The sequence below is a fragment of the Chelonia mydas genome, chromosome 1 (assembly GCF_015237465.2).
Source record: "Chelonia mydas isolate rCheMyd1 chromosome 1, rCheMyd1.pri.v2, whole genome shotgun sequence".
Classification (NCBI taxonomy): Eukaryota; Metazoa; Chordata; order Testudines; family Cheloniidae; genus Chelonia; species Chelonia mydas.
Window position 1 is genome coordinate 268,719,264 of NC_057849.1, and position 72,089 is coordinate 268,791,352.

A 72,089-nucleotide genomic window follows, 5' to 3' on the forward strand; every position below is an offset into this window, starting at 1 on the left:
CCTAGGGAGGTGGTAAAATCTCCTTCCTCAGGGGTTTTTAAGGTCAGGCTTGACAAAGTGCTATCTGGGATGATTTAGTTGGGGATTGGTCCGGCTTTGAGCAGGGGGTTGGACTAGATGACCTCCTGAGGTCCCTTCCAACCCAGATATTCTATGATTCTAAAGAGACCTGGATTTGCCACAGACCTGCTGTTTAATCTGGGGCAACTCACGTCACATCAATAACCTTATTTGTAATGATACTCACCCTCCCTTGTAAAGATTTTTGCAATCTATGGATGAAAAGCACTATACTACAGCTGAGTGCCGTTATTATATAGGGAATTAAGAGATGATCATTTCTTAAAAATCCAGATGCAACCAGTGGAACTTTATATCTGTTAACCAGGGGAGTTTACAGCTGCAAAAGAACTAGTACTTTCCAACATGAAATACATTGATTTGGAATTTTGTAACTTCAATTGATTCATTTTACTTTCAACTCGTTCCCCGTATTAAAATTCAATTTAAAGAGGAGGAATTCCTCAAGGACATTAGCTTTAATTAATAATGGATGTGTGTGCCACCAGAAAAATCAGAAATCCAAAATAAATAGGTTACAGTTGGAGTTATTTATAGACACTTAAGAAAAAGAGTGCAAGCATTTATAGAAAGAAAGGTGTATGTGTAAAGCAATAATGTGATGCAATACAAGTAGTATTACCACTTCAGCCATTAATTCTTTTCTCCTATATGCAAAATGTACTACATACTATATAAGTCTCTTAATGCAATCAAACTAGCTCTTTCTGTTAAAAAAAAAAAAAAAAAAAGAGGTAGCTCCTTGCCTGGATCTATGGATGTCAAGTGTCTGCCTAGAGAACAAATTTAGAAATCAAATTTAAAATGACGAAACAAAAGTTTTAGCATTTCCATTATGACACACTTACAACAATGGCCTGATTAAGAATAGGTGGCACCCTTTGCCTCTGGTGAATCCCCAACAAGATCTGTGAGAGTGTTAGGGGATCCATGGGGTACATCTACACATGGATAAAGACTCCTGGCACGGCTGCAGCTGGCCCGGGTCAGCCAATGGGCTCGTGGGGCTTGGGCTGCAGGGCTAAAAATTGCTGTATAGATGTTTGGGCTCAGGCTGGAACCCGAGCTCTGGGACCCTCCAACTTCGCAGGATTTTGGGCTTCAGCCCAAGCCCAGGAGTCCACATGGTGATTTTTCAGCCCTGGATCCTGAGCCCAGCTGCAGGTATTTTCAATCCCTGTGTAGACATAGCCCGTATTGTCAATGGGCAGGGGAACCCCCAGCTTTTTCAACAGAGGCCAGACAAATGGAATTCCTCTCCTACATGTAGTTTAGTTCTATGCAGGGGACAATGCGGCCTTAAGTTTATTGTTCTCCTGTTTTATGGATCTTTTACTGCTTTTGCTCTATGATGTAGGATCTAGGGGAAGATCGTGCAGTCTTAGCTTTCCCAATTAGTTCTTCCTTATTCATGTGAATAATCCTGATGAAATCAAAGCAACCCCTCACCTGGGGCTCCATTCTGCCCTTATTATGCTGAACATTTACTTACGTCACATGAGAAAGGGTGGCAGCCTTGGACCCTAACGGTCACATAAGGACTGTAGGATCTGGCCCTAGTTAATGGGAAAGACATAACCTATCTCTTTTAGAGACTGACCTAATTTTCAGCTTTTACTGTAAAATAATACCTTGTTTCTAAGCTGCAAAGTTTTTAGATCTGAAGTCTATGATCCCAAAAGAAAACAAAGCAAAAAACAACAACCACCCCCTAATCAAATGGATGTTGACAGCTGCACATGCTGAACATTGTGGAACAGCTAGATAACACTGAAGCTTTGGGACTGAATTCAAGTTCTCAGTCAGAGGCCTTTCCATCTCCAATAAAGCTGAAATGCAAACAAAAACTTCAGCAAAACAAGTAAATAAACTAACTCATTTAACTTTGTCAGCTATTAGATATCAGAAACGCATATAGTCATGTGTTAGGCCATAAACTACAGCTGCGTGTAGTTGCATCTAAGGCCTTGATCCAAAAACAAATGAAGGGAATAAGAATCCCTACATTGACTTCAGATGGGCTGTGAACCAAGCCCTAAATTAGTACATGTGAGAGCAAGATTGGCAAGTGATTGGCAAAGTTTATAAGGCAAAGTAACGTGGTGCTTTAACACAAGAAAGCCCTGTTAATTACATACGGTATATGGAAAAATAGATTAAAAGTGTATGCTAGCCAGTAACCCATTTTATGATCCTCTGTGATAACAGGCTGCAACACTAAGTGTCAGCTAGGGAGTCAGAGATCTGGGATCAATTTCTGGCTCATCTACAGACTTCCTGAGTGACTATGAGTACATCACTTAATCTCGACATGCCTTGGTTCCCCATCTGTAAAATGAGACTAACAATACTTCCTTTTTTCTATCTGTTTAGTCTGAAAGCATTTGTGGGGAGGGGGGCAGAGAATGTCTTTTACCATGAATTTGCACAGTGCCTAGCACAATGGGGCTCTGATCTCAGCTGGGCCTTCCAGAGGCTACTAAAATAATAATAATATAATGTCTGAGAGTGAATGTATTGCTGTATAGTCAATAAAGCATGTTGTAGTCTGGGAGGAGTCCGCAAAAGCAACAAAAATTAGTTAAGCTGAGGCCTGCAGCCAAGGGGATTTAAATTGTGTTTGTCCTGATAACTGCAAATCACCAAAGTACCACTCCTACAGATATAACAAGTCACAGGTCCTGGACTACAGTATGTCTAAATCAGCCTTACTATGTGAGGAGTATTAGAATCATGGATCTCCCTTTATGATGAGCTTACCTTAGACAGTTACCTGCCTTAGACAGGCTCACCAAAGTGTGAAGGATCAGGGCCTTCTGTGTAACTGAAATTCAACCATTGAACAGCGTGCCTGTCTGGAAAGAATAATTCTGTAAAGGAAAAAGACTTATGGAAAGTGAACTGAAGTAGAGAAAATCCTTTAAATACACAAATACATGAATGAATAAATCACTTCAAAATAAATTTTAATGTAAAAGATAGAGCATAGGTCACCCTAGTACCCAATCAGCAGGTAAAAAAACACTTGTATAACCATTGGAGGTAGAAAATCAGTACTAGATTGCTCAGGATGGTGCTTACTCATTTTGCTGCACAGTGCGTGAAAGGTACAACCGCTTGCTTTGAGGCCAAGTGGTAAATGCTCAAAATGAAATCAGCTCACCCCTCTCAGAGCCCAAGTGTGATCCCTTAGGCTTGAGGCCAGTATTGCTTGATTCAAGAGCAAAGAGATGGAATTATTTGTAGAAACAGTATTTGTAGAGTGGGCCTACTTCAGCATTCACTATCCCAATTGTCTAATGGAGGAAGCTATTGATATAATGGGAGGAGACCCAGGAAAATGAAATGACAAATACCCTGTTCTCTTAGTTAAGACCTACCTTCAGACAGAAGCAGAGCAGAATGAACGTTCTTTAAAACAAAAGGGCAATTGAAGAGAGGGGATATTATCATGAGACAGGAACCCCCATCATTTAAACAAGAGCTATTTCCCAAAGACTGGGAAAAGAATACTTGAATGAGGCGCTTTCTAAGGATATTGCTGCAATAGTGCTCAGTGAAATGTAAGAAGAAAATATTAAGCAGTACATCTGAATGCACAGTATCTATACTAGGCTCAAATTCAGTTCACACTGTCGGGTATGCTGACCCCAAAAAGAAATATTACTTGCAGGGAGAACTATTTAATATTTAATCCAGTTTGCTAGGATCTTCCACTTACAGCAAGGGAAAATATGCATCCCCAATTCAATGGGACTCATAGTGTTTGCTTGGCTATGTGTTACTTTTTGAATGTTTTAAATGGCTTAGCCAAAACATGTTTTCCACTTCGTAATAAAGGGCCACATTCAACTCTCAGTTAAATCATTGTAAATCCAGAATAACTCAACTGAATCTGGAATAAATCATTCAGGTGTAATATAAATCAGGATTTGGCCCAAAGTTAAAATCAATACAAATACCTTTTAAAAGTATGTAGATATTATCCTGGATTTTGTTACATCTAAATTACATTTTCTTTTACCATCAGGGATATCCTGTAATTACGTATATTTTTTACTTAATATCTATATCTGAATATTAAATAGTAATAAAGACAAATTCTTCTAAATGTAAAAAACCTTGTTGTTCTAAGTCTTTGTTTCCATTTGTTTCACTGCATTAAAGCATCCAGTACATCCTTGCATAGTTGTAATACATAGGATGCAAGTATTTTGCTTTTTCTTTTATTGCAGAACTTATAATGAATGGACTCTAAAATTAAAAGTCTCTTTTTCTGCTCCTGAAATTTGAGGCACATTGATGGATTTTTTTTTTTGTAACATGCTCTGTAACTTCTGAAGTAAACTGTACTTGCTTACAATACTAGCTTTGTTTGACTTCACTTCAATTTGATTCAGCAAAATTAATATCAAGACCAAAAACCTTCTCAGAATGAGGTCTTCACTTGAGGGTAAGAATTGTACCACCCTCCCACAGGTCCAAAATCCCACTGCCATTGGTCAGGGTCAAATACCACTGGCTCTGCATTCTGAGTAACTCTGTGCCATTTGGGAAAGTGGAAGCCAAAGGTAAGTTTTACTACTTCTTTACTTGATTGGTAAACTGGATTCTTAAAGATGGAAATATTTTTTTTTTATATTTGTTTTATTCTATCATGGAAAATACTAATTCAAATGAGGTAGATTACTGATGCTATTTACTTTATTTTTCTTCTTTAAACATTTCTTAGTTCCTTCCTGTGAAAGGTGTACATGATCTTCAACAAAATATTTGAACTGACAGCTACAGTAGATGCCAATATAATTACAGTGTGTTCCAATATCTGATGCTTAAAAAAAGTAAAGAGACACAAACTTTGCAAGCAGGTCCAGGTACTACAGTAACAGTTATAGAGATACAGTTTAATGGAGGTGAGAAGATAACTGATTACTTATTTTGTTGCTGATATTTGTTACGTGAGATAAAGTCTTTAAAAACTCATACATTTAAACTTTTATATCTAGGAAATGTAAAAATGGTTTTAAAATTATTTGAACATAAAGAAAACAAACAATTCTTAAATGATTAATTACATGTAATATTGATATACAGGAATGGCTCGGAAAAGTTTACACAAGGCAAAAAGAAACCTATGCCTGATACGTTAGTGATAATACACATTATACTTTATTGTTGGACCTTTGGGTCTGAACGCCAGAATCAAGCCAACTATAAAATGAGGCCAGTAACAATCCTGACAAAAATAGGGAAGAGAAAATAAAGACAAAGAAAAACAAATTATTTCATGTTTACTTTGGCTATTAAACCAGCACCAAACATTTAAAAAACCTGGGACTACAGAACTGAGTGAGGGCCGTAACGAATGTATTCTTCTTATATTTGAAGGATCTGCAATAGAATTATTTGTAAAAAAAAACCCCAACTTTAATAATCTTGTAAGACACCACTAACAAGCTGTCATTCAATTAAGACTTGCTCAAAGACTAGCTAAGCTGTCTCTAGGTTTTCCCAGAAGCAGATAAAAAAATTGTTTGAAAAAGCACTGGAAGGAAAAATGAGTGCCTTGTGCTGTTCATCATCCCCACTGGAATTTCATATCCTCATGCCTAAACCTGCTTCATAAAGACCTTCTTTCAAGTAGCTGAAGTTCACTCTGTTGCTCAAAGTATGCAACCTCAAAAGGAAAGTTTCTCATGAATTTCTTATCTCTCATACACTGGGTAGTTTAAGCAGCTAGAATTTATAAATGAAATAATAAAATACCATAATACAACTGAGGATTGTACTTAGCATCATAGGGAGTACGGTTTATTAGTCCTTATTGGACCTATTCAGCAATTATTACTGTCAATACTCCTGTTGAAATTAATCATAGCTATAGGTAAGTAAAGGATTGAATAAGGAATGCTAAATAGAGCCCTACGTGTGGATATTTTAGAAAATAGTGAATGGATCACTTCAGCATGAGAGGGAAGGAATGTTAATATTCAATCCTATTGTGGATTTTCTACTGTTTATTAAAATATGGAACATTTAAATCAATTTCACGTGTTCGATATTCTAGCTGGGGAGCAGAGGTGACTATGTCACACCACCACTGCTCATTGGAGTGAGTGGGTAAGAAAAAATGGAGCATACCATTCCTATAAGTAGTGGGGGGGGACATAACTGCTTTTATTTTTTTCAGTTGGAAATCTGCAGAAGGGATATTTTTAAAATATATCTTGCCTTCCAACTAGTTGAAATGCCATAGTTCAACATATTGGTAAACAAAGTAAAAGTACTTGAAATAAGGTACTACTGGAATTGTGGAAAAAAGGTTCTACTCTTGTTGGATTTGTAGGGGAAATATAAAATTCTGTTGCTGGATATTTTGAAAGGTCAATCATGGTTACTGTGATGTATAAAAAGTCTACTAATTTGGCCCTTGATTAGCTTCTCAAATGTCATTTTATGGTGGGATTGAAAGGGCCAATGTTATGAGAGTCAAAATGTATTCCGCTTTCAGCTTTTCAGAGCTATTCTCATAGAGGCGAGTTTTGTCAAGAAATCCTCTGTTAATGCTCTCCTGATACACGTGAAAATCAGTGGGCCAGATCCTAAGCTGTTGTAAATCAGCACATGCCCAGTGAAGTCTGCAGAGCTATGCTGATATGTACCGGCAGTGGATCTGACTGAATGATCCTGATTCAAATGAAATCATAAGGTATCTTCACAATAACATAATAATCAATTAATAAATACTTTCAATCAATGATCCTGGAATTTTTAAAAAGCTCCTTAGCCTTCAGAATTCTTGCTAAAATTGCATATCCTGCTTGTATAAGATTGAAATTTTGCAGGTGATTTGCAATTATGTATTTATGCATATTATGTTTCCTTTTAGAAATAATTGAACAATGAAGACATTTGCAAATATTTTTCTGGGACTTTTTATCTTTGAGGCCATTGTGGCTGCTCCTACAATAGATACCTTAACTTATGACTCTGAAACCTATGACGTAGCACTGGAAGACTTGGATAATCTTTATGACTACAATGAAAACCTCCCCGTGGACCAGGCAGAGGTAATCTGAACTTCACTTATTTTGCTTTTCCTAAAAGTACAATGCATAAATGCAGTGGTTATTTAGGATTTTTTTTTAACTATTCATCATTGAGACAGGTCAATTGGTGTGGAGGCTATTGCCTAGAGTTGACTCAACAGTTTTCTGTGTAATTTAATATACCATATTTAACACATGATTTCTCCCCATCTTCACATGTGGTCCAAGTTGTGCCCCTGAATTTTTTTGAGCTAATCCTTGAGATTATAGCCAATAGCCTCTGTTTCCCTTAGCTCTCCTCACTTGGCTCTGATACATGTTGGAGGCTCTCATGGTGGTGCCACTATGTTGGTGGGACAAAAGCGAGAAATGGAGAAAGTTGGGATGGAAGAAACATCCATAGCTCCCCATAAAGTGGGATAGAGCAAGGCTGTTTGCTGAGGTTGCATTATGGAACAATGATTACACGGGATACAGGTATTTCAGCCCACAGGTTCTTTCTATAACTTTTGGCACAGAGACGAAGGAAAGGAGGAGGGAAGGAAAGGGGAAAAAGAGAAAAGAGAGAAGGGAAGAAAGATAATTAAGGAGAAAAGACAAAGAGAAAATGATTAAACAGATTATAGTCCACTCCTGCTGTAAGGATTTAGGCAAACTCCCAAAGAGACAATGGGGGTTTGCCTGAGTCAGCACTGAGTGCTAAGAAAATGTGAAGAATAAAAGAATGTTAAATAATGTTAGATTTAGATAATAAAAACAAGACTTTTATTAAATATTATATGTTGGGGGTTCTGAATCTGAATCCTTCCCATGTCATCAGATGCTGATTAGGGCACAAACAAAGCTCCGCCATCCCTGTCTATCATGCTCTTTGTGTATCAGGACTAGCTTGTTGTGTTTCTATAATTTCTTTATGAGGACAGGTTTTTGGCCTCTCATTTAGCCCCTAACCTGGATCACCAGTGAGCTGCTTCTTCTCTGGTCCCCACCCTTTGACATGCTTAGTTTGGACGGCCCTGCCAGGAGTAAAAGTTCCTACCCTCACAGTTCTCAGGGTCATTGGAATGTGCAAGGTTGCATCAAGGCGCAGTCCCCACCCCACAAAGTTTTGGTGCTCATTACCTAACAGAATTATATAGGTTTATAGGAGTGATTATTGTTTTAAAAAAAAAAGGAGTACTTGTGGCACCTTAGAGACTAACCAATTTATTTGAGCATGAGCTTTCGTGAGCTACAGCTCACTTCATCGGATGCATACTGTGGAAACTGCAGAAGACATTATATACACAGAGACCATGAAACAATACCTCCTCCCACCCCACTCTCCTGCTGGTAATAGCTTATCTAAAGTAATCATCAAGTTGGGCCATTTCCAGCACAAATCCAGGTTTTCTCACCCTCCACCCCCCCACACACAAACTCACTCTCCTGCTGGTAATAGCCCATCCAAAGTGACCACTCTCTTCACAATGTGTATGATAATCAAGGTGGGCCATTTCCTGCACAAATCCGGGTTCTCTCACCCCCTCACCCCCCTCCAAAAACCACACACACAAACTCACTCTCCTGCTGGTAATAGCCTATCCAAAGTGACCACTCTCCTTACAACGTGCATGAAAATCAAGGTGGGCCATTTCCAGCACAAATCCAGGTTTTCTCACCCCCCCACCCCCATACACACACAAACTCACTCTCCTGCTGGTAATAGCTCATCCAGAGTAACCACTCTCCCTATAATGTGCATGATAATCAAGGTGGGCCATTTCCAGCACAAATCCAGGTTTTCTCAACCCCCCCCCCCCCCCCGCCCCAAACACACACACAAACTCACTCTCCTGCTGGCAATAGCTCATCCAAACTGACCACTCTCCCCACAATGTGCATGACAATCAAGGTGGGCCATTTCCAGCATAAACCCAAGTTTAACCAGAACGTCTGGGGGGTAGGAAAAAACAAGGGGAAATAGGCTACCTTGCATAATGACTTAGCCACTCCCAGTCTCTATTTAAGCCTAAATTAATAGTATCCAATTTGCAAATGAATTCCAATTCAGCAGTTTCTCGCTGGAGTCTGGATTTGAAGTTTTTTTGTTGTAAGATAGCGACCATCATGTCTGTGATTGCGTGACCAGAGAGATTGAAGTGTTCTCCGACTGGTTTATGAATGTTATAATTCTTGACATCTGATTTGTGTCCATTTATTCTTTTATGTAGAGACTGTCCAGTTTGACCAATGTACATGGCAGAGGGGCATGGCTGGCACATGATGGCATATATCACATTGGTGGATGTGCAGGTGAACGAGCCTCTGATAGTGTGGCTGATGTTATTAGGCCCTGTGTTTGGGGGAGGGGGTGAGAAAACCTGGATTTGTGCTGGAAATGACCCACCTTGATTATCATGCACATTATAGGGAGAGTGGTTACTTTGGATGAGCTATTACCAGCTGGAGAGTGAGTTTGTGTGTGTATGGGGGTGGGGGGGTGAGAAAACCTGGATTTGTGCTGGAAATGGCCCACCTTGATTATCATGCACATTGTAGGGAGAGTGGTCACTTTGGATAAGCTATTACCAGCAGGAGAGTGAGTTTGTGTGTGTGGTTTTTGGAGGGGGGTGAGGGGGTGAGAGAACCTGGATTTGTGCAGGAAATGGCCCACCTTGATTATCATACACATTGTGAAGAGAGTGGTCACTTTGGATGGGCTATTACCAGCAGGAGAGTGAGTTTGTGGGGGGGGGGGGGAGGCGGAGGGTGAGAAAACCTGGATTTGTGCTGGAAATGGCCCAACTTGATAATCACTTTAGATAAGCTATTACCAGCAGGAGAGTGGGGTGGGAGGAGGTATTGTTTCATGGTCTCTGTGTATATAATGTCTTCTGCAGTTTCCACAGTATGCATCCGATGAAGTGAGCTGTAGCTCACGAAAGCTCATGCTCAAATAAATTGGTTAGTCTCTAAGGTGCCACAAGTACTCCTTTTCTTTTTGCAAATACAGACTAACACGGCTGTTACTCTGAAACCTGTTATTGTTTTAGTGTTTCATGATCGAGGACAGTAACTTGTAACTATATAATAAACATCTCCCAGCAATCAACAGTCAAAGGACAACTTACTAAAAAAAAGTAAGTAGGCCAGAGTCAGATGGTGTAAATTAGTATAGGTCCATTGAAATGAATGCTGAATACTAGCAGAGAATCTGGCCCCAAGATCATAAACACTTTCATGAGCTCACTGATGTAGTGCAGGGGAACTGTACTGTTCCTTTTAAAATAGGGAGGAAGATTTCTGCTAAGCCAGAGATCAGACTTTATTCAAAAGTGTTTGAAATGGGTTTAAAATGTTCCCAAAATACAAGGTCCACAATGAGCTGGTTGCTCTCAGGGATGTTTGCAAACAGCCTGCTAATGACCATCTTCCTTCCTTGCTCCAGAAACAACACAGTCATAGTGAAAAGGTGGCTGACTCTCCCCTACAGAGATAACTCACCTTAGTCTATCTCCCCAATGCACAGCCCCCATTTGCAGACACCCAGCTCTCCCCACACTTGTGTTTCCTGCATGTCTTCCCTGAGAAATTTACCTCCACTCACTGAAAGCCCCAGCTGCATGTCAGCTGAATATATTTGGTGTTGATTAATATGGGATACCTATGCCTTGCTGCCATCTGGGGAAGAAAAGGAACATACACCACTACTGTAGGGCTTCTCATACTTAATTTTCCACCTGCTTCTCTTCCTTTGTGATGTCCTAATTAAACCAGTAAATATATTACACCACCGAATGTTAGTGGTGAATCTAATAAATCCCATGAACTGTATTCTTTTTGAGAGTTGCCCAGTAAGCTCCCATCTCACCAAAACATGGAGTGACTCTCTTTACCAAATTCCAACAATTAAGGATCGAAACGGAGCTAGCCTTTTGTCGCTCACTTCCTGCTAAACAGAAGTGCAGGGTTCAGTGCTTAATTTGTGCCGGGGTTTGTCTGGACTGAGCTCCAGCACCTCTAGGCTTGGTTGTTCATGGCCCTGGCATCTCTGGGCTCCCAGACAGCAGCCACCGCTCTCCAGCTGCCAAGCTCTCAAGTTAGCACTGCCATCAATAGCAGTGCAGAAATAAGGGTAGCAGGATACGGTGTATCGCCACCCTTACTTCTGCACTGCTGCTGGCGGCAGCACTGCCTTCAGAGCTGGGTGCCCGGCCAGCAGCCGCCACTTTCCGGCTGCCTAATCTGTGCTTAATTTGTGCTGGAGCTTGCCTGGCACCTCTTTCATTACAAATTAAGCACTGGCAGGGTTCTCAGCCCAATCTTTGCTCCCACAAACCAAAGAGAAGAAGTATCTCTCCATCTCAATTTCCCTCCACTTCCCTATGAAAGTAATAAATGGGAGGGGTGAGAGCCCCTCAATAGGAAAGAAATCAGAGATGGAAAAGCCCTATTAAATTGTTTAATCAATCTCTCTCCTGAGACAGGATTGTCTCCTATTACTGAGCAGCTCATTCAGTCATTTTTAATTCCTTTTGTGATGCATCATCCATCACAGCACTTGGAAGGTTTTGTAGTTTAAAAGACCTCCTGGTAAGAACATTTTCCAGCTATCTAGCCAAAAATTTCTTTTGCTTAGTTCCATCTCATTACTCCTTCCATGTCCCATCCTGAACAAGTCAAGGAACTCATAGTTCCCTGAAGTCAATGAGAGTTCTGAGTGCTCAGCACTTTTGAAAATCAAGCCACTATAAAGTAGGTGTTTAAATATGGATTTAGGTGCCTAGGAACCTAAATTTAAAAATTGTGGTCATACATTTTGTTTGTAGCAATTAAAATGTAATTTATCTACTCATTCCATCACTCCTATGCCTCCTATCTGACATGGAATCCAATTGTACTTATAGATCTGAGCTACATAAAGGGCTCTGTTTAACAGAAATGATTCATGCAAGGGCACAGATTATAGGTATTGATATGAAGTGATGAGTGATAGTGCAAAAACTCAGGCTAGCTATAGAATCCAGTCTATCCCATTTATGGATGGCTGCTCTTTAGGGTTCTGACACACTTCCATTCACTTCAGTGGGCTTTAGATCAAGCCTTAGATCCTTAAGGTAGTATAGACAATTACTCTACCTCTTGCATTAAGGACTTTAAAGTCAAGTGACCTGTGAACTTGAATTAACTTTATTAGAACAGCCTGTTTGCCTGTAGATGAAGGGTAATTTTTTCAAAGTGCCTGCTTTACACACCAACATCCATTTAAATTTCGTGGGACCTAGACACCGAAGTCAGTTAAATGCTCTTCAAAATTTTACCCAACAGGTATTATACCTGGGTATTCAAATATGCAAGCACCAAGTTCAGTTATATTTCTGCAGACTGGGAAAAGAAATAAATTGAAAGTCTGAGTTCATTCACCATATAGGTCAGTGGTAAACAGTGGGTGAGAGAAAATTCAGGTCCATTTTATTTAAAAAGAGAGAGAGTGTACTTGTTATTCTTTTATGGAAGTCCATCTCTTCACACTGGAGATCATGTTGTCTGTGAAGTGAGCACCATCTCAGCACTGAATTAATAGATGTGGAAAATGACAACCCTTAGACATTTATCTTGAACAAGAGCACAAATAAAGAGCTTGTCACTTTTTCTAGACTTGCAAGGGTCCACTGATGTGAAGCTGCTGGAAGGAGCACAGGCAGATGATCTTGCAATAAAGTGAAGTTATCTGAGTGTGTTCTCAGAACTGAATGTTTGAGAAACTTAGTCCCTAACTTTCCCTCTGCCCTTTGGGGTTTGTTGGTAGGATGTATTGGGATGAGTGAGCCTGAAGAGAGGTATTGGTAGGAAGGTGTGAGAAGGAAACCATTTTGGAGGTAGGTGAGGAAAACGGCAGCTATAATTAGTGGAAGAGATCATGGTGGGAGTTGTGGGCACTTTAAAAAAAATTACTTAAAAATAAATAAATCTGGCCAACAAGGTAAGGGAGCTCAGAGAAGAGGTCTGGTTGGGTAACTTAAGCAGCCTGCTTGAGGCAAAGATGGCCTTAAAGATCCTATCAATTTATTTCCTCTGATTCTGAGGAGAGTATATTTCCTTTAAATTTTGTGCTTGGGATACAGGTCTAGAGGTTCATTTCTGTGTCTTCTGTTTTAGAGATTCTTTCCTTGGGGAATCTTTGTATTCCAGTGAAAAGAAATGAATACTGGTATTTTTATAGACTCCATGGACTATTTTCTGTGAATTATGTCACCTAGCTGGTGGTTGTTGAAGGGATCTCCTGTGAAGCCTCTGATTTGTTAGTGCACCTTTAAGGTCTGTAGAGTTAACAGGCTGCAAGGATACTGCCAGTGAGCCCCTGAAGTCCCTTCCCACTGTATGTGGATAACAGACCTAACTTCATCTCCTTCAATGTGTTCGTCTGGTATTCTCAGTGTGGTGGGAAACACAGTATATGGATGTTAGAAGGGCAAGATAGCTGAGGTTTTGTATTATTTAGGAGAAATGTACTCAATCCTTAATCCTAACTGGGAAGCAGTATAATAGGGAAGGCTAAATTTTGGCTATGAAACCCAAAGTTGCTTCTAGCACCATTGCCCTGAGACCTGCAAGTTCTACTATGGCTTTGCAACTGAAGGAAATTTATTGTCGGAGAGCCTTAAGAAAAGAAAAGAGGTAATTCCACTAAAAATTTATGTGGTGTTTGTAAACAGACTAGCGCTAACCCACAGACAACAGGAAAAAGAAAATAAATGTAAGAACCAGGAAGAAATGCCGAGGTCCTGACAGAATGAGGCTAGGAAGGAGTGATTTAAAAGGCAGCCTTGAAACTTTAATAGGGTTTATCCTCTGAAACTGACAGACAATCATTGTTTAAATATGTTGAAATACCACATCTTTTCCTCATAATAGTTTTTATTAATGATTATTTATATTATAGTAGCAACCAGAGAGTCCCAATCAGTATTGGGGCTTCCTTGTACTAGGTTCTATAAAAACCATATACAAAGTCATATTTTCTTCCCCAAAATTGATATAATCAAAAGACCAGATTGTCAAAGGCACTACTCATATGAGTAAAATGATCACTGATTCAGGGGTTCAGAGACTTTCATTCAAAGAGGGCTTACACCGAATCTGTTAAATGAAAACTGGATTTGAACAGCATATAAGACAATATTGAAAACTGGAGACTGATTTATGCATATTTCAGCTAGTAAACTGAAAAGAAAATCCTAGCACAGTCTGATTACAGAGTATATTTAAACATGACTAACCTCTCTTCCTTACAGCAGACAAAGCTGCTTTATAGCAGAAGGACAAATTAAGACTACATCTACACTATGAACTAGGGGTGTGATCCCCCGCTCTTGTAGAGTTACTTGTACAAGCTTGAGAGGTAGCACAAACATAAATAGTAGTGTAGCTATGGTAGCATAGGCCATGACAAGTACGTACCCATGGGGTTCAGGTGAGTACGTACGCGGCCCCACTAAGCCATATCACCACTGCTGCTGCTCATGCTACCAGAGCTATTTATATTTGTGCTAGCTCAATGGGCTCCAGCAAGAGTATGCCTGCATGAGCTAGGAATCACACCCCAGCTTGTAGTGTAGATGTAGCCTAAGAGATATTGAGATGGAAGTAAAATATTTTCAACTGAGATGGGGAAAATGAGATGAGGAAAATCAGTGACCCTGAGAGTTACAAGATGGCTATGCTAGATGACAGGAGCTAAGGAAACAGTAGCAAGTTTAAGAGAATGGACAGAGATGAGGCCAGTGAAGAAATTGGGTTAGGGAGTTGATGGCAGGAAAAGGGTTAAAACAAAACAATATCCTGTGACTGGTATTGGGAGTGCAAGGTGGGAAACTGAGTCACAAATCCATCCAATTTAGGCTTAATTAATTTTGACCTTATTTTGTACAATTTCAGACAGATTTGTTATAATGTCTGTCCATATGTTTGTGCCAGACAAACAGATAACATGGACTTGGTAGAGGGCCCAAGTTACCACATTCCTGGGCTCTGGGAAGGTCTCCTGTACTTCATGATGGTAGTCACTGCCTCAGATCTGGTCCTTCAGTCCTGTTCCTTCAGTTTCTGGCCTGGTGCTTGCCCAGTTTGGGTCTTTATCACTTGGGCCTTTTTATATATTTCCTCATTGTGCATTACTTAACCTTTCTCCAATCAACATTAAGCACATTAATCATTTGTTTTAGGTAATATGCATGTGCAAGCTTCAATTTACACAACTTTTGCTACTTATACAATTTCCATATCATTCTACTTCTGTGTCACCCTGCTTTTGGGATTTCCCAGTAAAATGGGCTTCTTGTCATTATAGGTTTACGTATTTTACCTAAAATCTTCCAGCACATGTTGTCTTTGTCCTGTCATCAGTTACATCAGCAATTCCATGTAAAAGGAGAATTGGAAGAACACCACTCATGTCAGGCAAAGCTTTGGCTTAAATGTAACCTTATCTAAACTCATTCACTATCCATAATTTTAAATTACTGAAGTGTAACTAACAAAACTCTTAATCTGAATATTCTGCAATTCTTCATCTTTATATTTCAATATCATTATTTAGCATGTGTGTGTTATCATACACACATAGGCGGTAAAAAATGCCACAGGCTTAAAATGTCAGAATTTCTTTATCTTCTTTAAAAACATAGGTTTTGAGAGACTTTTTAACTCAGCGTACAACCCTAGGTTTGCAAATCATTACAAAAAAGCTTTGTTAGTAATTGTCCATGTATTGCATTTTAAGGGGTGTCTTAATTTTAGGGCCTTAATAGTCAAAACTGAGGAATAAGAGCCTACACAGAGGATGGCTCAGAAGACTGGTAATTGTCTGCATACTATTTTATCACATACTCATTGGCTTGAACTTTGATAAAGTTAAAGTTATTATTTCTCAGCTGCCCACACAAAACAAATGTGTGGTGTTAGTGTACACGCACATATGACTACAAAAATCTACCTGCAATTTGCCAACAGGTGTGCCATCTCATTTGAGAAGATGAGGGCTGAATAGAAGTGAAGATGAAGCTATTAACTCACTCCTACAAGTGAAGGCTGAGGTGCATTATCAGGGTAGTGTGAGGAAGCTTGTACTGCTGCTACTTTCTTGAGATAAAATAGAAGACTTCAGTGTATTGCTATGTAATGCTGACAGACCCCAGTCGTCGGTGGGCAGGATTGAACCTGGGACCTCTGGAGCTAAATATATGAGCCTTTTCTGCATGAGCTAAAAGCCATATGGCTGTTAGCTGAGACTGTAGAGCAGACTCATTAATCTCTCTCTCTAAGTGGTCTCAGTGCCACTAGATGGGACAGAACACCACACCCAGGAGGTGTGTGAGCTACATCTACACTTACCGGGGATCGACGCTACAGTGATCGATGCACTGGGGTTTGATTTAGCAGGTCTAGTGAAGACCTGCTAAATTGACTGCAGATCACTCTCCCGTCAACTCCAGTACTCCACTGGAATGAGAAGTGTAAGGTAAGTTGACGGGACAGCATCACCCATCGACCCAGTGCAGTGTAGACATCACAGTAAGTCAACCTAAGCTGCATCGACTCCAGTTACATTATTCATATAGCTGGAGTTGTGTAACTTAGATCAGCTACCCCCGTAGCGTAGACAAGGCCTCAGGCTGACAATCCAACCCCTTTCATGAGCATGACATGCTTTTTTAAAGACTTTCCATTTGATGAAGCTAACATGGACCTGGGAAATAATCAATATGGGAATTAAAGCTTTCACAAGACACCATTTGTCCTTTATCTTAACACTGGAAATCTCCTGCTTTCTATTAGCTTCTTATGTAGCTCAACTGTGATGGAGGTATACAAACCCTACACTGGAGGAGGGGTTAAGGAGCTGCTCTGGGCCTGGGTGACTCAGATCTAACCCCGTTACAAAGCCTTCACAGGCTGGAGGAAGAGCTTAAAAAGGGAAGCAAATTAGCTCAGTGGCAGACAGGGAGGTGACCTGACCTCCTCTCCCAGGAAGGAACACCACACGTACTCTTGCTGCCTCAGGCCTGCTGATACTGATCTGACCAACTTGCAAAGAAGGGACTGGTGACTTTTGAAGGTCAGAAACTTTATCTCAGTGTTCTGTTATTTACTTTACCCTGTGGGAAGAGCAGGCAGTGGTAGGAAGTGATATAGGGAGGCAGCTATAAAGCACCCCAAACTGTAGGGTTTAGCTGCCTATGACTGGATCCTGGACTGGAGCTTGGTGGAGAGGGTGGGCCCAGGCTCCCCTACCAAGCTTTAAAGAGTGGATTATAACAGATGTCTATCCTCAGTGAAGAACCTATCTGGGGAAGACACTGACCCAAGGGGGACTCTCCAAAGCCCTTGCTGACTTCAGAAGACTTCCACATTGTTGGACTTCGTATACCCCAAAAAGGGTGAACTTGAACATGTGACATGGGCAGAGGGCTGAGCCTCTGAAAGGACAGAGGTCCACCACCAGGTGAAGCTATAGTGAGAAAGGGGAACATCTGGAAAGATGACATCTCCCAAATGCTGGCCTGAGCACTAGGCAGCACTGGTAGTAAGTGTTCGCACCAAGGTTTAACTGCAACTCTCAAATTTGTTCAGTTATTCATGATTGCCTTCATCCACTTGCACTTCCAAAAAATATCTATCCTTTAATATCCATGAGCTTTGTCAGGGAGTCACATGACTGCAAATCTGTAACTGTAAGTAATTGATAGAAATCCTGGAAAAACTGAATTCAAATTCTGTCCTAAAGCATGTGAGTAGCAGATCAGTATGCCTATTCCCTGCCCCCATATGACCCCATATCAAATGTGGAAAGTGGCATGCACAGGACCTTGAGATGGCACAAAATGCTCATAATGGTCCCTTTTGATCTTAAAAATCTATGACCATGACTTGCATGAGCAGGGAGTTCCACTCTGACCATGAATTATCTGCCATTCCACTCCTTTGCACCTCCTGAGCTGCAAAGAGGCCAGATCTAAGTATCAAAACTGGCCCAGTACAGCTTTATACAGCACTATTGTTACCACTGGGTTTCTAGCTTTGGTCCAACCAAAAGAGATGCTGAAGGCTGACTTATTTCACCCACCTAATACTTTTCTAAACAAAAGATCAGGACCAGAAACTAGGGCACCTGAAACGGGAAATGAAATTGGTAATCAGGCTGGATGGAGTTAGAGTCAGTATTTGATTTAATTGGTATCAGTGTAAACCTAGTGTCTCTCCATTTAAATCAATGGACCATTCAAAATTCTGGTACAAGTACAACAGAAGCGGTAAGTAAAGCCTCAGTCATACCAATGGTTACTCAGGATTTATACCGGCATGTCTGAGATCAGCATGCAAGCCACAGACTCTTGCCTTTGGAAAGAGGTGCTTCAGGATACCTATTTGCAATTCAATGGCCAAAGATGAATGGATGGAATGTTCCTGCTTCCCATAAGAGATTCAGTGGAAGAACCCAGGAACCTTCCTAAGTTTCCATGGACAGCTTCCACAGATGTTAGCTTCTGAAGAATCACAATACAACTAATTTTGTTTGCACAGAGCTATACATATGACATTGACAGTGTGCCTGTCCTGAAGAACTTGCCATCTAAAGAAATGTTACTTTAACATGCTATTTGCTGCTGTCTCTCTGGGTTATAGATTTTAAGATAAAGAGGAACAAAGAAAGAAACTAGGCTCAGGCTACTTCTGTAATAAACATCTTAAATTGCTAGGCATTTTCTTGTATGGTAGCTGCCATCTTCTGTACCATGCAAATCTCCCTCTGTTATACCAATAAAATAAAAACCAGCAGGATCTTATTAAAGAGGAAAAGGCAAAATACCACATTTATTGTGAATACAGAAAGAATCATAGTAAGCAGTTAGTTATAGCTATAACATTCCATTCAATCTCATATTTATTCACACATTCATTCATACAAACACACACACGCAGGTTCTGCAAGGTTGTTATCATAGTTACCAGCCTTGGAGTTGCTCATGCCAAGCCACTGGCCAGGTGGTCTGGATATGAGGAGGGAGCAGGGCCTTGTCAGATGCACATCTGATGCTCCTGGAAGTTGGTTTGCAGAATCAGACCCCAAAGTTCTCACTTTCTAGAGTCAATTTTTATAGGAATTTCTTCCTATGCCAGTCTATGGGAATTGTTTCATCATGCTGTTGCTGAATCAATCAGCAGATAGCACATTCCTGACAGCTCCGTGCTGCTAGATCTTGTTATTTTGTTCTTTGGTTCTCCCATCCTTGAGGCTGTTGGGTGGATTCCAGTCTGCCCTCCGGGGGTCCTCTGGTTATTTCCACTTGACGCCTTCTTCAGCAGATGGACATTGGATTCTTAGGCTGGCACCTCCCTGATCATTCAGTTATTATCCACACCAAGCATCCATCCACATACATCCTCTATCTCTATTTTAATCACAATTGTTAATACAACAAAAGGGCGGGGAGTTTCTGGGTGCTGTTTCTGTTGTTAGAGTATTGCTTTGAGTCTCTCTCTGTGTGAATTGCTTTGAGAACAGACTCTGTCTTAGAATGTACTAACGCAATTAGCAGCTTGCAAGTTTCACACATAGAGGGAGAGAAACAGTACCAAAAACCAAGAGACCTCTTAATTAGTAATACCCTGGAATTTAAAGTATGGGGAATCAAACTCATTTGTGATTTTAATACAGGACTTCTTTAATATTATCCAACACCTCTCTTCCTTCAAATGCCTCCCCAAAACTCATTTGCTTTCAGTTAGTGTTTCATCACTCATTTCTGTTCAGGGGTATTTGCTCTCTTTTGTGCCTCACCATAAAGTTCATAAACATCACAAAAATAATGTAAAGTAAACCAGCAAAAAGCTAATACGTTAATTTATGTTATGAAAAATACTCTCCCACGGTTTTACTCTCTGCTACAAAATGCTATACTGTGCATATGGGCATATGAAAATTGGTTTTGAGTGCCTCATTCCATGAATAGCATCTAAAGAAAGCTGGGATGCTGGTAGAAGAGAAAGTCTATAGAACATTGGTACTGACTACAGGGCTTTTCCAAAGCCAGCTGATTTCAATAGAAAAAATCCCATTGATTTTAATGGGCTTTGGATCAGGCCCAACATTAGTAAATTTCATACCTGAGATGAAGTGTTATACAGAAAGTCTAACTAGAGACTAATTTTAAGAAGTGTTGAGCACCTACAATTCAAACCAAAGTCAGTCTGAGCTGGGAGTGCTCAGCACTTCTGAAAACCAGATCTTAAGTTATCTAAGATATAGACCTACAATTTCAAAGGTGGCTAGTAATTTTAAGTGCTCAACTTGACATGCCTGAAAGAGGCTTAATTTTCAGAAGTCGGTGCTCAGCACTTCCTTTTAGGCATACCAAGTTGGGCATCCAAATTAAGTTGTCACTTACGAAAATTTAGTACATACTGTGTAAATAGACAAGGGGGATAATTACAAGATGCTATGTGGGTATCTGAGCTTAAAAGATTTCATGGTGTTATATTATATTCCTTGAGAAATAGTTTGACCATGTGGTTAAATATTCAGTCATAATGTGTATGCACAAAGGAACAGAGTTGAGGTTACATGTGCAGACTTAACTTTGTCCTTTGCTTACCTTTAAGGGTATAAGTGTGCAACCTTAATGTTTTCTCTGTGTGCATAAAGGGATATATTTATATACTGTTTGCTTATGTTGGGGTATGTTATGCAAGGCACAGGAGCTTTGTAACGATGTAAAGAATCACAGTATTTAACAAAGAAAAACAAATGCCTATAGAAACAAAAAACCCCACATACTTTGGCCCTCTGCAATTTCTTTGTAAAATTCTTCACTTTCTTAAAATAAGAAAGGAATTGCAGAGAACTACAGAGAAAAAAACCTACTAAATCATCTAGAAATGTTTTTGCCTGAAATATCTAATAAGGCAAATCCTGCCAAAAACAAACAAACATCTGAAAGACAAAGGGTCATTTTTGACAATCTAGGAAACATCTTTCTCTTATTAAAATTTTGCGTGATCTATCAAATATGTAAAAGATGGAGGCCTGCAGGACTCAGAAGCTTGATAATAAGAAACAGACTTTTACCTCTAGGTCACTGGTTCAAATCCAGCCCCTGTGTAGTGGCCAAGAAGTGTTCATATTTTGTGACTTGTTTGTAATACATATCAGTGGTTTCTGTCCATTTTCTAGTGGAGAAGTGTCGACATAAAAATCATCATTTAAACTGGCATTTTCCTTGACAACTTCAGCAGAGGTTCTAACAATTTAAATTAATTTAAACAATTAAACAATTCTTAACAATTAAGAATGTCTCAGCCACTCTGTTGGCAATAGCCTCACCAGATCAGTGTTTAAACTCACTGACAAGACAAGTGTAAAAAAGCTCCCACTGCCCATGCTATCACTGCTGTGTTTGAAAGAACTACAGTTTCAGTCATGTATCTTTCACAAGCACTATATTTAAAATAAAAATACCTGTAATATTACACAGGAACACAATAGGAGAAATGGTGATCTTATGCTTAAGGTATAGGAGTGGAAGCTGGAATAGCAGGATTTACTTCTTGACTCTGCCAAAGATTGTCTGTGACCTTGGACAAATCACCTAGAGTGAAATCCTGGCCCCACTGAAGTCAATTGGAATTTTGTCATTGCCCTCTATGAGGGTAGGATTGCACTCTTAATCAATTTTCTTCAGTTTCCCAACTGGAAAACCAGGGATAATACTTATTTCAGAGGGGTTCTGAGGGACTTAATTCATATCAGTGAAGTGCTTTGGTATCCTCAGAATATGTAAGTAGAAAGACTACATACTATAAACAGTGTTCCAATAATGTACCTAAAAATATGGATCATAGGGCATAATAATGGTGTGGTAGACAGGAATGTTGGTAGGAAACCTATCTTTATGACCTGACCCCGTCATATAACCTAGACAGAGTTTACAAGACGTTACTGGACATCTGTCAATAACTACTTTCTTCCCCAGAATTTTCTTTGCAGTACAATTTTCATATCTTACTTGAATAAAAATGTGCAAAGCCATTACTGAGTTTGGAAACACATTTTGGATGTGTTAAAACTTTTCCAAATCTGCACTTACAAAAACTGAAACTTTACAGATGTCCACAAAAGAAAGTTGACCTCTGGAGACGGACATATGCAAACACTTTTGCACAACACCAGTGTAGGGTCAATAAGTTTGGAATGCATCTCTCCCTCTAGGCTTTCTCCATTCAGAGAACATCTGCCCCTATTTCCTGTGTTCTCTTGGTCTTCTTTTGATTTGTCCCCCTGTCCATTCCTGTTAAAGCTGTCTCACTCTTAGCCCCACAGACTGGAACAGCATGTGTTTTTGGTAGATACACTGATAAGGTGCATCCTTACTTCCTATTACCCCAAGTTGGCAAGCACTGGGATATGCAGTTTTGTTCATGTTTAGGACATAGACCAAGTGCCATTTATGTTTATTCTTAACTTCTTATTTGTCCTTCATGAAAGGCCTGAATAAAAAAAAATCCTAGCGGTAAAGTCCTCCTCATTAAAACACGGCAACCCACACTCAACTGGAGACAAGGAGACAAGAACTGATGGGCTTGGCAAGAAGGGGCAGTGCCAAATCATCTTGGAGATGTGGGGATTCAGCATGTCTCCCATGTCACCTGGTGCAACTTGTGTAAAGCGCCAACTAGTTTGTAAATCTGCCATCCCACAACCCCCCACTGGCCAGTTACTGTGGTACGAATGCCCCCCTCCAGCATTGCTCACATATGGGCACAGGGGAGTGAGTATTAACTGCACCACCCTGCACTTGCAGGAGAGACTATCTCCACACTTGTAAAGGCTGGTTAAGTATGCCCATCATCTTAACAGCACCCAGCCAAATCGCAAAATAAACCATTTACTAGGAGAAGAAAGCTCTAGGACTAGATGCAGACTGCCCAGTAATAATTACATACAGCACACAGATGCCTGTGGTTTGGTTTCTAATTTTCATAACACTTCACAATTCTGAATCTGGACTATTCTTCAGTTCAGCTTCTCTAGTTTGAAAATAAATCAAAGTGGTTTAACTAGGGAGTCCATTATGGCCAGCACACCAGCATGTGATGTTTGTTCTTTTGTCTGGGCTGATGCAAGGACAGGCAGCTGTATTCTAATCTATAAAGCATTCTTTAAACACAATACAGAGATGGTGAGAGGGGTGTCAGGCCTTGTGGAGATGACTTTACCCTTTTGAGCTAAAATTCCTCATTGTCCCTCCTCCACCCACCCCCCAAAAAAGATAATCCTTAAACGCCTACACAAAGTAACGATTTATGCATTTCAATTGGGTCCAGTCACTAAGAGGAATATGCACCTTAATATGGAGGAATGTATGCCAATTTATTGAACAGTTTACAGGAAGAATTAGTTCTAGCCCAAGTCCCTGGGGCTCATTTTCAGTGTACAAACATAAAGCCCAAACCAGTAGTCCTTTCTAAGGCACTTAATTCAGTGGGAGCTGAGCTTGAATTTTATAAATACTTGGCAGTTATCTAGCACCTTACATGTTCAAAGCACTAGACAGACATTAACTACTTGTTCCTTATCAAATGAAAATACTAATGTTCACCCATCCTCAGAGGGGCTTTTCAGGTAGGTAAGCATTATTATTTCCATTTTACGTATGGGGAAATAGAGGCAGAGAGGTGAAGAGATTTGCCAAAGACCACACAGTGAATCAGCGGTGGCAGAATCCAAAGTAGAATTTGTGACCAATTGATTCCCAATCCTGCGTTCACTCCTTCAGACGACACTGCCTGTCTGCAATGGTAGGCTTCTCCTATACTCACTTGCCAACACTGCTTTGTTCTGTGATAGCAGCAGACGTGACACTGGAACCCATAGATGCTGAACCAGGGGTGCTGCCTCACCCCCTAGTGAGTTTCCATTATATACAGCGTTTACTGTTTGGTTCAATGGACTTCAATATCCCCACTATACAAATTGTTTCAGCACCCCTGCTAGAAACTGGCCACATTTATTTTTCCCTAACGTAGTTTTGAAGCAACATTGACAGAATGCAGCTTTATAGTTAGTATAGTAACAATTGGGTCTTCCAACTTATTAGATGGTGGGACTCAGGGAAGGAAAAAATGTTTTCTAGTGCCGTGGCAGGGTTTACCAAAGTTTATAGGATTTTCTTGAGTGGAGGTCTTCATGCTTATTTAGATGCTTTTTATCTTTAACCCTTCCTTTTTGTATCTTCTGCAACTGCTGATGAATAAAGCTACACAGTGCTGTCAACCATTCAGACAGTGAAAAAGGTTGACAAACACTGAGACTAATTTATTATTACAAGCACTGACTCCCTTTCCTGTTTTAAGATGAGGGTTCTTTTAAACATATTACAGTTCAAATGTGATATACATGTGCTGGTATGTTTTGTGGATTTATTCTGGCAGATTTTGCCATTTTAAATTCAGATGATTGGCATTTTTCTCAGGAGCTTCTTAGTAACTTTTCATTTGTCAAACAAAACATCACTGGCTGTATCACAAAATTGGTTTGTTAATTCTATCTTTGAATAAGTGTGAAAAGAACTTGGTTAATAGAAGTTCTCATTAATGTAGAATGTTTATAATATTTTCCCTAACAAAGAAAGTATCTGAGGTGCAAAGTGAATAAATGTGTTTCAATTTTATAAGCTCTACAGCTGCAGACCAAGTCAAAGTCATCTAGTAGCTGCAGCATAAAACGCAGATGTACCACTGAGTGTCAGAGCATGTCTGGCCTCTAGTGGTAGAATCTGATCAATGAAGCATTGTTAGACCACCACCAGCCAGTGAATGCAAACATGTAATGTACCTCCTTAATATAACTATGTTTCTCCCCAGATAGAGATTGGAACCGTGTTACCTTCTGTAACTAGAGAGATTCATTCCCCGCCACCACTGCCAGAAGAAGCTGAGGAAGAAGCATCAACACCAAAACTAATTGATGGTTCTTCACCACAGGGGTCAGGAGTTCTTGGGCCCCAAACACATGATGGTGAGTGGTGGGGGGCCGGGGGGGGGAAGCCATATCATTGCAGTGGGTTGCTTTCCATGATGCACTGAGTCCGGTCGTGAGTTTGCTTTTAAATTAAGCATTTATCTAATTTGGGATGAGTTGTCCTCTATAAAGCTAGTCAAATTTCCCCCACAAAACAAACAAACCAACCAACCAAAAGTGGAGTGTTCAAAAACAAAAAGCTTTTCATGAAAAAAACCAACATTTTCCATTTTGTGAAATTGTGACAATTGAAATTTTTATCAATATCATGTTCAATATCATTTTTGAACATATGTTTGATGATTTCTAACAATTTCAGAAAGCCTTTATTAAAACTATTGATTAAAACACTGTGGCAATTCTGGGAAAAGAGACAGACAAGTTTCCATTCTTAACTTGCAAAATGGAAACATGGGCATTTCCTGTGTCTTGGACTATTGCTAGTCAGACAGAAATCCTTGACAAGTCCCAAGGGAAATTCCTTTAAAAGTTTAGAATAAAATGCAAGCCCACCAAACACCACTACACCAAAGATCAGTAATTGCTACAGGCTCAAGTACATGGAAGTTGGAGGGAGGGTTCACTAGTTCTGGTGGCTGCCATGACAGGTCTCAATGTTATGCTGTGATAGAGATGCAGCTGGGGAAGAGCCTGCAGATTCTGTTTTGTATCCGAGTGCCTAGGGGGACAAAAAAGAGACAAGTTCCTATTTCCAAATGTGAATGTTTAGTGGATGGAATGGAATCACTCCCAGACCTATTTTTTTAAATGCCACCAGTTGGACTCAAGCAAGATAAAGAATCTGTACTGATGTCAAAAAACAAAACAGGGGTGGGAGGTTCTCGGGACAATTCTGAAATATCCAATGCAATTTCCTCCATTTTAGATTTTCAAACCTTTCAAAAGAGGTGTTATGCAAAATTTCTCTGTTATGTATTATGAATGTCATACTTCACAGGGGTTAAGGGGGCTCTAGCAGAAAGAGAGATCTTCCTTTTGAAAATGTGAATAGTGAACTCCTGGCTGGAACACCTGTTCTTATGTCAGGTGTTGGTGCTGCTCTGCCAACTAACAGGAAGGCGGAGAGACCCAGGAACTCCAGCTTCTCTTGCTGAATCCACTTCAGAGTCCCTTGCCTCCTAAGTTCACACCAGCCCAGGAGAAGTAGTAGTCCCCAAGAAGGAGGGAGAAGAGGAGAAAGTCTGTCCCTGTTTTAGCTGCAAAGTCCTGTCTAAGGTGGTCATCTAAGACTCTGAACTAAGCCTGGTTGGGAAACAACAACTCCATTTCATGAAAAGTTTAAAGGCTTTAATATTTGTTTTCACTCCAGTGAGGAATGAAACCCAGCCCTTTTGATATTTTTCAGAACAAAAAAAGTGAGCCCCACCCCAGAATAGCCAACAACCCAATGATAAGGGTACTCACCTGGGATGTGTGAGATCTAGACTCAGGTTGATGCTCTGAATGAGGCAGAACAGGGTCTCCTACAGGTCATGTGAGCTGGAGGCTATAGAGGCAGTCTCTCTCTCCCCATTTCTCCTGTTGAAGCTGTTCCACTATGTATAAATAGCCATTAGAGCAGAGAGACAGAGACTGACTCTATAGACCAGTGATAACTGCACTCACCTGCAATGCCATGTGCAACAAGGACTGAAATCAGGGTCTTCAACTGCCCAGGTGTGTGCCCTGATCACCACACTATTGGCCATTCTAAAGTCTGTGGCCATCTCTATATCCTGGACCTGAGAAACCATTTTAGGTGAAACTGATACATTTGCAAGAAAAATGTTTTCACAAAATGGTATTTTTGCCAGAAAAATTGTTAACTTTTTCCCCCTGAACAGCTTTACTCTAAACTCACTTAGCCCCAGATTCACTACAACTGATTCAAGGAAGTTTGAGGAGGTGTAACTTACACCTCTCTGTGTCAGACTTGCTCCTTGAAACTAGGTTAAATCACCAAGTGGGAGGGAAGGTAAGAGGGCAGGCTGGAGTGGCGTTTGCCTCTAAGATATTTCTCCTGGATCCTTGAGCACTGCAGACAGAGGTTCCAGAATAAGGGAGGATTTTAATCTGTGTCTCCTCTCTCTGGTTGTCCAAAGAGAGCAGGTAGCAGACCTAGTATGCCCTGGGGGGGGTGTCCCTCAGCTAGGCACTGCTAGCAATTATCATGGTCTTCAGTGATTGACCTTTTTGCAGAAACAAGCCTTCTTATCCTGGTTGACCAAGTGGGGTCAAGCCAAAACAGGCAATTAAAAAAAAATCTAAAAGCCAATCTAATAAGAACTTTTAAATGGTAAGTTCCTCTAACTTTCACTAACTACATTGCTAACTCAGCTGTCTAGTAAAACTGACCAAATAAGTTTTACAAATAAAACTATCCAGCACAAAATGCACAGTTAGTTCTGTGGCCAAAACAGGTGAGAAACAGATAAGGTGTAGCAGGAATATTTATACCCTCAGTGAAATGTTAGGTTTCAGGGATACGCCCATGCCCACTAATATTCCCTATTCAAAATGGTCTGAAGGCCATCTGGCCAAGCATATGATTTCCATAATTTGGCTCTGTGGAGGAAATACCAGGAAAAGAACCTACTCTAGCCTTCCATATCCCACATCTTTTAGTAGAAAACTTCTGTGAATGAGGTGAAATGGCTTGAGTTTTGATTTTCATGCTCCTCCTGGGGCAGCTAAATGTTTTCTTTGAAAATGCACATCTTTCAAGCAGTTTTAGCTCAAGGGATGAGAAATCTTTCCTGATGTCAAGGTTCTGGATCAGAAATGTTAATTAAAAACCAATGGGAAGGAAATTGATATCCTGTCTCTAAAAGTCTCTGAAAAAATTCATTTCCTCAATAATCATCCAAAAGATACTGTTTACGGAACTAAACTTAAGTAACTGTAATAAGTTTCAAAGCCACCGCATTTGAAACTTTAGGGCAGCATAGCATCTGAGGAGTTCAATGTGGCTATAATCTCATAACCCTAATAAGAAGGAAATGTCAAATTAATTCTATTTCTCATATGAAACGCTTATGACAGTGGATTGCAGTTGTTATGACTGCTGTTCTTATCACAGTTTTAATCACAAAAGGAATCTATCAGGAACTTAGATGTTTCATATTATTGTATATTAAGTTCATGTTCATTACATTGAACTTTGAAGCACTAAGTTTTGATTGGCCATATCATGTCTTGGTTCACTGTTAAATAAGACTTAACAATCCAGGAAAGGAATTAGCCATTAAAAACCCAAAGAGGATTGTCCAGCGGCAACCCATACAGATAAGTGAGATGATGAATTCTAGTTCACATACCTAATCTTTGTAATCAAAATTATAGCAAGAATGGAATTTGCACACAATATGGATTGTATCAAAGGAACTTGATCCATTCCACTGAAGTTTTAAACCTTCTGCTCTTCTGGGAATGCCAAGGACCAGGGGATATCTGGAATGTGTTAGGATTCAAGGTTCATTTTCCCCATATCATTAGGTTAGTTCTACAAAAAAAATTGGATCCTACAATCTCTGGGACATATATAGTAAAGATAGCTACAAAACATGTGGACAAATGTCACTATAGCTAGATGCACCCCCTTCCCCCCCCAATCCCAAACTACACCTTATTAGATTCTGGACTTTAACTTCTTTATGCAAAAGCCTAAGGCCAAGACTAGTGAGTGGGACTAGCATAATCATACAGTGGTGGGCAAGCAGCTATCACCACTGGCATGGCTGCTCATGGTCAGGGCCGGCTCCAGGCACCAGCGTTCCAAGCAGGTGCTTGGGGCGGCAGTTAGAAAGGGGCAGCAGTTCCTTCTCCCTATTGTCGGCCGCGGCAGCTTCTTCCTTTTGCCGGCCATGGCGGAAGTTATTTTCCCCACTGCTTGGGGCGGCAAAAACTGTAGAACCGCCCTGCTCATGGTAAAGGGGAAGCATGTAGGTAGGTATTCCTCACAATAGTAGTCCCTGCACTCTTACCCTCGTGGGAGAGCAGGTGGTAGGAGGGAGGGAGGATCAGAGTACCACACCAGGCCACAGAAAATGTCGGGAGTACCAAGGGAAGCATTCTGCACCCACTCTGCAGCCTCAGGGGAGCTCATTCCTACATGAAGGACAATCTCCCCAGTATTGCCCCCGAGCATGCAGAAGCCTGCACAGCTCTCTACTGCCCCCTACTGAACACTTTTGGCTTGCTACCACAGTCTAGTCCCAAGAAGAGAGACAACAAGCCTTGCATCATGAGTTGAAGGCAAACAGACTGAGAAGAATGCTTGGGCCTGATTTTCCACTTTGTTATTGTAATCAGTAGCGTTGTACCCATGGCGGTAAAGGGGATTGGGGGAGTACAGCAGAGTGGAGTGTCCTCAATATAGCAGAGGATGAATCTAAGAATTGAGCCAAATGGCTCCAAATGATTTCAACAGTCATGACAACACCTAGGAAGAGAGGGAACAAGCTTCCAAACCATGCAGAGGTTTCTAGATCAATGTCAATACCTTGAATTGCTCCTCAAAGCAAAATGAGAAGCCACTGAGATCTTTGGAAATGACATAATATACATTATATAGCTAGGACATGAAACAGACTTATTCTGTGCTAGCTGCAGACATCAAATGGTCTTAGAGGCTAGCCTCATATCAAACACGGTCATAATTTAATCTGGAGGTCAGAGACATGTAACTGTGACAAGATCCTCAGGGGATTAGTGTCCACCATCCTTTACTCAAAAATAGATGAAAAAAAGGCATTTTGGCCACTACTATGAGCTGGAAATCAAGAAGTGGTAAGGGATCCAGGACCACCCATATATAGTGAGCCTCATTCTGACACACACACAATCAATCTTTGGCATACAATCTACATGCTTTCCCTTTACCTATAAGCATCACCTCCGTTTTATTGGGACTGACTTTTTAATCAGCTAATATCATCCATTCCCTGCTTACCGCCAGACACTTGGAAAGCAGAGAGGCTGCACCATTTGGGTCCAATAAAAAGAGAAAAAGTAGACCTGGGTATCATCCACAAACTGCTGGTAATAGAAAGCCACTCTCACAAGCACCCCCAGCAGCCGTCCAAACATGCTGAATAGGAGGAGGGGACAGAATAGAACTTTACATAAGAGAATTCTCAAAGGGGATAAGCAATTGATCCCCCACCCGAACCATCTCAGAGATCAGAGAGGAAGGAGATCCTGTCCATCCCAGCAAGGTGTAACAGACATTGAAATGGCACTGAAGGCTGCTGCCAGAGCTAAAGGAATCAACATGGATATTTAAAGGTCTTTCCTGAGAGAGGAAGTCACTATCAATGAATGCAGTGGGATTCTTTTGCCACTAGCAGAAAGCCAGACTGAACAGAGACAGGGAAATCAGGGGACTCCAGCTGGCATCAGAACTGATTCACCAAAACCCTCTTTGTTGCTTTTCCCAAACGATGAAGTTTAGAGACAGGGCAGCAACAGATCAGTTTGCCTAAGGAAAGCTAAACATCTTTTATTCTCCCTTCCAGAGGCATTAACAATCTCAACAAATAAAGGGCAAAATCACCTCCTCTCACACGCACGCAGTTGGTTTTACTGTCCATTACTGCATCTTGTGAATTGTGGTCTCTATGCAGGTGAGAGAGCAGCGAGAGTAGATGGAGATGGATCCCTCCATTCTTGTGACTGCTCTCCCAGCCTGTGGGTTGGAGGAGCAGCCACTCCCCATTTGCACTGGTCACCCAGGATGTTGAAGACACTGGATCTGCATAAAAAAAAACAACCAGTTCCCATGGCTTGGTCCTGGCCTGCCTCTTTCATCACCATCTCAGCTGACCCACTCATCAATGAGCCAGTTGGGATGATTCTTTACTCTGTGTGTAGATGTGCTCAGGCACCCGCCTGCACAGGGGCCACCCCCTTGTGCCCCTGCACATCCCTTGCGTGAGGCTTAAGTGCCGTAGAGGCCCTCCCATCAACTCTTCACGCCATGGAGGAATCTCACCCTTTGTGACTAGGATCCCATGTGTACATATACTTCTTTAAAAGCACGGAATAAAAATGTCAGCTACTGTAGGATTATTGGATTCATTTTATATTCTAAAAACACATGTTTACAACTACAGTCCCTTTAATTTCTATCTCTATCATTAATAAGTCAAACAGGCTAAAGTATACAACATTTAAAAGCTTCAAGTTTGGAAGGAATATCCGGAACATAATATGTTCTATAATTATTGCACAATGTGCTATTTTCTAGTGCTTATTCTGTAATGAAAGAGGTGCCAGGGCTCAAGCAATTTTTTTACTTTCATAACTGATGCGGCAAGCCCAGAGGTGCTGGGGCTATGAACTGCCAAGCCTAGAGGTGCTGGGCCTCAGCCCTGGGAGGCCCTGGAACAAATTAAGTACTGCCATTTTCTTAATACCACCTAACTCTTAGATAATAGAGCTTTTATAAAACTGGCCCAATCTTAATATTCTCACTGCACATTTTTCTTCACATAATTACTTTCTTTTATTTTTTTCATAGGCCTTCCGACTTGCCTTCTGTGTACATGTCTGGGGACCACAGTCTACTGTGATGATCATGAACTCGACGCTGTTCCTCCACTGCCCAAGAAAACCACCCATTTCTACTCTCGCTATAATAGAATCAAAAAGATCAACAAAAATGACTTTGCTAATCAAAGTATGGATGACAGTTCTGATGCCATTGGTTTCCCTTTCTTTTTTCCTTTTCTGCTTCATGCCATTTTAAGTGGTAAACTGTCTTATACAAGACATGTCAAATCTATCAATGTCAGTGGGACACATGCTGAAAGTTAAGCATCTGGTAAAGTGCTTTGCTGTACTGAGGCCTAAGCCTTCAGTAACTTAACTACAGATTCACTAAAATTCAATCCTAGAATTGGTGCAAATAGTACAACACAAATAATTGACTGTTTACCTGTGCCCTTGCTAGCATTTTGAATTAACGTTAAAGGGGAAAAAACCCACAGAGAATTTAAAGTGCAGTGGTTAGTTCTCTTCTTTAAAGAAAGCAATCATTTAAAAAGAAAACGAGTCCTTGTGGCACCTTAGAGACTAACCAATTTACTTGAGCATAAGCTTTCGTGAGCTACAGCTCACTTCATCGAATGCATGCAGTGGATGCATCTGATGAAGTGAGCTGTAGCTCACGAAAGCTTATGCTCAAATACATTTGTTAGTCTCTAAGGTGCCACAAGGACTCGTTTTCTTTTTGCGGATATAGACTAACATGGCTGCTACTCTGAAAATCATCATTTAGACAGTATATCCAGTAATTAGCAAGAGTAAGACAGGAATCTATGTAAAAGCTTAAAGAAGTTTCTTCATTTAAAGATATTTATTGATTTGCTCTGGTATGAACAGGAAAATCTTACGGAAAAGGAAATATTGAGGCTAAAATTTTCAAAAATGTGCTAAAGTTAGGCTCCTTGAGGCCTAAATTGTCAAAATCAACTAGTGATTTTGAGTCCCTCCATTTTTTAGGTAAGCAACTTATGAGGCCTTAAAGGGGCCTGGTTTTCAAAAAAAGTTCAGAGCCCCCACAATTGATTTCAAAAAATGTTCAGTACCCAGTGGTTTCCACTGAAATCAAGCCAGTTTTTGGGAACCCAACTTTAGCCACCCAATTTTGAAAATTTTGTCCTGACTGATTTTGTTTACAAAGTAAAACACCAGTACTGAACCGTTAAAGTAGTGCACTTAGAATTAATCATGTAATGTAACACACCAACTTATATCATTACTTCATTAATTTGAAAATGCCCTATTTATTCTTATTGAGTAAGACTGCCCATCTCAAACATGTTTACAATATCCAGAGTCACTACCAGGCTCACAAACAACCTACTAATTTTTTTTTTTTGTGAATCCTCCCGTGTACACACACACACACACACACACCTTTTAATGGTAAATACGTTTTTTGACCAAAAGAAAAAATACTTCTTTAGGAAAAATTGTTTCATTTTGCTGGAAAAAAACAAAAATCAAAACCTGTTATCACTTTTTACTCTTTTCTACTGGAAAAAGATAGAAAAAAGGAGGCAGTGGATAATAAAAGTGTTTGGACGGAAATGCTTACTTTTTTAACCTCCCTCCTTTCCTTTTTCCAGTATGAAAAATATTTTGCCCTAAAAAACTTTAAAAATTTCAGAAAATTTTGAGAATTTGACATTTCAGTCTGAAATTTTTCAGATAAGAAAAATTTTGAACAAAAGGAGAATCTTTTTATTCATACTCACTTTTTTTTTTAAACCAGCTCTCCTCAGAATCTCTCAAAATATAACTTGTTCCAATTGTGTAATTTCACTCTCAATGGAACACCCCCCCACTTCAGTTGCTTACTGGACCTCCTAGAAGTATGTTCTGCTCTTGAAGCTCCCATAAATTGCATTTGCGCTCATTATTAATGGAAGCTGGGCCCTTTCAGAAGAGGAAAAGTTCTTCAAGCCTCAAATTGGCATTACTGCATTATTAAAGACCTCTGGGAGAAGTAATCAATGCTCTCCCATACAAGCACATGTGTGTAATTAAATACCCATATAAGGGGATGTTCATATGTAATTAAAATGCATTTGCTTTTTTTTTCCTTTCCTTTTTAGGTTTTAAGACAATCAGAAATAAGTTCTGGAGTGCTCTAAATATTTTATTAATTTTCTCTGCCAGACAATTTAAAGAGGATTGATTTGACATCAAATTTTATATCCGAGATCGATGAAGATGCCTTCAGGGAGCTGCCCCAGCTTCAGGAGCTAGTGCTCCGCGATAACAAGATAAGGCAGCTCCCCGAGTTACCGCCTACCCTGACATTCATTGATGTTAGTAACAACAGGCTTGGCCGCAAAGGAATAAAGGAAGAAGCATTTAAAGTGAGTTTGGGATTGACAGAAAAATCTCTCCTCCTCTCTGGGGGAAACTGTGGCCTGACCAGAGCACAGAGGTGCTATGTCCACCTTTATGGGTGGGCAGAGCCTTGGCTCTCCTTTCCAATTTGCTCACCAGTGTAGCTACACCAGCACTTTGTGGAATGCACACTGCAGTGCATAGATGTTACCTCCTTCTCTGGAGCAGCAGGTAGACTGCAATTTCCTGAGTGACACCCTTCCTCCTGGTAGCAAAGCTATCACGTGCTGCCCTTTACTCCAGGCACATCACTAAATCACAATCCAGGCCTCGATCTTAATACATCTAAATAATAAAAATAGTGGGTCAGATTCTCATGCCTGATCTGACTCTTCTACACTGTCCAGTTGTCCCAAAGGAGCTACATTCTAGCTGTAGCTGATCAGCTATGAATTCCTGCATGGGAAAGTGGCTCTCAGACAGCATAACAAAGTTTGCAGAATCAGCTCCTGCACCAACTGCTCCCTCTCAGCCTAGTACCTAGGGTGAGATGGGGAATGCACAACCCAGCCCCCAGATCCCTGATGGCCTCTCACTCATGCATTCAAGGGGGTCTCAGACATGGGAGAAAATCTGCCCCACTATTCCACACATACACACCTGTCATCCTAGAGTCTGAAAGAGCTTGGCAAACGTTAATGAATTCACAATAGCCAGTGAAACAGGTAGGTAGTCTTATGCCTGTTTTACAGATGGGGGAATTGAGACAGAGAGGTTTACTGACATCCCCAAGATGATCAGAAGGGACGGGAACTCAGGAGTGCTGATATTTTGTACCTTGGTGTAATCAGAAGATACTGCTTCTCCCAGACTTGCCACTGTTGATATGGAGGGGTCCATCTTACTTTTGGGGGAGGAGGGTAAAGATTATTATTTAGAAACATTTTGCTTGAACAAAAGTGATTTCTGCCAAACAATAACCTGATGACTTCTCAAAGTAAAAAAAAAAAAAAAAAAAAAAAACAGGTCCAAAGGAAGGGCTTTCTGCAGAAGCTGTGACAGGTAGCATGTGCATTTTAAAACAATGCTGAGGTGAAGACTCCACTTAAATATTTATTTGCCATTCTCAGTTGCTTTACCAAGACAGCTGATCTATGATAGTAACTGATCTTGGCAATGCATGTTCCTATTTATATTTAATTGTAATTTCTTTTAAACCTAGAGTCACGTTGATTTAAAAGGAATTGTTGAGTTCAGTTTCTCATTGCAAAGATGTATGTAAAACTTACTGTCTCCTTCTTGGAGATTTTACAAAATTCTAGTTTTTTTTAGGAAACACTCCCCTTCCTTCTCTTCCAGGATATGGTTGATCTGCATCATCTTTACATCACCGACAATAACCTGGATCACATTCCACTCCCACTCCCTGAAAGCCTCCAAGCTCTTCATCTTCAGGTAGATTACAAAACCAGTTGATTTTTTAATAGCAAAACAGAACAACAGATATAACTGGGAGAGCAAACCAATATTAGTGCTTAGTGGTTTGTTTGTTTTTAAAATTTCAGGTAAACTCTTATTATCCAAATGGATCATGGGACATCTGAAACCTTAGGCTAATCAGGGTATTGAATACATTCACTCTTTCTACTCATTTCAGAGTCAGGTGACAAAAAATGAAATTTGAATAATCCAACTGGTACTCCATCTGGATACGAATCATTAAAACTTATCTGGGCAATGTAAATATTTTCAAACATAAAAGGCCATACTCTCCACTGATATTATTTAGTGTAGGCAATGGAGCCATTTTGATTTATACCAAAGAAGGAGCTGGCCCACAATTCAGAACATAAGTTTTTTACCATTTGTCATGGGGTGCTTCACTCATCACTAGGTGGCACCTCCTCCTGGATGCTCTGAGGATTAGTTCTTTATAGATCCAACACCCTATTCTACTGCTTACTGCATCCCTACCACCACTCTCTCTTACTCTCTGTGTCTTAGGGTGTTCTGTCTTCATGCTTAGCCCTCCAGCCAGGTCACTATAGTTCTCCCCTTCCAGGGTAAGGAAGTCCCTCTGGACAACCATCCTAGGCAGTCTGCACTCTGCTGCCTGGTCTGTGCCATTTCTCCTGTGGCTGGTAAGGGAACCTAGGGCCACCCCACTATTCCAGGTTCTAATTCAGGGACCCTATACCTGGCAACTGTAGTCTGCTTTCCCTCAGACTCTGTTGGGTCTTTCCCTGGATTCCTTCCTACAACTTCTAGCTCCCCACTCTCTGAGTGTACCAGCTCAAATGCTCTCCTCCCAGGGAGGAAGCTGCAGGCTACTGAAATCCATAGCATCAAACTCCCTGCCCTACAGCTCTTTTCTGCTGTCAACTTACTAGCTTTATACCAGCCCCTCCTGTTCCTCCCCAGCTGGGCTCCATCTTCAATCAGCCCTTCAAGGCCTGGGTCATCCCCAGGTGCAGCCTATTAGCTTAACTGGCCTCTCCTCAGCCTCATAAATCCCTTCTGGGCTGCTGTGGGGTAAACACCCCATTGCACATTCATACTTTGATTCCAACCTTTTAAGAAATAAAGACCTGTATAGAATAAATGTATTCTAACAATGTTAATCCATTCTATTGGTTTCAAATTGCTAAACCGGGGCTACATACACCACTACATACTGAACAATAGTACAGACAGGCAACAAGCTGGATTCCCTCCTGCACCAATATTTGGCTGGCACAAAAGTGTGGGAGGGGCTCTCCATAGCTGTTAGATGCTCCTCATTTTGAGACATGTCATTTTAGTTCTAAAATAACCTATGTCCTACATAAATTTGGTGTCCTATCTTTTTATTGGTGAAAATTGTTTACCTCAGAAAAAGAATCACAAAGCTGGAGTTACAGGAAGAGTTAGTTACACTAAATGAATGAATCCCACAGAATTTTAAGCTTCCTGCATGAATTTTGTGTGTGTGTGTGTGTAAGCCCTTTATTTAGGACCTTTGACAAACATTGCATTCCAGATCTGTGCCTGGCAAGTTGAGAGGTCTGAGGATGTCAAGGAGCTGATTATAGTTCCATAATTCTTTGGGCTGACCTCTGCTGGACATGATTTTCCAGCTGGATTTGCTCTGGTCTCTCACCTTCCCACCTTCCTCCACCCTGTCTTCTTGGTCTTTTCCAGAGAGTGTAAGGGGTTGTTTCAGGCTGCAGTTTTATACCAGTTGAGAGCTCCTCCTCGCTGGGAGAATTGTCAGTTGGCTATCTGCAGCCAGAATCTGTCTCTTTTGCACTGTGAGCATGAAAAGGCACTGGTCTGGGAGATAACCTGGTCCTTTGTGCTTATGTTACTTTCTTTCACAACATAGAAAACGTGTCAATACATTGGTTTTCAAAGACAATTATCATCAAACATATATTTTTTGTCTTTCTGGATATTTTTGCTTTTCTTTTTAGAACAACAACATTCAGGAGATGCATGAAGACACTTTCTGCAAAATGAAAGATGTTGCTTATGCCCGTCGAGCTCTGGAAGACATCAGACTGGATGGCAATCCTATCAACTTGAGCAAGACTCCTTCTGCTTACATGTGCCTACCCCGTTTGCCAATCGGTAGTCTCATCTAAGCTTCGACAGTGGCCAACACTGTCCTCTGACATGGTAGTGTCTATGACAAATGAACAAGTCATTGCTACAGAAAGCCCAATGCATATTATTTTCAGAGCTCATTCGACTGGTTTTTAATCAGTAATGAAATTAATGAAAAAGACAAACGATAATGTGAAATGCTAAGAGATGTACTGAAATATAGGCTGTGCGATGCTATAGATACCAATGCATTCAATACGACAACTGCATTGAATATATAGAAAGAGGGGATCAGAACAATGGAAACTGTACAACTTGGATGCAATCAGATGTAATGTATGCATGCTAAAATTTAATAATTTTATATAGATTTAAATTAATTATAACACAATAAATGAATAACACAAAATGCATGTACGTAAGATCTATATCCACGACATTTTCATTTTAATTGGCTTCATACTCTCAGTGAAATACAAATCTTTGCTTTCTACTTGTTTTCTGAAGCACCGGATTGTTTTGGAGAAATCCTACTAATATTCCAAAATATTTGGAAAATATTGAACCTGCCCTTGCATCAATACCAAAATGTGGAGAATAAACATATACAAGTAAATAAATTTACATAAAATGCTTCTCATTGCCTTTGTAGTAATAATTGGGCATTATAATCTTGATGAAACGCAAAGCCTTGTCTTCGTTATCTTTGCTAAGCGAGCCAGTTCTTTTGGAACAATAATAAAATCCTCAAGTTTGGAAAATATTGAACATTAACCTGTATCTGTTAAAGAAGCTGAAGAACTTTACCTGGAGTACCTTGATAGTCATACAGAACATTGTAGCTGAATAAGTTCAGTTTTGGCATATGATCTAAGTCTCCAAGTATATATAGCTATTTCTCTGAATTCTTCTTCATTCCTCCTGGAGTCTCAACAATTAGAATCTGGAAATTCTCTCACCCTGGCAATTTAGAAAAAATCTGTTTTCTGTTGAATGTTTAATACCTTCCACTTTGGAACATGATGGTCAAAAACAACCTGATGGATTCAAAGAAGCTGTTCACTCAGAAGGGTAAAGAGAGAAACGTGACACCCTGAAAATCTTTTGAAATATTTCTGAAAAAAGTTTGTGCTAGCCAATAACAAAAAATATCTTCCCACCTACAAAAACTAAAATTTATTTGGTATGAAAATTCACCTGAGCTTAAATGAGCATGTGCACCATGTAAGCATCAAATGCAGCCAAAACAGTACACTTCGGCTGAGCCAGGCAATGGAAAGTCTGCACTTAGGAACACTGCATCTCCCTTTCCCAGGCTTTCTGAACCACAACATGGAAGTAGGCATACTGGGGACATAGACAGTAGGTTTGTATGTGCACGGCATGAATTCAGAAGGGCCAAAATTAATGCTGGACAGTCATAGCAGTCTACCTCCACTACTCCCCCACTAAGCTTGAGAGTATTTTTTCTGAAAGCTAGATAGGAAGGATATACGTTCTTCAGGATTTCAGCCTCTGTTCTCATTTCATACTTCTGCTCAAACTTCAATTTTTCAGAGTTTTCCAAATCCTGGTATATCAGGGAACACAGTAAAATAGTTTATTTTTGCATTCTCCAGCCCCCTAAACATGTTTCCCCCCCCAAATGTGCTATAGCATCAGCCTTTCCACTGGTGAAGCTTCTTTTTGTCCTCACAGGGCCCTGCTGTCTCAGACAACAACTGGTGGGTCAACAGTTTCAAAATCTCCCCCTACTTCAGATCAAAAAATCTTAATCAGCTGCTTTGTGTTTGGTAGTCCAAGGGTCACAAACAGAGATGCATTGCATTTTACAAGATAAGGACTCCACATTGGTTTGTTCTGCAGCCATTTTGTCTAGCCCCTGTGGTTCATTTTACCCACCTTGTCATTCATTATTCAATCTGTGACAGATAGGACGATTTCCTCCAATATCTTGGGGAGATCTCGCTGTTTTAAATTTAGGTACCATTGTGGGATAGGAATTTTACCTAATTCCATGGGGGAGGGAGATCATAGCTCTCCAGGAACTAAGAACAGTGGGTGGAGACCCCAATTCTTCATGGGAAGGGTTGGAAGGACTTGACCTATTCATGGCAGTGCTTGTTCTGAGACAAGCTGTTTATGAACTTGTAACCACAGAAAAAAACCTTATCGGGATTTGAAGGACTGGACACTTGCTGGAGCTCTTGTTGGAGTTGGGATGATCACTGGTAAACTTATTAGCATATTTGTATTGTTTTAGTATGTTCCCTCTATTAATGCATTCCCTTTAAGAATAAATGTGCTTGCTTAGAAAGATTGTGTGGTAATTTACACCTATGGGCAATTATGCTGCTTAGAGCATAAAGCAGGCCTGTTTAGGCAGTCTGATTTGCTGGGGAATTCACAGTGTAGACAGGCAGCCTGGAAAAAAAAAACTGGTCAGGAGGTAGTGGGACACCACCACCAAACAGAGGTGACAGCTGGGGAGCCTGAACCCTGAAAGTGGGTGCCCTTGGTGGATCATAGAGGGAAAATACTGGTGCAATTGCCCTGAACTGTGACATAAGCTGTATGTAAATTTTTGGCAGTCAAATGGAAAGTAATGTTAGGAAAAATGATCATTTAACATTATTTTTATCTGCTTCACACAGGCAATTACGATTTCCCACTACTAAACACTAATGGCAGAGGTCAAATTACACTGGTAAAGTGCAATACGTTTCATGATACTGTTTAAAAATTTTGAAAAATATTCAGTCCCTCCTGTTGTTTGGCTGTTCTAGCTAGAGAGACAGTCCAGGGGAAACAGTGGGACAGAGAAAGCAAAGGAAAAGTGTTGGAAGAAAGGGGAGTGAGTTATTCATACCCATTTACTGAGATCTGAATATATGAAAAATAGGAATCTCCCTTTCTCTCACTGCGTACAAACCACCTGTCTTTTCTGATTCCTATTTTCCTGCTTTGTTTTTTATACAACAATGACATAAAAATCAGTCACAGACACTTGAACTTTACTAATATTTATGATTAATCATGGGAATATTTTTAAAGTGAATCCAGTGTTCACCGTTTGAAATGCTGGATCTATTATGTAGGGCTCCAGCAGCTTCAGCATATTCTGCTTTCTTTGCTCGTGCTGCAGCAAATAAATACACTCAGAGGCAAATAAATGCTTCTTAGTCCCTTTTTTAGTTGCAGAAAAATGCCATACTGTGAGAGACTTAAAAAGCTCAGTCTATTCAGTTTATCAAAAAGAAGATCTAGGGGCAATCCCAGATTAACCAGTGTTCATTTGCTGCATTTGCACAGGGCTCCCATCTCAGGGGGCCCCCGACCAAAGTTAAAAAACCTCTGAGCAGTTTGGAGACTCCATGCACCAGATCACCCACTCAAATTTGGCCAGGCCGCCCCTCCATCATGAGGGAGGGGTGGGCAGGCCAAACCTGAGCAGTGTGGACCTTTATGAGTGTAGAGCAGGTGAGGAGAATGGATAGAACTGAGCACCTGGGATCAGGAGAAGCCACCCTAGCTCCGGATAGGAGCAGAGCACTGAACTGCGGGGGCACCGGCGAGTGGCCAGGGCACTGGTGAGGAGGTGGGGGGCAATTGTTGATGGACTATGAGGTGAGTGTTGGAGAGCTGCAGAGTGAGAGGTGGGGGGCAAGCAGGGGATGTTAGGGGCAATGCTGGGGACTGTGATGAGTGGGATGTGTCCAGGCTGCTGGGATATGTGTGGAGGCTGTCAGGATAAGTGGGGACTGGTGAAGGGTTGTTGGGGTAAATATGGGGTGAGAGGGACATTCAGGGTTCTGTGGAGGGGTGGGGAGAGAGGGTCGTTTGGGGTCTGTATGAGGTGGGTTAAGTATGGAGTGGGGTTCCTTTGAAGACCCCCCCCCCTTCTCATAGTGCACAAGGACCCACAATTCTTTAATCTGGGCCATGACTTGGCCATGAAGAGAAGGTACCAGGCACTAAAGGGTTCTTTAATCTACAGAAGAAAAGTATAGCAAGAACAGATGGATCAGACAGAAATATAAGATCCCAATGATCAGATGCCTGGTGAACATTAAATAACTGCTCTGGTAAACTTGATAGTGTGGTGTTCACACAAAGGGGTAAATTTTCAACATAGTGGCTGGGGAAAAAGTGTACAGCTTCAATACACCATGAGCTGAATGGCATATCAAACCTCTCTGTACATCACATTGAAAAACATACATACCTGTTGTATGCCAAACCAAAATACCGAACAGTGAACGAAAGCTTTGTTGGAACTTCTGTTTGCTGAATACTCAACATTGTGGCAGTTGCCTGGAAAACTATTAAGAATGAAAGGACAAGGGACTACATTCTTGTAGGACAACTGCTAAAGGGAAACAGAGTCTTTTATCATTGTCACAGGTTCAAATGACTCTGCTCAGTAGTGACATAAAAATCTTGACCACCTTAAACTGTAGGATTATTTAAATGGAATGGGTTGATGGTAGAAGTCTTCTTCCTAGTGAGCAGGCCATCAGCAAAGATGTCATCATTGTTAGCACACTTTGAAGAGGCCCAAGATGCTAGCACTTAACAAGTAAATAGAAAAGACTAAATAAAATAAAATAAAATAAAATCATCATCTTAATAGATAATCATGACTATTGAATTACCCTCTCACCCATATAGTTGGCCCTTCTGAAATGGGGTTAAGGTATGTTAGCAATATAGTTTGGAAAATGGAGTCTGTTGTGTGAATACAGAAGACCTGTTTGTCTGGCAACTTTCTTAGTGCCTGATCCAAAGCTCATGGAAGGCAAGGGAAAGACATCCATTAACTTCAATAGGATTTAGATCAGACCCTTAAATGCTTAAATGTAATTGAGAAATAAAGAATGAATAGGGAGATCTGCTATAATTAATATGACATGCCACAGATACTGGAATGATATGTCAGAGCATCTCCAGACTAGTTCATTACACAACAGAGTCTAGTTCAGAGACCATACTTGTAGCTGAACCTCGCTCAACTGCATTAAGCAAAATGTAACATCTCTCCCACCCTAGTTGCAGCTCATCCCAGTAATTGTTGGGCTATGTAAGCTTTTGTTGTGGTTGTCTCCATAATACCTAAAAGCAAATGAGGTTTGGTTTCACATACCCATACATTGTATGAAGTGTTGTTGTAGCCGTGTTGGTCCCAGGATATTAAAGAGACAAGGTGGGTGAGGTAACCTGAAGAAGAGCTCTGGAAAAGCTTGTCTCTTTCACCAACAGAAGCTGGTCCAATAAAAGATATTATCTCACCAACCTTGTCTCTCTAGACATCTTCAGTTAATTATTTTACAGACTACTACTGCCATCGTGTGTTGATACATTATACAACTTTGTATTATACCAAAGCCTTATATTAAAGATAAATGTACTTGTCCTTCGTTCAAGCTTGCTATGCTCATTACTGAGAGCATCTTTCCCTTTGTAGTCCCAGTATATCAGTCTGCTAGAATTTTCACCGTGGCCTCCTTACTGAGTACTAATGAAATACATGGAATTGGTTTGAGAGTAAAGCACGGTGACACAGTATGAAATTTTGTTTATTAAACCAAAAGAAAAAAAACTAACTGTAATTCCTTTTGCGACACTCTGTTTCAAAAACAGCATTTTAAACACACTCCATTCTTAACTGTTTTTTTTTCTGATTTAGTATTTAAATAAAGAAAAAGCCTGTCAGAACTATTTAGGTTAGGAAAATGATTACAACAACTGTATCGTGATGACACCTTTCCCACATTGAGATAATACTGAGGCATAATATTCAAAAGCCCTCAATGGGTATTGTCTTAGTTATCTGAAAGATTGCAGCTCCCTCTGTGATAATAACCACATATGACAACTACAATTACCCGGGTACCATGAAACTAATGACCCACAGGAAGAGGCATACAGATGGGGGGCATATATTAGATAACTAGAAGGCAGGGATATGCTGTAACCTTTAGTATCCCAAGGCTACCCCTCTGCATTCAAAAGTAGGCAGACCTTAGGTCCACATTACAGAGCTTTGTGGGCTGCATTTTAGCCCATGGCCAGGTTTTATTTTTGGAAATCCCTAAAGGTAGAGTACATAAGGCAACATGCTCCAGTGATTGGGCATGGGACATGAAGCAGGAGAGCTGGGTTGAATTCCTGTCCCAACCATTTGCTCCTTGTTACCATGGAGAAGTCACTTAACCTCTCAGTGTCTCAGACATCCTATCTGTACAATGGAGATAATAACAATCACTCACCCTTATTTTTGAGGTGTTTTGAGAGCCTCAGATGGAAATCTCGGTATATGTAGCAAAACGTGGTATTAAAGCTAGGAGTGGGGCTGCGGCCTGGAGGTAATGAAGGGGTGACACCCAATTTTATTTCTTAGCCCCAGCCTCCTGACCTGGATCAAAGTCACAAAGGTTAATATCCTTGTCACACGACAGGTGCCAGCATCCACTGACTTCCGGGGTAACTGCTACACTAGGTTTGACCTATCCCAGAGTTTGGGGTATTTGGATCAGGCATCTTGTCGCAAGCCCATCTCTAGTTAAAACCCATCCACAAAGCATGGCAGGTGTGTGGGGTCTGAACACGGTGCAGTTGCCCCGCAGCCTCGGGCAGCAGACAGGGATTTGGCTCTCCTCAAGCCTCCTAGGCAAGAAAAACAACCTCAGGCCCCCTCTGGACAAAAATTCCTGTGGAATGTTCAGTCACAGCCCCGCCCATTGCTTTGTGATTGGCTGCCCGTTGCCCCCGGTGACTGGGATGCTATGTTCAGTGTGGACAGGACTCCTGAGGCAAAAGGAGGCCGCCAGCCCCGGTGGCACTACACCCGCGGCCTGTTGAGTCTGTGCAGGGACAAGGGACCAAGCGGCATCTCGCACCGGGGGCTCATCATGTTACGAGCCGCTATAGGAGTTGGGCATGGCCCCAAGGCAGGAGAAGCTGGAAGGAACAGCAGCAGACAAGGACAGCAGGTGCGGGAGACCAGCTGGTTAAGGCCAGGAGGAGCTGGCAGTAGCAGAAAGAATCAACAGTACAGAGGGAACTGGCAGCTGCAGGAGGAGGTGGAGCCAAGGAAGCAGCTGGTGGTGCAAAAGAAGAAGTATCTGGTGGAACAGGATCCTTACATATCCCTGACTAGCCGGTGGAGGAGCCGGCATTTGTGGCAGCAGCTTTCTATGCAGGGTCAACAAGATCAGTGGCCTGCAACAGCAGACAGGGCCCTGGTGTGTGGGAGAAGAAGCCTGGGAGGGTTTTCTCACTGCCACTATGGCACTGGGCAGAGGCAGCCAAGGGCTGTCCATCCCTCTCCTAGGTGGTACCACTACAGACTCCCTAGAAGGAGGCGGTGTTGGTGGATGGGGGGAGGCAACAGCAGGGGATCCTGGCAGAAGAAGCAAGCGAAGCGTTGGAGCACAACACGGCGCCGCTGGGTCCCCAAGTTCCGTGTACCAGCAAGTATGCGTGCAGCTGTAGCTGCACTGCTACGACCCATGAACCTGTGTGGCTGGCGTGCACCAGGGATGCGTGCACCAAGGAACACAACTCAGTTCATCATGCACCAGGTGTATCAGGACATGCGGCGGCAGGAGAAGGAAGCAGCAGCAAGCAAGGGAGCAGCTGCAGTGTCCACTATAGTTGGGGAGAAGCCAGCGATGCAGCACCCCAGAGGAAACAACATCTGCAATCTGGTGGCAGAGAACTTCTCTCACATGGTCACCCTCTCTGCCATGAGCCCAGAGAGGTGCATCTCTGATGTGGAGGAGAAGGAGGAGAGAAGACAGCAAAGCCAATTTGGGCCCTTCTGTCAGGACCTGGGGTCCCATTTTGGTATCTACTGTGAGACATAAAATAGAGTCATGGGCAGTGCAAGGAAAGTGTCTGACTTGTGGAATCATCAGCTATTAAGAGCAGTCCTGCTCTTGACATTCAGGTCCCTGAATAAATATATATATCTGCACTCCTAACCATGCTGCCTACTGCCTAGTGATTCACACACAGTGAGACAGGACCAGGATGATGAAAGCTACAGAAGTGCATGGGCTAGTTTTGCATAGATGTGTCCTTTAGCTCTGATAGGTTCCTCAAAGGTCTATTCAGGTCCCTCTTTTGCACATATACCCATTCAGGAAAGCATCCCTATTCAGAAAAGCACTTAAGCACATGTGAAGTCAATAGGATTCATGCACATAATTAAAGTTAAGCATAAGCTTATGCATTTTCCTGAATAGGGATGGACCTGCTTATGTGCTTAAGTATTTTCCTGAATCAGAGTCCTAGTTAGGACATTAGCTGGGAGAATACTACTTAATTCGTTAATTTATTTAGATTTATACAAACATTAAAATGTATTCATCCAGGGCCTTGGGTAACTTTGGGGTCTATATACTAAAAAACCCAATAATACGATAAAAATAAATGCAGCAGCTTCCCTAAAACCATCAAGAAAGGGAAAAAATATCACACTCCAGCCACAGAACACTACTGTCAATGGATCTATCCTGACCCTCAGCTCACCCTCCCCTCACAAAAAGCCAGTGAAAAGAGAGAGGCTTTACAATGTGTCCTAGCTTCAGTCTGTTAGCTGATGAAAGTTTAGCCCCAGATACCATAGAGTACGTATCAGTATCTAATCTCTAGGTGACAGAGACAGGGATTGTGAATGCACAGTCCGCATCAGAGAGAAATCATCACTAACTCCGAGATAGACAGCAATAGAAAAAAAAGCCTTCCTGGCCCCTGCTGCTATATGATCATCTAACCCCAGCGGGGGATCCAGCAAGATCGCCAGATTAAGAATTTGAGTAACAAGTGACAACCATATACCAAAAGTTGAAAGGGCACATATAATAATCCTAGCCATATCTCCCGGTTCCTTGTGCCCACCCCCCAGGCAGCATCACTTCTGTCTTATCGTCATTGAACTTCAGCCTGGTTCAGGAGCTTCCTTTTGTACAACTGAGTTGTGGGTTGGGATTGGGAGGTAATGAACTGTCATTTCTGTTGTTGAGTTTGAAGTAGGTGGGGCTACAATTGTTCCCCTTCTCTCTGATAGCCCATATTCCCCTTGCCCTTTCCCTATAGATAGAGCCCTACCAAATTTGTGGCCATGAAAAATGCATCACAGACCGTGAAATCTGGTCTCCTATCATGAAATCTGGACTTGTGTGTGCTTTTACCTTACACTATACAGATTTCATGGGGGAGACCAGTGTTTCTCAAATTGGGGACCCTGACCCAAAGGGAGTTGCAGGGGAGTCACAAGGTTATTTTAGGAGGACTGCGGTATTGCAACCTTTACTTCTGCACTGCCTTCATAGCTGGACGGCTGGAGAGCAGCAGCTGCTGGCTGGGTGCCCAGCTCCGAAGGTGGTGCCTCACCAGCAGCAGCGCAGAAGTAAGGGGAGCAATACCATACCAGGCCACCCTTATTTCTGTGCTGCTGCTTTCAGAGCTGGGCAGCCAGAGAGTGGCAGCTCCTGACTGAGAACCCTGCTCTGCAGGCAGCAACACAGAAGTAAGGGTGGCAATACCATACCTCGCTATCCTTAGCTATGCGCTGCTGCTGGCGGCAGGTCTGCCTTCAGAGCTGGGCTCCTGGCCAATAGCCTCCGCTCTCCAGGTGCCCAGCTCTGAAGGCAGCACCTAGGGTTGCCAACCCTCCCGGTTTTGCTGGGAGTCTCCCAGAATCAGGCTCTATCTCCTGGAGGCTACTGAAACGAAACCAGGAGAGTTTAGGTCACTTAAAGTCCAGTGGCGCAGCAGGGCTAAGGCAGGCTCCCTGGGAGCAGGGGTCTCTGCACACTGCCCGTGCCCCGAACACTGACTCTGCAGCTTCTATTGGCCACAGAAAGTTGTCTTCCTAATCATAGGGGGTGATAGCAGAAACTTGCTTCTTCTGCTCATAAACAACTGGAGCACAATTCTACAAAAGTGGTCAATTGTACAACCATGGAACTGTGGAATTCATGGAAGCATGACTACAACAATGTGAATATGCATAATGAGTGAAGATCTGAAGAGTCAGTTTTTGCTTGTTTATGATTAAGTTCTCAGGCCACTGATATTTTAATGACCAGTTTGGATGGAACTGCCTATTAATTTTGTTTGTTCAGCTGTGGGACTAATTGCGGAGAATGTAATGCAGTGCAGTTGATTCAAATTCCTTTTAATATGGCTATACTTTTTAATTGGCTTGAATTAATCATGGAATATTTCCCCCAGGACACTATTCACAATTTATCTTCAAGTTTTGTGTCATCTTTTTGTGCAGAGTAACAAAGATGGAACATCAGTATGGTATTGTTCAAAGTTTGCCTTGCAGGAGCTAATGTCTAGTATAAAACACTATGACAAAGCTCTGTCCTTGCCTCCATGGGTCTCGCATTTCCTGGCAGATTTCGCTAGCCTCAGAGGCTCACTATGACCCTCCACGTAACCCTTCTCTCTCTAGAGACAAGGGTCACAGTCTACTGAGCCATTTTCATCATAAGCCAGCGAGGGAGGTGAGGAGAAGTTATCCTTCCTTGCACAGTCTCTGTTGTCTCCCAGTCTCAGTGATTAATCAGAGGGCAAAGGTCTGGGGGGGAGCCCAGGCCCACCCTCTACTCCAGGCTCCAGCCCAGGGACCCTAATAGTACCAGCTATGGTAGCTGACCTTTTAGAAACATGACACATACAATTCTTTGGGCTGCTTCCCCCACAGCAGCCCCCACTTCCTCAAGCTCCACTTCACCCTTACCTCAGGGCCTCCTTCCTTGTGCCTGATATGGTGTGTACTACTCAGTCTCTCCAACAGCGCAACTTCCTCCCAGAGCTCCTGACATGCACACCCACCTGACTAACTGGGAGGCTTTTAACTAGTTTCAGCCAGACCCTGATTGGCTTCAGGTGTCCCAATCAACCTAGCATTCTCCCTACATTCTGGAAAGTTCTTAATTGGGCCCAGGTGTCTTAACTGACGTGGAGCAGCTGCCATTTCACTTATCCTGGTACCAGGGATTTGTTTAGCCTGGAGCTAATATATCTATCTCCCACTACTTTTCTATTGCCATCTGGCCTTGCCCCATCACAACACTAAATATGAAGCTATTTACAATGTTTACATTTTTTCCTTCGGAGAGATTGTTTTGTTTCCTTATTTATTTGTTTGTTTTTAAGTGAACACTTTAATCTTCCTGAAATTCTTGTAATCTTACAGTGAAGCTGTTGTTAAGCCCAAGAGTCTGAATGACAATTATTTGATTTATTCTGTTTTCTCCTGTTGATATAGTTGGGGGAAAAGCACTCTGCTCTACTGCTCAAACATAATCCAAAGGAACATGGGTTAAGTATGGTTTCTGAGAAGCATTTTAAGATGGCAAAATCAAAGTTCATTGCATCTTTCATAGTTTTGTCTCTTATGATAAGAGATAATGGATTTTAGAGGAGAAGAGCGTTGTATGTCATTTTATCTCCAGAGAGCAGAAAGAAAACCTTCACTTTGGAGTTATCTACTGTAATAGAGGGAAGGAAGTGACCAGGGTTAAAAGTGGACAGAAATCCCTAAAACTGTTTTAACAGTGAAACAGCATTTACCAAATGTGTGATGAAGATCTTATATATAGTGCCAACCCATGGATATTAGAATTGAGGGATAGGAATCCCATTATGAAATAGAACCATGAGAAGATCTAAATTGTTATTAAAATTGTTTTAAAATATGACCAAGCATATAAAAATATTTTACTCTAGCATGGCATTTGGCCACTAACTTTTAACAGGTCAGATGCTGTGGCAGCATCATGACGCTCTGGCATTGGTTCAATCTATTCCTTTTTAGCAAACTACATTTTGCATCTAGATTAGGGCTCTCGACAAGTAGGATCTAATTAATCTTTAGGTGAGATATGAATAGTTTTACAAATGTGGTATTTCAACTGAAGAGTCACGTGTTCTATTTAATTATAAAGATCACATTTCTGAAGAGATGAATAATTTCAGGCATACACTGTCTGAATATGGATACATACTATATAATAAAATTGAAATGTCTATGAGGTAAGTGAAGTGTTCTGACATCAATGTCAATCTGAACTGAATGCATCCGATGAAGTGAGCTGTGGCTCACGAAAGCTTATGCTCAAATAAGTTTGTTAGTCTCTAAGGTGCCACAAGTACTCCTGTTCTTTTTGCCGATACAGACTAACACGGCTACCACTCTGAAATCTGAACTTGACCTAGCTTCATGTGTAATTTGAAAAGAATAGTTTCACTTTTATTTAATCTAAACCACAAGTATTTTGACAGCATATTATTAACATTTAGAATAAACTCAGTCAATGTTATAAAATGAGGAATATTGGGTGGTGTCGTTAACGATACTGCTGTCATTACGGCTCTGTCAGGATTTCTAATGTACACTAGGGAACTTGTGAGGATTATTTTAATTGAGTATATGTTTGTAATACATCAAGTGGGAAAACGAAATCTTATACCTCATTGAGTCTGAGATCTCCAAGGCTTCTCCCAGATTTACTTCTTAATTTGCCAAGGCCTAAATGTTGGCCACAATGAGTGACATAGACCCAAAATGGGAACGCAAAAGCATTAGTCATGCAGGAATATTAATATAATGTGAGATTTATTCCTTTAGTGTAAATACCTTGTGTTACTTCATTTTAATTATTGTTATTTTTTATGTCAATAAATTTCAATAATAAAGGAGGGGACACCAAAGTGGTGTGCAACACAAGTAATATGGGATTGAAATAAGGGAATTTGCTAGTAATGCTCCTAGGAACCCTCATGCTTCCTTCCTCTGATCCTGAATTTCATTTTCTCAGCAGAAAGGAAACTTTCACCCAGATTTCTAGTCTCTTCACCTAGAAGCTTGGCTTCTGAGGTGTTAGCAGGGAAACTTTTCCACTTTTTGGAAGAGCTCTGACACAAGAGGTGTTGAATCATTATCCAGTGGGTGTGTTTCCAGTGGGGTCCCGCAGGGAATAGGTTCTTGGACATAAGCTATGAAAACATATTTATCAGTGACCTGGAAGAAAACATAAAATCATCCCTGATACAGTTTGCAGATGATACAAAAATTGTGGCAGTGGTAAATAATTCAGAGAACAGATCCCTGATACAGGGCAACCTGGATTGCTTGGTAAAGGGGGCACAAGCAAACAATATGTGTTTTAATATGGCTAAATGTAAATGTATAATCTAGGAACAAAGAATGTAGGCCATACTAACAGAATGGGGGATTCTGTCCCAGAAAGCAGTAACTCAGAAAAAGATATGGGGATCATGGTGGATAATCAGCTGAACATGAGCTCCCAGTGTAATGTTGTGGCCAAAAGAGCTAATGAGACCCTGGGATGCATAAACAAGGGAATCTCAGGTAGGAGCAGGAAATTCAGAATTAAGGTTATGCTTAAAAGAAATCAAAACATATTAAGGAAAGAAACATACAGTTAAAGCACTCAAACAACTTTAACGCTGAGCTGTAGTTATGCCACAATAAAAAATTTGAAAATAATCTGATGTTTTAAAAAATCAGTGCAACTTAATCTGGGACCACAACCACTAAAATATATTATTCATAATTCTATATTTATTGCATGGTGTCACTACAGGACACAGTTAAGGTTGCTTGGGTGCCTTATTCATGTCCCTCTGCCATGTGTTTGGGAGAGTGCTGATGTAGGACCTGAAAAGGAATTTTAACGCTGTCTCAATGGTGGGGTAATGCTCTACAGAGGCATGATTTCTAAAGCACACTAATGTGTTGTGCACTAACTGGTCTGTGTACAGCCTGCTGGTGCATATTAGTGTAATATGCTTGGAACAGTACTATGTTAAAGCGCACTAGGGGAACTTCAGTGTGCAACAGCAGGATCTACATGGACCAATTAATTCACAACATCTTAGTACACCTTAGAAATTATACCTCCAGAGAGTACATTACCCTACCATGTAGACAAGCCCTTAGACTTTCAAGGTAATGTATATACATATGTTACATGCATAACACATATACACACAACTTACTGTATTGTACACAAAATATTATGTTAAAAGAATATTAAAGTTTAAAAGCCAAGCATTCAAAAGTTAGGAAATGCCACAGTTGAGGTTGCCTGTGCAACCTTAATGTGGCCCTCTAGTGCATATGGACTATGATATAATCTTTAATTACATGTACACATACTATGTTTTCCACTGGACCCCTGCCTCATTCAGAACACAGGATGTATTTATTTTGAAAATGAGTCAAGCAGGGGTGAGTAGTAGAAGAATCCCTGCCTCATTTGTTGCAGAAGTTGGAAATTTAGGATGGCAAAAGGTACCTAACACAAAGATCACCCCCATGCTGAATTTCAAGTCTCTGGTCCAAGGTATGGGTGCACTAGAGCATTTCATAGATTCCAAGTCCAGAAGGGACTATTGTGATCATCTAGTCTGACCTCCTATATAACACACACTGTAGAACTTCTCAAAAATCATTCCTAGAGCAGATTTTTTAGATAAACCTCCAATCTTAATTTAAAAATTGTCATTGATGGAGAATTCACCACAACCTTGAAAAATTGTTCCAATTGTTAATTATTCACTGTTAAAAATGTACACATAATTCCCAATCTGAATTTGTATTAGTTCAACTTCCAGCTATTTGGATCATGTTATACTTTTAACTCCTAGATTGAAGAGCCAATTATTAAATATTTGTTCTCTCTGTCAAACTGTAATCAAGTCACCCCACAATCTTCCCTTTGTTAAGATAAACAGACTGAGCTCCTGGAGTCTGTCAGTACAAGACATGTTTTCTAATCCTTTAATTATCCTCATGGCTCTTCTCCGAACTCTCTCCAATTTATCAACATCTTTTTTGAATTGTGGACGCCAGAACTGGACACAGAATTCCAGCAGCAGTCACATGAGTACCAAATACAGAGGCAAAATAACCTTTCTACTCCTACTTGATATTGTCCTGTTGATGCATTGAAGTATCACATTAGAACCATTTGGCCACAGCTTCTCACTGGGAGCTCATGCTTAGCTGATTATCCACCACAATGCCCCAGTTTTTTTCAGAGCCAGTGCTTCATGTAATAGAATTCTCCATTCTCTAGGTATGGCCTATATTCTTTGTTCTTCAGCTATATATTGAGCTGGATTCAAATGTCTATTGTTTGCTTACACCCTCTTTGCCAGGCAACCGAGATCACTCTGTATCAGTGAACTGTCCTCTTCATTGTTTACCACTGCCCCAAGTTTTGTGTCATCTTCAAGCTTTATCAGCTAATTAATAAAAATGTTAAATAGCATAGAGCCAGAAACCAGTCCCTGCCAGACCCCACGAAAAACATATCCATTCAATGATAATTCCAGTTTACAAGGGCATTTTGAGACCTATCAGTTAGCGGGCTTTTAATCCATTTAATGTGTGCCATGTTAATTTTATATCTTTTAATCAAAATATCATGTGTTACCAAGTCAAATGCCTTTATAGAAGTCTAAGTATATTACATCAACATTATTAAATTTATCAACCTAACTGATAATTTTATCAAAAGAAGATATCAAATTAGTGTGACAGGATCTATCTTCCATTTTCCTATGTTGATTGGCGTTAATTATATTACCCTCTTTAATTCTTTATTAATGTAGTCCTGTATCAGCCGCTTCATTATCTTGCCAGGGCTAGATATCAGACTGATGGGTCTATAATTACCCAAGTCTTCCAATTAACCATTTTAAAATATTGGTACAACATTAACTTTCTTTCAGGCTTCTGGAACTTCCCCAGTGTTCCAAGACTTTATTAAAAATCAATATAAATGGTACAGTGAGCTCTAGAGCCAACTCTTTTAAAATTCTTGGATACAAGTTATCCTGACCTGCTGATTTTAAATTGTCTAATGTTAGTAGCTGCTATTTAACATCCTCTTGAGGTATTAGTGGAACGGAAAGAGTGTTATCACATCATAATGACTGCATCATCTGGTTTTTTCCCCCAAGCACAGAACAGAAATATTTATTTAACACTTCTGCCATTTCTGTATTATTATTGATAATTCTATGATTGCCAACTACTAATGGACCAGTACCATTGCTGGGATTCTTTTTGTTCCAAATATATTTAAAACACTCCTTATTACCCTTGCCCCTGCTGACATTTTAAAGAAAAAATCTCAAGGACTTATTAACATGAGCTAAACAACTTATTCTTCCCTAGCCTCATTCCCAGGAACAGTTCAACTGGTTTGGCTGATGTTTTCCTAAAGGGTGCGCCTGAGGCAGACACCGGGCATGGAAAATTTCAGCCCATGGTTAATGTTTGGCAAATGGGAAGTGCTATAATGGGCTCCCTTAATAGGTAATGCTACCAACCCCGCCTTTATAATTACAAAGGCATCTGAACTATCTGTATAATATTATACATGTGTGAAGTAACTTGTGAGACTTATTTCCCCATAGATACACCACCTGAATGAAAACATACCCTACTCTACAGAATGCAACCACACCCAGTAAGGAACAGATATATAGTTCTACCAGGACTATGCTGAAGTGTAAGTTTTTGTGCCTATCATCTAAACACAACATTAATGGAGCTCTATATATCATATTAGATAGAAATGTTGGAAGTATTGGTGGGGGGAGGAGGCAGCAGCTACTATAATAGGGTTCCTAAGACCCACAACACCCATTCACGTGAGTCCCAGGAGCCATGGGATGGCAACAGCCACCTGTTTCTGAAAGCTACCCTTCTTCCCTTCCCTTATGTTCATGCTCACCCCATTTCCCCAAGTTAGCCAAACAGCCCCCACTCTCGTGAAGCTTTTAAAATGAGGGTGGAGGGGCAATTTTGGAGGAATTGATGTTGCACAAGCAAATTTGTGCCACATCTTATCAGAAAAAAACATTATGGAGATATCTGCCTGGTCACAACAGTACCTTATATCACGAAAGCGGCCAACCCAGAGCTTACAGTGAGCCTGATGTACTAAATCTTGGCCACTGAAATTCTTATTTACAAATCAATTAGTTAAGTATTTATAATCAGAGGAGACGCTGTGACTGCCAGCCAATATTTACAACACTGGATACATAACCATAATCATGTGGCATTTGTTTTAAGATGGGAGTGTAAACTTTAATTAGATAATGTTTGTAAAGGACTTTGGACATGAAAAGTGCTATATAAGCCTTAAGTAATTACGAAGACACCCTAGTGACTAGGGCTAGCCAGAAAACAAAAATTCTGTTCCATGAAAAATACGAAGGTTTCAAAAAATGGTTTTCATTCCAATGCAGAATGAAAACGAGACCTTTAGAAGTTTTCCATGAAAAAACACAAGAGCAAGAGTCTAAAATAGCCAACAGCCCAGTGGCTAGGGCACTCACAAGTGATGTGGGAAACCAAGGTTTAAGTCCCTGCTATGAGTCAGGAATTTGAATCTGGGTCTACCACATCTCAGTTGAGTGCTCTGTCCACCACGGTATGAGTTATTCTCTGGTCTCTGACAGGAAATTCCATCCCGGACCCAATAAACCTCTCTAACAAAAGTTTCCTTGAAACAGATACACTTTCACGAAAAGTTTCAGTTCCAAAAAATCAGCATTAGATGAAAAATGTTATGTCAGAAAATTCCCAACCAGCACTAGCAGTGACTCAATCGGTGCTTTGAGATCTGCACTAAAATAAATATTTAAGCCTGTTTTTCTCAGTATGAATAATATAGTGTCTTCCCCAGACTCACTGTGTTTACTCTGAGGGTACACAATGAATTCTCTGAGAATTTTCAAGTAATCCAATTTGTTTACATTTAATGAAAAGGTCAATACGCATGTAAGATAGTGGATCCCTTTGATAACAAAATGTCAGTTCAGTGTAGATATATTGCTTCAATGGTAAGTTACCCTAGGTGGCACTATTCGCGAAGAAACAGAGCTATTTAGAAGTATGTATTGCCATTCAAGCATTTGTTTTATAAGATCTTCCTACGGTTTGCTATTGGAAAAAAAAAATAACCCTTAATCTTAGAAAACAAAATGTTAAATGTTCTTTTTCAAAGTTCCAGCAGCACTGGCTACCCCTATAGTCTTTTCTTTACAGGTAATCCATAAATTTACTCAAAATACTGAAATAAATGAAACAACTACTTCAGTATGTTCAGAATGACCCAAATTACAAGAGCAAAAGGTATATCAGCACATCACCTAATCATTTTGCTGTTGCTTTATAGGTCTGCAAGGTGTTGTAGGTTGGTGCTTCTCGTTTTGCATGGCACTCCCGTCTGCATTCCCTTGCAATGGAATTCATTAATATACAGAGAAAACTAGCACAAGGCCTGTGCACCAAATGACACAAGAGTGAAGGAAACAGTTATTTGGTACCATTATCATTTCTTTTTGATTCATCTAAGAAATGGTGTTTGGCCACTTACACAGCCTCTTGAATGCAAAAAAGTATAATGAAGTGCATTAGTGGTTGGTGGAAGGAGGCAGAACAGTTTAGAGACTTGAACAAAGGGACAAGAATCAGGCACAATATGAGTTCTCATACTGCTCTCTAACATTGATTTGCTGTATAGTGTAGGCAAGTCACTAGTATGTGCCTCAGTTTCCCCATATGTAAACTTCAGATCATAGTATTATCTACCACCCAGAGAAGTCCACCAGTTTAATGTTTGTGAAATGTTTAGAGCTCCTTGGATGTGCAGTGCAAGAGAAGTGCAAGTTTTTATGTCTATATATCTCAGGGCTATCCCAGCTCTTGCTCTAGCATTGAATTGTTTTGAGAACTTCAGGAAATACCACACAATTATCTCAGAGCTTTTGTGTCCAAGTGATAGGAGCATAGGCCATCCTTTTAGCCACATCCAGAAATTGAAATACTAAAGTAGTGTAGTTTCCCAGAAGTACATTCTATAAATACAATGTTTCCAAAAGTCAATTTTGTTTTTTGAGACGAGGTGGGGGCAGCTGAAAAGAGAAAACAAAATGGAAAAATTGAAAAAGATGAAAGGCAGTAGAACAGCTGCTCTCATCCTACAGAGGACTGGGGGTAGGAGTGGGAGGAGAGAATTCGTCTTTTAAAGCTTTTTCCCAAAGTCAGCAAAGCTTGGCTTGTTGCTAGTCTTATTTATTTAGTAAAGGACTAAACATTATTTATTATTAGCACGGTCTGGAAAATGGAAATTCCTTCCTGTGACATTATGCCCCATATTCTTTATAGAAATATACTTATGATATGAATATGGCATAACTAAGATGTATTTGATGCAAGATGGGTCATATGAGGTATCATTGGAAATGTTTTGATTTACTGAATGCGATTATCCAATTTGTATGTATGTATCATTTCTGTATCTGGAGTTAGGAATATTGCCTATGTAACAATTACAACTGTGGTTATACCTAGGGAACGCCCATCAGACAGTAAGCAATCAGCCTGGATGAGCCATTAGGAAAGACAATGGGTCTTTGAAGATGCTGATCTTCTATCTTCTTGGAGTTCCTTCCTGTGGACTTTACAAAGAAACCTTGGCTCATAGTTCCTTTAACGCTACAAGGTCATGTGATGACACCTGTTACGAAATACCGTCTTGGACACTGCTGGTACTTTTCCACTGAAGAGGGGTGGGGATCAAATAGGGAAACAAAAGATTCCCACCATATGTAAACCCTATTTAAGGCTGGAGAGTGAGTTAATCCAGGTCGCTGGTACTTCACTGATACCCCACCCAGGATGACTGTTGTAAACACCTAAGACTGATCTGGAGAGAAAGTGTGACAGATTTCTATTACCTATCTGCTTGAGGCATCAGGTGATCAGGATGCAATCCATATGTGCTGATAGTTCGAAGATGTAGTTAGCACATACCACTTAGCCATGTCATTGGGGGGCATTACCTCCCACACATCGCGATGGACCACACAATCCCAGAGGAAGCCTTCCCAAAGGCCTGGTTGGATTTTTATAGCAGGGGCCCACACTTTTTTTTTTATGAGACCAAAGGCATGAAGGCGTATTCTGGGTAGGAATGGTCAAATCTTTGACGAAGGACTGGTACTTGCTTAGCCAGTACTTCCAGGCAGGTGCGTTCTGCTTTTTCCGCCTGGTAGTCCTGTCTCAAGGCCTGAAATTTGTCCTGGACATAGGCTTGGGTTGCTGCCTGGTTAGTAATTTACGTTTTTAATTGCTCAATTTCCACTAGCTGTCGCGTGCACACTTCTTCCCTTTTCCCCAACTCCTCTTTCTGTCCCAACAACGTTTGATACCACATGGCTGCTGCAGTCCAGATCAATCCCACAGCTGCCCCTAGGTTTTTACCCTTCTGCTTTTCATACTCGGCATACAGGTCTAACAAATTCTGCCAAGTATTCACACTTCTCTGAAGCTCCGCCACAGAACCCCAGGGATTATATCCCACCTTGGTGAGAGCCCTCTCCAACCGGGAGAGGTCCTCACCCCCCCCCCCCCCCCCGTGAAAGAGGCAACAGGGTCCCGTCCCTCTTCTCTGCCTCCCCCGTAGCACGGCATCCAGCTCACCAGCTTCCTGTGACCCCCAGAGGGCTGGGTAGCCGGACTCCCATGTCCGCACTCCCTAATGCCCATGCGTCCAGCCATGAACCCTTCGATGATGCCATTGCTCATGACTGTGAGACTCCCGAGTCCACAGCTGTACCCTTCTGTTTCCTGAACATGTTGTCACAATCCATTAATACAACTTTTAAGGTCTTTCCAATCACTTGAGATTTCAGGTTGCCCATGCCGGCACCGGGGCTTCCAACATTACCCCATTTGGCCAGAGGGAGGGACTCTAAGCCTCCCTCTGTATTACTTGGCCTCTACCACGGAGGGCCTATACACCAAATACAACCCCTCCCTCCCCCCCCCCCCCAGGAGCAGAGCGAGAAACCCTAAGTTCTCCTCTTCCACTCCATCATGCTACAGCTGAGGGTGTATGCACAGAGGATTTTATTCTTTGGCTCAGAGCGACAATCTCTAAGTCCTCCTCCTACTGCCTGGCACTTCTATGGCCGGGGCTAGACCCACCTGCACCCTTCCCCCACCGATCGGGGTGGAGATAGGATGCTAAACCTCCCTCCAGTTGTCAGTCATACTGTGGCTGAGGGTGGGGCACACCTTTAATCATAAAATCCTCAACATGAAATACCAACCATGCCGGGCAGAGCAAACATGAAATACCAAGGGCAAACCAGTTGGTGCGCTCCGCAGGATCCCCCTCTCCCCCCGCAATTCTTCACTAAAACTGTGACAGATTTCTATTACCAATCTGCCTGAGGCATCAGGTGATCAGGCTGAGGCCGCAGGACCATTAGGGGAGGAGATGAAGGAGCACACCAAGGGTCTAAGTTTTAAAACTTTATTAATAAAATAATAAAATAACAGGGGTGAGTGCCGGAAATGCCCCCACATCACTCAGAGGAAGGAAGAAAGCATTAGTGCTCCAGCCCTAACCCACTTTCATACTCACACATGCATGACCTGAGGCTGGCCAAGCCTGGGTGTAACATCAGAAGAAGAGTGGGGGGAAGGGTGGATGAGAGTTCTGTCTTGTGCACAAGCCGTCCAGGTTCTGCTGTTGATCTCCAACTTGCTTCAGCTCTCAGGAAGGTTTTAAGTCCTGGGTTCTTTTGGGGGCATTTCGTTCAGGGACTTTTGTCCCCCATGCTTTTTGTACCAGTCCAAACCAGCTTTCTGTGGCCTCCTCAGCTTTCCCAAAACACACCAACACGAGACTTTGTTTTCCCCCTTGCTGGCCTTTGCCGTCTCACTAGGTTTTGCAATCTCTGCAGTCCTGCTCAGCTTAGTTCTCCTTTCTCATGGCTGACTGGGGTTGGGTAAGATATGAACACAGCTGCAGACTTCTTGTTGAGCGCCGTGACCTTGGACTGGGGCCAGTGTCTTATTTTCGGACTGAGCTAGCTGAAGCATTGAATTAACCCAATCTCTGCTCTCTCCCTCCCTCTTCGGCCTCTCGCAACCTGCAAAGGTTCTTTCACTCCACACTCACACCTTTAACCCTTCCCAGAATACTTTGCAATGCCTGAAACAGCGTTAGCAACATACAATGCTGAGCTGCCTCCCTAGAAGACCCCCTGAGGGAGGGGACCATTGGGGTGTGACAAAAGGACTGGGACCCAGGCTGAGACAGGGGTCTAGCCTGTGAAGAGAAATACCTGGAACTCTAAATTTCAGAAACTCTGCAACCTGCTTAAAACAACATTTAGAGTGAGAAATTACTATTTGTAACCAGTTTCTTTAGTGAATTAAGCTTAGGTTGCATGTTTGTTTTATTTTGCTCAGTAATCTGCTTTGTCCTGTTTGCTATCCCTTATAATCACTTAAAATCCATCCTTTGTAGTTAATAAACTTGTTTTGTTTTCTAAAACCCAGTTTGTGCAATTGATAATGGGGCGGGGCAAAGAGCTGTACATATCTTCCTCCATATTAAGGGAGGGGGCGATTTTTATGAGCTTACACTATATAGATCTCTATACAGACCAAGACAATATAATTTTGGGTTTACACTCCAGAGGGTGTGTGCACAGGAGTGCTGGGCAATCCCCTAGCTGAGTCCTCCCACCCAGAGCTGATCACAGACTCTGTGTGAATCCATAGCTGGGTGTGTCCCTACCTGTGCATGTGCTGGAAGGGGGCTTGAGAGCCTGTCACAGCAGCACAGAGTAATGGGAATCCAGACTGGTGGGCTCAATGGGACCCCAGCACACCTGCTGGCACTGAAAGGGGGATTCAAGCCATCACAGTGGCATGGCAGGCAGGGTAATGTGCACAGCTTATTGCTCTGAAACACTGGTGGTGATTTTAAGTGAGCTTTAAGTGTGTTGGCTAGAGAACAGACAAAGTGGTTACTGGTTTGTTATTTTATGTTTGCTTATTTCAGGTAAGGGAAGTAGAGGGGAAAAAATTAGCAAGATGAGTGAAAACAGTGAAACGGTTGCAAAATTGGAGCTCTGCAGATTGCAGGCAGCAGAAAACGAAAAAGAACACAAATGATGTAAGGAATTACTGGAAGCAGAAAATACCAGACAAGAGGCAGCACACCAGAGGGCCCTGGAACTCAGACAGCTTGAGACTGACAAAGAAATGGAGGCAGAAGCAGCCAGGCAAAAATCTGCCCTGGAACTAAAAAACAAAGAAATGGAGGAGAAAGAAAAAGAGAGGAAGAATGAACTGGCCTTGATGTAATGGAGGAAACAGAACCCCACATTAGGGGGCTTCACCTCTCCAAAAATCCACAAACGGGAGCAGTTGTGTCCCGCATACAGCAAGACTGGGGACATTGCTGAATAGTTCATCACCTTTGAAAGGCTGTGTATGCTTCATGTGTTTCCTGAGGATCAACAGATGACTATTTTGGTTGCAAAGTTGTCTGGGATATGTTCAATAAGGTGTAAATTGATGATGCTTCAAACTATGGTAAATTTAAGGAATTTGTTTTAAAACAGTATCAGATTACACCTGAAATTTATAAAGTTAAATTTCAAAGACTTAAGAGAGGGGCTGGATTGAGTAATGTATTATATGTGAACCAAATGAGAAAATTACTGGATAAGTGGGTAAGGGGAAAAGGCATTTCAAGCTTTGAAGCAATGTGTGATTTAGGTGCTCAGGATCAGTTCCTGAATATGTCTAATGATGATGTAAAACAGTGTTTATGGGACAAGAGTGTAAAACCCATCAAGGAACTTGCAACTTTTGTGGATAATTATGAACAATCCCAAGCATTTATTAGGAATAAATCATAGGCAGAAGGGTTTAAGCTTGGTCCCTGCTTTATCCCTGGGAAGAAGGAGGGTGGATGGAAGGCTGGACGCTCACCTCCCCATGTTCATTCCACCAGTCCTCGTCCCAAATCTCCTGTAAAAACAGGAGAGCCCAGAAGGTGCTATCATTGTAATTCCACTGGGCACCTGAGGAATAAATGCCCTGTGCTGAGTGGGAACAGGCAGCAGATAACTCATGGAAATGCTGGTACCCAGAGCACAGAAGCACTTCAGACAACTGCCACTTATCGTGCAAGGTTTGTAAAGATAGCTACTGCACAGCCTGGCAAGAAGCACATAAAGACTGTCAAGGTAAATGGTAGAGAGCTCCCTGGATGGAGAGATACTGGTGCAGAAATTTCTGTGGTCAGGAGAGACCCAGTTCAGAAGGAAGACATACTACTAGGACAGATGGCAGAGCGTTTTTTAGTAGGAGGGCACAAAATCCTTCTGCCTTTGGCTAAAGTGCACATGGAAACTGAGAAATTGCAAGCTGAGGTAACAATTGCCGCTGTCCCCCATAACCCAACACAAATATTGAGAGCCTGTCACAGCAGCACAGAGTAAGAGGAACCCGGGCTGGTGAGACAGGCGGGCTTGGTGGGACCCCAGCACGTCCAATACCCTGAAAGGGGGATCCAACACATCACCCTTCCCATGGAAAAAATTGGATTTTTGCATCCCAAATCAGGACAAAAAGTCAAACACTTGAAATTTTTTAAAGGAAGGGGTTTCCAGAAAAATCCTGTTTTGAGAGAATTTTGTTTTGGCTTCGCCGGCAGAGAGCCAGGCATACTGCCCCTAGCAGCCTACGTGGAAGGAAGTGAAATTGACAAGACCCTTCCAGGTGGGTAGCTAGGAAGCCATCATTTTGCTTTTCCCAATGGAAAATAAATGTTTTTTTGACAAAACTGAAATCTTCCCAAGCATGATTTCAATTTTGTGAAAAGGTCATTTTCCACTGAAAAATCATTCTGATGGAAAAATTCTTGACCAGCTCTACTTATGACAATTTTAAGGCTATTTTCACACAATCATGCTAACTAGTGTTGCAGCTGAACAATTTAAATAGAAGTGGCTATGTTCCTGTTGTCTACTAGCAGGACAAGTTCCTTGCATACAGAATGCTGCAGTGAATAGTGTTGGTCACAATTTTTCTAACACATTTTTCTATCAGAAAATACCATTTCATCAATATTGACACTTTCCTCAGGAACACATTGATTTTTGACAAAATGTCATATTATGGAAAAAAAATCAAAATTATAACGTGAAAGTGGAATGCTTTGATTTTATTTCAAAATGACACTTTATATTTATTTAAGCCCCTTCATTTTTAGTTTAAACCATTTTTTACTGAAAAAAGTCCGTGTTTTACAAAAAGTTTTTTTTTTTTTCAATGTTACCCTACTTTTGTATCATTCAAATATATAAAAAATAACTTTTTATTAGGAAAGTAGAATACATTACATGAGATATAAGTATTACAATAACACATTAGTCTGTGTGTATATGGAAAGGTTCATGTTGAAGTAAGGCTATATATTAGTCTAGAAGATATATACAATAAACAGGCACATATACAGGCTCTTAAGTGCATGCACATCTGAACATACTGATGAATCTCACACCTACCATATACATGTTTCAACCTGTTAGCAGATAATGGTTTAAACATCGTGGAGTATCTTAATGCAACTTTTAGATCACAAAGAGTTCAACAGTGGAGAAAGCCAAAAAGCTGAAATCTCAATTGGATATGCAAGAAATTAGGCAAAGCTTTCATACAATACTTGCATTCCTGATTGAAACACTTCAATCGCTACATGAAGCACAGAAGAAATTGTAATCCAATACTTTAACAGACAGCACATTTTCTAATACAAAGGTGTATGGCACTGTGGTGAAAAATATCTCTGCAGAACTTTCTCACAAAAGTTCATCTGGGGATGTTCCTGAAAAAACAAATCTTTTCATATTTACGTTGCCAGATACTGAGCAGGACAACCTCGCAAAAGCTTTCAAAAGTTTTTACAAACAGCAGTCAAAGAAGTGGGAAGTTACTGTCACTCACAGTATGTCCCCTGAAGCTTTTCACAGCAAATCATCATTCTGGAAAGTCATTGGGCTACTTGACCCTCATTGTAAAAGTGTGGCCTCAGATGATAAATTTAAAAGGTATGCTCATGTAATCTCCCCCTTTGTGGCTTCTAACAAGGAAAGTGCAAAACTGGAAAGTGAATTCTGTGCCTCCATGGCAATGCCATCCCTGGACAGCCACTCCATCACTCCTCTTGAATTTGGGAAAATCCACTGCACCGACTTTCCAACGTTGAGTCGCGTTGCCTCTCGTATCCTCAGTGACCCACCTGGCTCAGCTGACTTGGAGAGAGTATTTTCAAAATTTGGCTACATTCAAAACTGTAGGAGAACAGGCCTTGGAAAAGACTCCCTTAAAAGATTGCTGCAAACCTATGCTACACAGGACTTTTGGAAATTACACTGAAGGACTTCACAAAAGACAGTGAGTGTTTATAAATATTTTAATGTATTGGGCCCAATTATTGAATATAAATAATGAAAGGCTACTAGTTCTAAGTCTACAACAGTAACTGTTCTCTGTAGCTGGGCTAGCTTTCCTTTATTGTATTCACTACTTTGCTTCATATTCTGCTTTGCATTATATTCAGCAGTAATGCAAAAAACCTACAGGACCGTATCCTGTAAGACATTAGCTTCAGCAAGTTCGCATAAGGCTTCAGACCTATGAACTTTGAACAGATAAGCTTTGCACAGATAAATGGCCCAACAGAAAACCCCAAGTATTTGGGGAGTTGAAAATAGAGTTTAAGGGGATGTTCTGACCACAGGAACATGATTCAACCACAGAAATGTCCTGGCAATGAACTGATGTACATAATAGGTACATGAGATACATCTGAGGCTAGCCTGCTTGCTTGCCTACATATCTTTTCTTATAAGTGTCTTATTTTCTTATGGGTTTGATTATTTGTTTTATTATAATAGGTTTATATTAGAGTATATTTTGGCTGTAATGCAAGGGACCAACAGGCCATACCCTGTATGTTGAGCTAGGGCAAGGTTAGCATACATGTGTTCGGGATCTTTCACCTAGATAGATGTTGATGAGCTAAAGCATAAGGTCCAGGTATAACAGAGAGGATATGTTAAGCAGGTTGGCATGGGGGCTTTCCTAAGTTCATACCCCTTTAAACTTGGAAAGAACCAAAATAACCAGTTAGGGCAGAAATAATAAATGTGATATCTAATCACAGAAGGGCAAAGGTAACAAATTGACATATATGACAATAAATTGAGATCATGGTTATACTAACCTATAGGGGGAAAAAAAGACACTATTAAAAAAATAGACATTATTAAGGTGAGGAAATACAAATAAGGAAAAGGGAAAAATCCCCTACTGAATATGCATTGAACATAATGGCGTCAGCATAACAGATTATAAAAGTGGCATCCCAGCCTAGAGGCGGTAGGAGAGAGAGAGAGACGTAGTCCTTTGGAGGTGCCAGAATGTTGGCCACTGGTGATGATGGGAAAGGTAATGGTGATGGAGAAGATGATGGCTAACACTTCAGGTTGTTCTACAGGAGATGGCTACAGCTCTAGCAATAAACCTTTTCCTCTGTAACCTCAGTATTACAGACGCGGCTCCTCACAGGTCTCTGTGTCCATCTCTCTGCTCTGTACACATTCTCTACGACCTGTTTTGCCTTTCCTCACAGAAGATGCCCCCTGCAAGCTAAAGAAGCAGCACAAAAACACAATGCCCAAACAATCAAATCCCCTTATCCAATGAGAACATTCACACTGGGGAACCCCAAACAGTGAAGCCACAATTGGCACTTCATGCCTATGGCCGTGGTGATGGTCCTACTGCAGAGTCATTTGCATCCACTGCTCCTTAGAGTAATATCTTGACACCAATCTGCCTTCACAAATGAGGGCTTGGAACTGAGCCCTGTCTTCTTGGGGAAGTTTGTATCTGAATTCCAGAAATTTAGGATGTCATACTTTGCTGACAGTGCCTCGTAGTTAGCAAGTCTGAATTGGGGACTTGCTGATGAAAATACCTTCCTCCCCAAGAGATCAAGCAGTTTAGTGCCTTTGTCTGTTGGAATAGTCTTGGGGTCCTAGATCCTTTTTGTACCATCTCCATCACTGAGCAGGTGGGTACTAGGTAGGTAAATAAAAACTCTACCCTTTAAGCTGGTATGAAATAACATTTTTCAGCCCTTTTCAGGATAGGGGCACAGGAGGCAGGGGTACAGACCGGGAGGTTTCCAAAATGGCTTTCTTGACTGGGAGGGCCATCCTACTAGAGCCAGAGTTTTGCAAGATACCTAACAGACCATATAGTGTGTTCTGTACTTCCTCAAGAGGTATCTGGACTTCATTGCTGTCGTCTGTAACAGTTCCTGGTACTGCCTGTAGTCATCAGGCAGGGAAGGGGATGATGGAACAATTGCCTCATTAGGAGAGGAAGATGTCATATCTGTTGGGATCAGAGGAAATGGCAGATCTATTTCAATTTCTTCCTCTGCATGGAAGATGGAGCTGGCTTGTATCGATTGGGAGAGGAGAGTCAGTGTAAGTCTTTCACAGATCTGGGTCATCCTTTATACAGATCCCATGGGTCCAAATAAGGCCAGTAGGAAAGATCAACTGGCCTGGGGGAGAGACCAAGGCATAGGGTACCAACTGTCCCCTGGTAATCATAACCAGGAAGAGGAGGATAGCTCTAAGACGTCCTTTGGGTTCTGTCTGGAATTGTTTCCCTCAAAGGGGAAGGCTCACCCAAAGCATTGGATTTATCTGAAGAAAAAATAGGATTTTGTTCTACTGGCACTACCAGTGGAATAATACTGTGACTTGTGGATGCGGTTGGGGAGGATCCTTGTCTCTTCAAAGTGTTTTCTGGCACTGAAATGTCTCCAAGGATGACTAGGCCCAATAGAAAAGGGGATTGTGGGTAGGGCAGAGCAAAAATATACTCCAGCAAGGTAAAGGTTTTAGTCCTTCCTGGAGTTTGAGGTGTCCCTGAAGTAGGGACCCAAAAATCTGGGGTGTCCAATGGTCCTCCAGAGGATTCCAGTCACAGTGTGCCAGAGTCATCAAATTGGAGACTAATATGGAGGACCCAGACAGGACCAGTGAGTGCCAATATTTTGGCCTGTAGGACTGAGATGGTCCTGGTGGATCCTTCTTCCTTCATGGCTTGCCTTCATGGATGGAAAAATTATGTGGATCTAATTCCATTGGACCACATGCGAGGACACACCTGACTTGGATGAAGGCAGGGAGGGATCTTTTTTCTTAAATGCTGATCTTGACAGGGATCTGTCCTTATACCTATGGTCATGTCCCCTGCTCTCATGAGAGGATTTCTTGGGCTTAACTGTTTTGGCCTCTGCTCTGGAGCTCATGCTCAGAGGGATGCTGCTTGCAGTCTGGGGCAGGAAATACAATTCTTAAATCCCAGGACTCTTGCATAGTCCTTATCCACAGGCAGAGGCTCCCTGAGGCAGGGAGAACTAATGAACTATACTAGCTATGACATACTGGGGTGCAACTGAGAACAGTGAGAGGTTGTGTCAGCACCTGCCCTGCAACCTTGGGTGCCTCACAAAGCTTTGTTCCTATGGCTTCCACCTGGGCCACTCACAAAGCCCTCCAGGATGAAGGTCACACTCTGAGTGTCTGTGTATAGCCACTGACCAGCAGCCTGTCAGCAGCACACCACCCGTACTCTGGCTTCCAGCGGCCTCAGTTACTACTTGCATGGTGACCCCAACACACTCCCAGTCCTGAATTTCCCCCCAAAACATGTGTTTTACACTGTCCAGCCCTCTCCTGGACAGGTCTGATATTTTAGGTTCATTCCCCCTCTATGGGGACAATATCCAACAGTTTTTATATGTTTATCCAAACATATAGTTCAGTATGCACTTTGAACTATATGGGTAATTCCATTTAAACACAACTCTGGATTAGTTTTTATTAAAGAATAAAACAAAACAAGAGAGAGATTTGAAGTGAATTAAACTATAAGGCATTAAAGTTATAAATGGTTACAAGAGAAATAAAGATAAAACACTTTCTAGTAATTAAAACTTAAACTAGACTTGGTTCAAGGTGAAATTCTTACCACATGTTCCCAGAAACATTGCTGACCAAATTCTCAGGGCAGGAACCCATCCCAAAGTCCAAAGGCTGGTTTGTCTTCTCAAAGATATGAGAAAGAGAGAGAGAGAGAAACTGGGGTGTTTTGCCCCTCCTGGTCACCCTTTGAAATGCATTTTCTGAAGGGTTCCTCTAGATAAAGTTCCTTTCAGCTGTGAGTATGGAGATATGGGGTCTTGTGATGAAAGAGGTTCCATGTTGTTGTTTGCTAAATACAGATTGATCCGGTCCTGCCCCCCTCTGTTGCCAAAGAATGGCCACTTGACCAGTGATTGCCAATCGACTTTGATGGCACCTGGGGATAGAGGCATCAAGCTACTCTGGTAAACTCATTTCAGTCATAACTTCAGCTTATGTTCATAACTTTACATATAATGTTGCTACATGCCTTTCACCATGACATTACTGACCAGAGAGTTATTAGTTTACAAATGATACCTCACAAGGCATATTTTGTACAACAATTATTACAATAATGTATAGGTTGTGAATACAGGGTTGCATTTGGTCACAAGCTATAAAAACACTAAAGGCAGGTCTACATTAGAAGTGCTACATCGGCGCAGCTGCACTGATACAGCTGAGCTGCTGCATTGCATCTGGTGAACATGCTCTATGCTAACACAAGAGTGCTCTCCTGTTGACATAGGTACTCCACCTCCATGAGAGGTGGAAGCTATATCGACAGGAGAGTGTCTCCAGCCAATGTAACACTGGTGTGGACAGCAGTTAGGTTGCTGTAACTTGAGTTGCACAAGAGGGTGGCTTTTTTAAACCCCTGAATGATGCAAGTTAGATTGACTTAAGCAGTAGTGCAGACCTGCCCTAAGTCTAAACTTACTAAAAACTATTTACAATATATACTTACAGCTATTCAAAGGAGAGGAAGATCATAACAAACACAAGATTCTGACTCAAGCCAATGGACGCTTCTTGCAATAAATCTAGAGTGTCACATGCATGGCGTGCATGTGTACCCATGTGAAGAATAAACATAGGGGTCAGCACCTGAAGAACTATTCATTATTTGAAACACTTTGCACCTAAGATTCATTCATGAAGTTACTCAAAGAAAGTGTACGTTAGGGGGAAAGTTCTGTTTAGTTGATAACGTCACTAAACATGGAATTCAATTTAAAAAAAATTATCAGATGATGGCAGGGGAATAGATTTTTCTTCTTAATGCAAGAATTAAGATTGCATGAAACGTAAGGGAGAAAAAGTGATAAACCACGAGGCCACAAGATGATAAAATATGTGATGGACTCAGACCAGAGGGATAAGAGAGTAGCCCTTTTGAGCACCAGGACGTGGGAGAGCACTAGCTCACTCACTGCTGAAAGCCCCTCCCCCCGCCTAGGGAGGGGCTACTAAACCTGGAACCCAACTGAGTTCGGGGGACAACAAATGCAATAACAGGAACAAACGTGAAGGTCAAAGGGCCAAAACCAGGGAACCAGAAAGGGACACTGAGCAGAAAGCCCCAGACAGGGCCCACTGCTCCTTGAAGGAGTCAAGAGAGCCAGCGGACGCTGCCCAGAGGAACTCTGCCCGAATGCATGAACGGATAAAAGAACGAAAGACAGCCCCACAGTCACAGGGCCCCCCCTCTGCCAACCTCCTCTCCCTGGTGTTATGGATGGCCACCTTGGCCATGGCTAGGAGGAGGCTGACGAGGTGGTCCTGCAACTTTGTGGGGCCTCGAATTGGGTGTGCGTAAATAAACAAGTGCAGGGAGAAGTGCAGCCAGGGTGTAGAAGAAGCGGGAGCTGTGATCCATCTCCTGCAGGAGGTAGATGCGGGATTGAACGAAGGCACCCCAGGCCCGAAGATAGTCAAGGGCCCGGAGCTCCTCCCAGTATGCTCCTCAGAGGGGTGGATCCCTGGGGCTAGGGGCCAGACGCCTCTCCAGCTCCAAAGCCTCCAGCTCCAGCTGTTCTATCACCACATCCCTCCACCGGCTGGCGCCCCGGGTGTGGCTACAGCAGAAGAGCTGGGTGCACAACTTCCCTACATCCCACCACTGCCGCACTGAGGGAAAGGCATGCCTCTGTTCCCGCCAGGCCAGCCAGAACTCCCAGAAGGATGCCACAAATCCCACATCCTCCAGCAGGCTGCTATTGAAATGCCAGTAGGCCGGCCCAGGCTTCTCCAAAGAAAGAGAGGCCATCACGGCCACCAAATGGTGGTCTGAGAATGGGGCTGGCCGAATGCTGGAGGAGTGGGCCTGCAAAAGATACATCGAGAAAAGTAAATGCGATCCAACTGGGAGTGGCTCAACCGTTGTTCCTCCACCCGGACAAAAGTGAATGTAGCGTCATCGTCCGAGTGGTGGTTGCGCCAGACGTCCACCAGGGAGTGATGGGCTACGATCTCCCTGAGGATGTCTGCGGCGGCCGGGCTCGGCTCGATCCCCGTGTGGTCCCGCTCCTTGAAGGTGCAGTTGAAATCTCCGCCCAGCGCCAGGCACTCGTGAGGATCCAAAAAAACGAGGAAGGCAGACACCTGCTGAAAGAAACATGCTTCCTCCAGGCCGGATGCCGGGGGATAGACATTGACGAGATGCAACGTCAGCCCCTCCACCCGAACTTGGAGTTGCAGCCGGGAACACCTCGGTAATCCCCAGCACCTCGGACTGTAGGTGTGGGGAGAACAGGGTCGCCACCCCAGCCTGACGGGCTAAAAGGTGGCTAAAGTAGACCCTGTTCCCCCACTCCAGCCGCCAGCTCGCTTCGGCAGCTGGGTCTGTGTGGGTCTCCTGCAGGAAAATAAACAAGTACTCCCCCTCACAAAGGAAGGAGAGCACCTGGCACCTGCGGAGACCCAGGGTCTTTAAAGTGGCAAAGATGGATGGTGACATAAGTGTGTGTGTGCGGGGGGGAGGGGGAGGGCGTGGAGACACTCCTCATGGACAGGGGTGCTAGCGGTTCCCATTGGGCCTGGCAGCAAACCATGACCAACCCCAAAAGCCATCAGGGCATCACGGAAGCCACGGGCCTGCTGGTAAGCCACAGCATCCCGCTTCCCAGTCCCTTTGCCCTCCCCCATAATGGCCCTCACGGTCCAGAGAACAAGATGGAAGTTGCCCCAGTGCTGAAGAGCGAGATGCACTCTGTTCGTGGAGCCACGAGTGTCCTCCAAGAAACAGCGCATCTCATTCCTCTGCACGGCAGGGACCGGGGTCACAGACCCCTGGGCATTCCCCCGATTGGACCCCCCTGCCAACCCTGTGGCCCATTGAGACGGGCACGCAGGGATCAGAGCCCCGCTGTGGCACCCATCCCTCTGATGCTGCGCCCCCACCCGACTGAGCACTCGGCCCTAGGGACAATGGCAGAGGGAGAACTGCAGCCCCAGATGGGCCAGGAGAGGGAAAAACAAAAACTGCCTCCCAGGGGCCCTCGTAAAAAGAAAATGAGGCAACCCTGGGGGTGGCAGCAACGGGATGGGGGAAGGAATAAAGTTAAGAACAGAAACAGGGGCCAGGAGCAGAGTCAGGGCAAGGAACAGGGAAAGAATCAGGGCCCGAGTGGCAGAGCCACTGGGACATGGTGACTCTCGACCCGGCACACTAGTCAAAGGGGCAACAAGGGATTGGGGCGCCTCCACAGCGCTAGCCTCAGGTGCCCCACTAAGCGAGGCACCCACGATTACAGGCGAGGGCTGTGGCCAGCAACAGCAACTCCCTTCATAGTTTTACAGGATGTCCTTTCCCCCTCATCAAAGGTGGGGGGGCGCGTGCTGGGCCCACGCTCCCCGCTTACGCAGCCTCCCCCACATGAGTTCCCAGCCTCCCAAAGAGGGGAGCTGTCCCACCAGCTCAGAGCCGGGTAAGGGAAGACAAGGGCAGGACAGCAGGGAAAGGGACAGACTCCCCCTGAGGCAAGCCCTGCTTGATTTCAGCTACTGGCCCTGTCACCCTCTCCTCCGCAGGCCCCAGTCTACTGCTCACCACAGCAGCGAGGCCCGCACATCTGGGTACATCGGGGGGGCCTCCCCTGAGACCCAAGCGGAGTTGACAATGGTCACGGGTGGAGGAGGGGCAACCCCAGGGATGGGGCGATCAGGGCCACCGGCAATGGTAGAGCCAACGCCCTTCCAGGTATTGGGGGTCCCAGATGCCCCTCTGTGCCGGGCCAGGGATCAATCCCTCCGGACGTGCCCTGCGGCCCGGCAGAGAAAGCACCAGGTCTCCACCAAAGAATAGTAAACCCGGTACTGGGCCCCTCGATGGGGCACCAAAAAGGACCCCTCCAGAGCCTCCCGGTCACACACCGCTGGCGGCACTTGAACCTGCACCTGCCAGCGGAACAAAACATGGCGGAGGGTGGGGTCCTTACAGCCCAACGGAAGGGGGCTGAGGACAGACAGGGGCTTCCCCAGGGTGAAGAGAAACAGCAAAAGGGTGG

The 72,089-nt window shown here is 42.1% G+C and overlaps 1 protein-coding gene and 1 long non-coding RNA gene across 3 annotated transcripts; one reads left to right on the plus strand and one right to left on the minus strand.

The window, feature by feature from the left end:
- The first annotated feature begins 2,115 nt into the window (after positions 1-2,115).
- Positions 2,116-38,939, plus strand: EPYC (epiphycan). The gene is made up of 7 exons (XM_037889770.2): positions 2,116-4,994; positions 6,971-7,151; positions 25,035-25,188; positions 31,712-31,870; positions 33,877-34,079; positions 35,413-35,508; positions 37,506-38,939. Exons 2-7 carry the CDS (start codon positions 6,984-6,986, stop codon positions 37,674-37,676), a joined length of 951 nt encoding a protein of 316 aa, XP_037745698.1. The 5' UTR covers positions 2,116-4,994; positions 6,971-6,983; the 3' UTR covers positions 37,677-38,939.
- LOC122465758 lies at positions 25,497-36,540 on the minus strand. Of its 2 annotated transcripts, XR_006290794.1 has the most exons (4): positions 35,916-36,540; positions 34,891-34,957; positions 30,746-30,943; positions 25,497-25,870 (listed from the first exon to the last, which is right to left on the minus strand). It is a non-coding gene; the product is annotated as an uncharacterized LOC122465758 (long non-coding RNA). The 2 variants fall into 2 exon arrangements; XR_006290793.1 differs by lacking the exon at positions 25,497-25,870 and having other exon boundaries at positions 30,448-30,943.
- Positions 38,940-72,089: the final 33,150 nt, after the last annotated feature.

Bases quoted from the DNA above. Each gene is read 5' to 3' on its own strand.
- EPYC (XM_037889770.2), top strand. From the start codon at position 6,984: ATGAAGACATTTGCAAATATTTTTCTGGGACTTTTTATCTTTGAGGCC. The intron at 7,152-25,034 runs GTAATCTGAACT...GTTTCTCCCCAG, and splicing joins TCCCCGTGGACCAGGCAGAG to ATAGAGATTGGAACCGTGTT. The intron at 34,080-35,412 runs GTGAGTTTGGGA...CTTCTCTTCCAG, and splicing joins TAAAGGAAGAAGCATTTAAA to GATATGGTTGATCTGCATCA.